Source organism: Mastomys coucha, unplaced genomic scaffold (genome assembly GCF_008632895.1).
Source record: "Mastomys coucha isolate ucsf_1 unplaced genomic scaffold, UCSF_Mcou_1 pScaffold20, whole genome shotgun sequence".
Taxonomy (NCBI): domain Eukaryota; kingdom Metazoa; phylum Chordata; class Mammalia; order Rodentia; family Muridae; genus Mastomys; species Mastomys coucha.
This window is the reverse complement of record NW_022196903.1, coordinates 64,721,439-64,785,599: the sequence shown is the minus strand read 5'-3', so window position 1 is coordinate 64,785,599 and position 64,161 is coordinate 64,721,439. Positions and strand designations below refer to the sequence as shown.

At 45.0% G+C, this 64,161-nt stretch overlaps 1 protein-coding gene across 1 annotated transcript; it reads left to right on the top strand.

Annotated features, from left to right (window-relative positions):
• The first annotated feature begins 25,389 nt into the window (after positions 1–25,389).
• On the top strand, positions 25,390–42,174 carry Thnsl2 (threonine synthase like 2). The gene is made up of 9 exons (XM_031382116.1): positions 25,390–25,507; positions 28,357–28,591; positions 29,842–30,036; positions 30,958–31,110; positions 35,461–35,691; positions 37,924–38,072; positions 38,173–38,298; positions 41,214–41,365; positions 41,721–42,174. Exons 2-9 carry the CDS (start codon positions 28,369–28,371, stop codon positions 41,944–41,946), a joined length of 1,455 nt encoding a protein of 484 aa, XP_031237976.1. The 5' UTR covers positions 25,390–25,507; positions 28,357–28,368; the 3' UTR covers positions 41,947–42,174.
• Positions 42,175–64,161: the final 21,987 nt, after the last annotated feature.

Below are 64,161 nucleotides of genomic sequence, written 5' to 3'. Positions count from 1 at the left end.
TTCTGCCCCTGAGATTCTCTCTTCTATCTCTTGTATTCTGTTGGTGATGCTTACATCTATGACTCCTGGTCTTTTTCCTAGGTTTTGTATCTCCAGGGTTGTCTCCCTTTGTGATTTCTTTATTGTTTTTATTTCCATTTTTAAATCCTGGATGGTTTTGTTCATTTCCTTCACCTGTTTGGTTGTGTTTTCCTGTAATTCTTTAAGGGATTTTTGTGTTTCCTCTTTAAGGGCCTGTTTACCAGTGTTCTCTTGTATTTATTTAAGGGAGTTATTTATGTCCTTCTTAAATTCCTCTATCATCATCATGAGATGTGATTTGAAATCAGAGTCTTGCTTTTCTAGTGTATTGGGATAATCAGGGTTCACTGTAGTGGGAGAATTGGGTTCTGATGATGCCAAGTAGTCTTGGTTTCTGTTGCTTATGTTCTTGTGCTTGCCTTTTTCCATCTGGTTATCTCTGGTGTTAACTGGTCTTGCTGTCTCTGACTTTGGCTTGTCTCTCCTACAAGCCTGTGTGTCAGTACTCCTCGGAGTCCAGTTCTCTCTCTCCAGGAGAGAATTTAAGTATGGAGAGCTGTGGTACAGAGTCATCTCTGGGGAGCAGACAGAGACCAGAAGAATCCTATCCCCAGCAGATCCTTTGTTCCTGTGTCCTGATGGCTCTGTGAGTGTCCCTCTTGGGCCAGGAATTTGAAGAGAAGTGGTGGTCTTACCTGTACCCACAGGTGTGTAGGCATTCCTGGGAGATCAGTTCCCTCCTGGAAGTATTTGTAGATGTAGCTCTGTGGCACAGGATCAGCTCTGGGAGCAGCCAGAGACCAGAAGGCTCCCATCCCAGGCTGCCCCTTGGTTCCTGTGAACTGGTTTCTCCAGTGCTTATCTGTGAACACTCATGCCGTCTACACTCCACCACCCTCCCTTCTATGGCCAGCACCAAATATCCTCTTAGGGATGTGATCCTCTGGTAAGGACATATCCTTTGAGAACACTTATCCTAAGAGGTTGTCACTATGAGTCTACAGAAGTGAAGGATCCAGAAATATCTGAACTGTGTGAATAACCTCAGATTAAACTTTCCTAAGGATTTTAGCATATGACAAACTCCAAATCTCAAATTCTGTAAGCCTTGACCTAAAGTCTCCCTTTGCTCTCTGATGGAAAAACTGAAGTGACAGGATTCATTCATGGTCACACAGCTAAGAATAAGTAGAGCTGGAGGAGAACTTGGGTCTGCCATACTTCTCTCTTCTTGTACCTGGAATCAAGAGAATTCCCTAATACAATCCACCCTGTTCTTGTATGCATCGTGTGTGTGTGTTCATGTGGATGAATCCAGACACATAAATGTCATGGCATATGTATAGAAGTCAGAGACGGCCACACAATGGTTTCATGTTCTACCCCGCTTATGACAGGATCACTCATTTATTGTTGTGTACACTGGGTAACTGGCCCATGAGCTTCTGGAGAGTCTCCTGTCTCTGTTCCCTTCCTGGGGAACTGAACTCAGGTACTCAGACTTGCCTTAAAAGTGATTTGCCATCTGAACTATGTCCCTAGACCTCACCCATCAAACTGATGAATGTCTTTTTCCAGTTTCATGTTATTTTTCATTTGTTTGTTTATTCCATAGGTCTAACTCAGAGCCTTGTTCATGCTAGACACGTACTCTTCTGAGGCAGAATTTCTTAGCACCCTGGGACTACACCTTTTTTTGTAAGGAGCCAAACTGAAGACATTTTGAATAAAACTTCCATTTTAAATAAGGGTCAAACAAAGGTTAAAGTTCCCAAGATCTCCCTGGATGAGCAACATCCTGGTTGGCAAGTTGAGACATGAATGCTGGACAAATCACTCTGCCTCAGTTGAGCAAACCAAACAATGAGAACAGAGTAAATGTACCACAAAGAAATGTTCCTAGGAAAGTGCCCTATCCCTGAATCCTGATTGGTGGAAAATGTAACTATAACTTGGCAGAGTTGCCTTTTGTGATTTTTGTGCTTAAAACTCTGGCTCAGGGTCTCAGTTCATGTCCCAAAACTGTTCTGTGTTCCTGATCTATCAGTAGTGGCTTGATTACAATAAACATTTCTTTTCTGAAGTGATTTTGTTTTTGAGTTGTCATGTATTCAAGTAGACCTCCTAGCAGTTTGGTTACATACAGTATTGATGCACTTGGCTGCCTAGTTCCTTCACCTTTATGTAGTATATACACACTCCTTTTCTGAACAATGTACCTAGCAACTTCAAAACCCCTTCACATCTCTACCTGAATCAGCCTACACCAATATAAGTTTCTCTACCACTATCAACAATCAAATTTAGACCAATTCTAATCAAGTATATTTTTATATATCCAGGTAGGAAGCATAGAAAGGCCAGTTCAGCCTGAACTGGTTTTGGATGCATGCACGTAAAGGAAAACTGTGTCCTCAAGTGAATTGTTGGAACTGCTACATCTCATGCTAATGTATAATTGGGCCTAAATATGATAAGAGGCACATCAGTAGTAACTACATGGTCTAATCTAGCAATCAACACCCCACCCTCAGCAATTCCCCTTAGTAGGCAGCTCCTCCTTCCTTTAGACACCATAAAAACAAACCCTGGCAGTAGTGTGTAGCCCTTGCTATCTTCACTCATATAGCCTGCTGTCAGTCTTCACAGTGTACATCCCGTAACCTGCACTATCCCTTCACTCTGAATAAAGTTGCCATGCTAATCCATGTGAGCCCTTCTCGGTTCTTTGGAAGAGAGGTCCCAAACCTGGAAACACCTACTCTAGACCTATATCCCTACCACAGAGCTACATCCCAACTGTTGTCAAGACAGTTTCTCACTGTGTAGCCCAGGCTGATCCTCCTGTCTCTGCCTCCCTGTCATACTCCTGCTAGAAGGGGCCTGGACTTGAACAGTTTATATCTCTGTCCCTGAAAGGTGGAGCCTTTCAGCACATCCTTACAACTTTAGATATTATTATCCATGTTAAGTGTTCACTAGCTCTTTAAGCTCTTCAGTATCTGGGGACGTCACCTCACACCTCTTCCTCCTCCTTACTCAAATTTTTAATAAAAGCCATACATTGTGTGTTTCCTATTAAATATCATTAACACACCTTTCCAATGACCAGAGTCTTTTTAATTGGCATGGGGGAGAATTTTATTACATAAGCCACAAATGTATCCTCCTATAGTGTTGTTGGTTTTTGGTTTTATAATTTTCTTATAAAAATTATGTTTACATTGTCTTTTTCATAAACAACTTTCAAGTTTAGAGGAAGTCAAATTAATGAATCTTTTCCTTCTGTTTTTTGCTGTGTACATAAGAAAATATTCTATAATTGAAGCTACTTGTCCTTTTCTTTTTATTTATTTCCTTAGTTGGTTGGTTTAATTGGAAGCAGGATTCTCATATAGACCAGCTTGGCCTTATGTAACTGAGGATGCCTTTGAACTCCTGAGCCTTCTGCTTCTACCTCTCTAGTGCTGGGATATAAACATACATCATCATGCCTGGCTGCCATATATATTCCTAATATTTCATGCTCATTTGCTTAGTTCTTTAGTGGTCTAGAACTTATTTCTATGAAGAGAATTGTCTTAGTTAATGTTCTATTGCTGTTCAGAGACACCATGACCAAGGCAAGTTATAAAAGAAAGCATTTAATTGAGGACTTACAGATTCAGAGGTTAGTTCATGACCATCATGGAGGTGAGCATAGCAGGTGGTAGGCAGGAAGCTACAGCGCTAGAACAGTAGATGAGAGCTTATATCCAGAACTACAAGTTAGAAGCAGGGAGAAAGGGAGAAAGAGAAAGAGAGACAGGCACAGAGAGATATAGAAAGACAGACAGGCAGACTAACAGAGAGGAAGAGAGACTGGATCTGGTGTGGGCTTTTAAAAACTCAAAGTCCACACCCAATGACATACATCTTCCAACAAAGCCACACCATGTAATTCTCTAAGGAGTTCCACAACTAGGAACCAAGTATTCAAATATATGAGCCTTTAAGATTGTAGTGGTTTGAGAAAATGGTCTCCAAAGACTAATAGGGAATGGCACTATAAGGAAATGTGGCCTTGTTGGAGTAGGTGTGGCATTTCTGGAGGGAATGTATCCCTGGTGGCAGGCTTTGGGGTCTCAAATGCTTAAGTCTGGCCAATGTGGTACACTCTCTTCCTGATGTCTGCAGAACCAGATGTAGAACTCTCCCAGTACTACATCTGCCTGCATTCTACCATGCTTCCTGCCATAACAACAATGGGCTAAACCTGTGAACTATAAGCCAGTCTCAGTGAAAGGTTTTCCTTGATAAGAGTGGCAGTGGTCACAGTAACAGAAACCCTAAGACAGGGCTCATGCTTATTCAAGCCACCACAGGTATATTGGTGTATACTTTGGTTTTTGTTCTATGTCAATTCTAGTTCTGATCTCTTTCTTACTTGTTTAAAGATTTATTTTTATTAGTTGTGTGTGTGTGTATGTGTGTGTATGCTCACGCTTTATGAGCCCACTGACATGGGTCTTGGGAATTGAACTCTGGTCTTCTGGAAGAACAGTATGTGTTCTTAACAGCTGAACCATCACTCAAATTCCCTGAGTTTTACAAACATACAGAAACTTGTTCCTTAGACATCTCCCAAAGGATCACTGTTCTTCAAATTCCACACCATTTGGAGAATGAGAGGAAACCGATGAAGAAACTCATTTGCAAAAAAAAAAAAAAGAAACTCATTTGCAAAGCAGGAAGAAAATCATCTCCAAGCACTGGTACAGGTGATATTTGAGACAGAGGGAGAGGACACGTGGGGCTATCAAATTAGGAGGAGGCAGTTCTCAAACTCTGAGGGGAGCCAGAAGCTTAGCATATTGGCTAGAATGTATAGCACAGCTAACTAAAGCTGGAGAGGCTGCCATTGCAGGGACTAGAATCCCGAAGGTCCCTGAGTTAAATCAGCCTGTCCCTTGTTTCTGCATAGTTGATCAGCTGAGAATGGTTCTTGCCACTGACTGGGTTCGATGCAGAGTCCTCTTGTTCTGTGGGATGAGAGTTCTGGTCAGGTGGGCAAAAAATTTGGTGAGTGACAAACAGAGTTGATACAAGGAAGTGCTGAGTCTGAGTGCATCTCTCAAAAATGTCATCAGGCTTTTATAGTCATTACAAAAGAGAAATGAGAAATCTGGCAGCTCAGTAATCGAGGTACATTTGAAGCCACCTGAAGCACACTGGGTCTAAAGCAGCCACCTCTTCTGAACAGGCTCTGCAACGCCCCCCACCCCAGGCCTGAGTGCTCTGGGCCTGGGAGGCTGGGGTGCATGAGGCTCAAAGCTCGAGTGCTCTGTCTCGAATCTGAATGTATAAGTAAGTCTGTGCACAAAGTGAAAACCAGGATTATATAGTATACAGAAAACAGGACAAATGACAAAAGTTGCGTAGGCAGGTGACAGTCACATCAAGGTCAGTAAGATCAGGCATCCAGGTGCAAAGTGGAAGAGCATTGGTGCCCTTCCCGCCTGGGCTACCTTGGCAGTCCCAAGCTAATCCTCTGGGTCTGGTGGAGGCAAGCACCAGGAAGTCCCAATCTAGCAGTTCCTGAGAATACCCTTAAGTGAGGGAAGCCCTTCAATTACTCTCAGGTATGTAAAGCAGCTCTGTCTTCTGTGGGACTGCTCTGAGAATTCTATGTTTACAGTATCAATAGTGCCTGACCTTTGTTGCAAACTCTGAGGACACCCTGTCTGATAAGGCAGCGTCCTTGTGAGAAATTCCAAGACAGCTTGGTAGTAAATTAGGATATATTGGAACGTTGTGCTGGCCAGGGAACAATGTTTAATCTTAAGTTTTAGCTACTTACGAATCATTTCTTGGGGCACCTTTATGTCTGACTAAGAAGGCATGTTGAGTATTGGAAAGACTAATCTGGAACACGTCTGAGTTAGGAGATGCCAGCAACTGACTGAATACCCAGGAGGCAAACTCCCTTTGAAGTCATACGCCTCTGGTCCATGATCAGGCCTTCAAGCCTGACACTGCAGACTTTACTGGAGTAGACGAGTGGGCATGGCAGGTTCTGTCACATTTAAAATGTTTAGCAGACTCAGAAAGTGATACCAGAAGGATCAGAGATTCAAGGCCATCTTTCGAAACATAGATCAAGCCCAGCCTAAGCTACATAATAGTGAGAATATTTACTCCACAGTTCTTTACAGGAAGTTTGCTGATGACTGATGGAGAGTAGATGACAGTGTTGGTTAGACATGTCTTTACATGAGAGACGAGAAGCTAGCATCATGACTGTTCTTCCACAGAAGCCACATTTGGTTCCCAGCATCAACACTGGGCAGTTCACAGCCACCTGTAACTAACTCCAGGTCCAAGGGGTCTGATATCCTCTTCTGGCCTCCTCTGAAACCTATCCAGGGTATAAACACACACACACACTCACATACACAGAGAGAGACAAACAGACAGACAGACACACAGACATAGACATACATAAAAGTTATTTTTTTTAGTTATTAGAAAGTGAAATATTGTTTGTTTGGTCATCAATTTCCTGACTTTTAGAGCTTGTCCACTGATGGGTGGGTCAATAGTTGCTATACTCATGGCAGTGACTCTCCCTGGTCCCCGTCCTGAGACACTCTCAGACCCCACTGTATAGCCTCTTGGAGAGGACATGCCAGATACTCTATAGATCGAGCTACACTTGGCATTCCTGTCTAGGACACCTGAGCCAGAGGTCTGTATGCAGGGCTAAAGTGACCTTCCACACAGCTGGTAGTTATAGAGATTGTAATTATGATGTCAGAGGATCAGTGTTCACTGAAATCAACAACAACAATGACAACAAACACACACACACACAATCAAAAACAGCCTCAAGAAGAAGTGTTTCCAACACAAAGTTCATTAATGAATTGTGCATAGTAAGGCTATGAAATGGAATACTATCTAAATTCTCTTGTTGCTTCTCTTGAAAACATGGTCAGAAAGTGAGAAAAGAAATCATGAAATATTTTCCTAATGTTATATATAAAACAAAGTCATTTCCCCAAATGGTTCTAGATGTGTTAGCACACAAAACACCCCAACATTTCTGCAGAAGCAGAGGCACGGTTATAATTTGCTCTAAAACGCCATGCTGGGTCTTTGTCATGTAAGTTGCTCATGCAGTCCCAGCAACCATTGCATACTTTTCTACATCAATGACCACTGTTCCAAGACCATCCAAATCAGCATCTCAGCTTGTGGAAGACAGCAGTCCCTGCAGCTGACTGGTTAGTGCAGAGGCAGAAGGAAGCCCTGCGGCAACTGATTACAGTAACACCACAATCGAGAAACAGCAATGAGACAGGCTGTCCATACTAAGCCCCACTTGAGTGTGGGTGCTTCCTTGATGGGAACCGTTGCTCCAGGAGTCACTGAGGCCCCAGGAGGGAAAATGAAGATGTAATAAAGTCTGTGGACACATCTGTGGGTGGAGTGACTTCTGCCTGTAGTCTAACTGAAATGCCAGTGGCTGTATTCCAACACAGACAGGAAAGGGCAGTTTTTACATCTTGTCATCAATTGTCAGTGTTGTTTTGTATTCTGAAAATTCTCCCTCAGTGATTCTGAGCAGTTCCACCTTCCAGACAAGCCTCTCTGCTGAAGTGCTAACAGGACATCTACTGTCAGCGTGTGTAAGCTCTTTAATGCACCAGTGTGGAAACTGAGGTGCACTTTATTGGACAGAAACAAGGTAGTGGAAGAAAGAAGACAAGTGTTGGCTTGTCCCAGGCCTTCCCCAAAGGCAGGAACAGGCAACCAGAATGATATAAGGAAATGTGGCCTGACTGGGGCTGGGCTTGGAGGGGTAGAGGGCCATCAGGATATTTCCAGAGATTTGGGAATATTCTTGTTGGTCATGAAAAGCAGAGTTTGGGTGTCCAGTGGGCCCTCATTCTCCCTAACTTCTTTCCCATGAGACAATTGCCAGCAAGTGTCCTCTGTCTCCTAGTTTCCTCTGACTGGACTTTTATATCAGCCTCTTTGTAGCCTCTGCTTTTCTCTCAGCCATCCCCATCTACACTGGGGTGACAGACGGTCATAGTTCAGAGCCTGAGGTGCTTTGCTCCTTGAAAACCCTCGGATGGTTCCTATTGTGCTGGTGACTGTGGGCATCTGGACAGGTGGAAGCATAGTGCTGTCCTGAAAGTGGTGACTGCTCTCAACAGAATTTGTATTCAGCTATCGTAAGCTCTCATATTGGGCTTGGGAAATGATTCCTTTTTTCTATATGAGCAGTAGGGTTGTCAGGCTTGCAAAACTGATCTCTGCTTTGCCTTTTTCTCCCCTGCCTCCTTTCTCTGGAGGTCATAGAAACTGTCAGGAGCATCGATGCCTCTGCGTTCACACTTTATCCTCTTTGTCCCAGCTCCTCTTGTCTGTCTCCCTGGGAATCCTCTGGGCTGAGGAAAATCCGCCATTCTGCCTCCTCCTGTCAGTTGGGATGGGCTCTCCATGTTCTTCCTCAGGATATGGAGCTTAATGTTTGGTATTTGGCCCTGGTGAGTTTACATGTTGCAGTGGTATAAATGTTTTATGATCTTTCCATTTTGAAATAGGAATGTTTATTCTGTGCCATTTGATATCAGTAATAGTATATTACTTGTGTTTTCTTTTCATTGTTACTATTTTGCAAGAGACCACAGATAAGAGACTTTAGACTTGTAGAATACTTGAATTCTTAAAGAATATAGGACTTTAAAAGTTGGATTTTTACCTACTTTGTCACTAAAAATGGTTCAGTACACACATTCTATATTGGCATATGACTTTGTGATATGATGGCAGTGCCTGGGTTTCTCTCTGTAAATGAATCCCTTTGCCAAACACAGTTCAGACTCGCTCACTACTGACAGGAGTGGAACAGGTAATGGGTGAAGTTGAGAGCTTCTCCCAGCTTGAGAGCATGTCTTGCAGTTTAGTGGGCTAGTGCAGCAGTGTGGGAAGCAGGAGGTGTAGGTCAGTGTCTCCTGACCAGACTGTATGCCACTCCTGGGCAATAATGTTGGCATGATCTGAGCCAGCCAGTAGGAGGTTGGACAATTAGAAGCTTGAAATTCTTAGTTAAACTGAAGACTTTACTTGGGCACCAGAAACCTTAACAAGTAATCTCACACCTTGAGCCACAAACTCCCTTAACGTATGCTTTACCCCAACCCACACACATACACATATTCTGTTTGGGATTATGATTTAAGAAGTGAATAGAGACATGATGAGGTTTGTTTAATGGCTACCATACTGGACTGCTGAAGACTTGCAGCAGATGTAAATTCCAAGTCTTATTATAATTTTTTAAGATTGTGAAATGATCAAAATGCATATGAATCGTTTGAATATACTGTGTGGATGGATGAGGCTGTCCATTGCACCATTTCTTTCTTTGGGTTCTCAGGCATGTAAAAACTCTGTAACATTAAACATTGAATAAACAGTAAACCAATGTATGGTGGAATGTGATGCTTTCTGTTGAAACCCCTTAGCCTAAACTCTGGAGAATGGAGAATGATGTCTGCTCCACTTGTGGAGATGACCCTGCTCTCCAAGAGAGCACTTAGAAATGTTTGCCACATTCTGTAGATATTAAAAGGTATGATGAAAATGGAAAAAAAGTTGGATTGTATTTTCTATTATAAGATAAGAGTGAAACTCAGAACAAGGAGTAGCAGGTTATAGTTTTATTTGCTTGTGTGTCAAGTTGACAAAGAGTGAAGTTTTTGTGACAGGGCAGATCTCCATTTTGTCTCAGCTGGAGCCATCTTCAGTTTAACCTGAAACTGACCCCATTTCTACCACGCTGTGTAAAGTTTCATGGTAATGTACTCAACCCTATTCTAGAAATGTTGGGTTGCGGCAGTGGTGGTGCACGCCTTTAATTCCCAGCACTTGGGAAGCAGAGGCAGGTGGATTTCTCAGTTTGAGGCCAACGTGGTCTAAAGAGTGAGTTGCAGGACAGCCAGGGCTATATAGAGAAACCCTGTCTCAAAACAAACAAAACAAAATGTGGGGTTGAAATGTCTCAGCTAACTGCATGTGTTTGGCTTCTGTTAAACTGCTTGCTTGCTTTACCTTCTCCTCCAGCTGCCAACCAAGATGTAGTTAGTGTTCTTTGTTTTTAAAAGCTCCCTGTAAAACACATTCAGGGCTGCTCTGTGCGAAGTGTTTCTCTCTAGGCAGTTGCTAGCAGCTGAATACAAGCTCTCAATTCAAATTTTGATCTCAAAGTGATCTTTAGGTTTCTACCCTGAACATTTTGATTATTTTAATTGTCAACACAATCTAGTATCACCTGGTGGTAAGGGTCAGCACAGCCTGTGGGCATGTCTTGGGGGATGATTTTTAATTATGTTAATTAAGGTGGGAAATCTCAACCTAAAAGTGAGCAATACCATTCCCTAGGTATTGGATCCTGAATTGCATGGGAGTGGAGAAATGGAGTTGAGTACTAGGTATACATGCATTAATTTTTCTCTACTCTTGGCTGTGGATCTGAGCTGCATCCAGTTCCTGCCCTGCTGTGAAGGACTTTAATTTGGACTTGTGACCTGAAATAAATCCCATCCTCTCCACATTGTTTTTAGCTGTGGTGTTTTATCATAACCACAGAAGTGAAACTAAAACTACCAATAAAGAAAAACAATAAAAAATAATGAAGCCATGACTTTTCTGGTTAATGAGCACTAAGCAACATGGATGGTTAAATCAGCACAACACCCTGTATTTAGTGAACCACCAGGGTCAGGCAGCAAGAAGACTGTCAGGCAAGTGTGTGTGTGTGTGTGTGTGTGTGTGTGTGTATCCGATGAGGCTGCAGCTGGGCTGAGGGGCCAGTGGGAAAGGATATTAAAAGGACTGCAGCACATGACTCACTCCAGGCCTGAGGGTCACCTCCTCTCTTCCTGTCCTTGGTGTCTTTTCTCTGCAGCCTTGCTCTGCCATTCCAGTCTCTGCTAAGCCCTTGGTGCAAGGTTCCAGATGGGGCCTTCTCTATTCCAAGACAATTCCCTTCCACGTGCAGCACGTCATGAAAATCATTAAATGATGGACAATTCTATAAGTTTGCCCAGCTGCAGCCTCCTCCTTTACACTTGGAAACCTGCTGGGCTTGTTCAAATCTAAGATCATCAACTAGAATAATGTTTCTTAACCTGTGGGTTGCAACCCCTTTGGAAGGCAAATGATCTTCACTATGAGGTCAAGAATGACCTTGAACTTCTCTTTCTCCTAACTCCACCTGTTGTGATGACCGGCATGTACCACCATACCCATTTTAAGGCCTAGGTCTCAGGAATCCTGTGCTCTATGCATGATAGGCAAGCACTCAGCTGTCTGAGCCACGCCCTCCACCCCCACAGTTATGTCTTGCAAAGGCTATTGGTACCATTAGAGAAGGGCTGAGCACAGAAAGCATGCTAAGGGCCATCTGTGCTGGGGTCAGGCTCCCTGTGACAACACACTCAGTAACTTCTGCTGGTATGGCTCCACAGGTAATGACCTCTCCCATAGCAAGTGCAGTTAAAGAGTCCTGGCAGTGAGTGCATGTGTTTCTTCTATAAACTCCAGAGACTGCCGTCTCTGTAGTATTGCAGTATAGTGTAGTATAGTGTGGTGTTGGGCTTTTAAAACACATCCTGCTGTTGGCTGCTATAGCTGTTCATATCGCTCCAGGGAAAGTGACTTAAACAAACATACTGTAGGTTATAAATCTGAAGGCCCAGGAATCTAACACAGTCTTTCTTGTCACAATCAACAAAGCTGAGAGGATGGAGCTCACACCTGCCTCTCTTCTCTACCATAGCACCTTCTCACAAAATTCAACGAGAATGTTCTACCCACCACATACTAGCTATTGTTCCTAGGCCATAGTGTGCCCCAGCTGGGAAACCTTTATCTCTGCCATTCTTGAAGAACGTAATGATGCAGACGATAAGTCTGCACAGAGTACTTAGGTAGCTGCAGCTGCTCCAGAGAACTGACAGCAGGTCCTGCCAGGCCCTCACGACCAATAAAGCCTGGATCTGGATCTGAAAAGCTTGCTTGAATCTCTGTTTTGCCTATAAAATTTTACCCTTTCTGCCTGCTCAAATATACACTCCATGTTCCATCTACTAATGTCAGATACTGCAAATAGGTGCCATTGTAAATTAGAGAATCTCTCTCTCTTTCTCTCCCTCCTACCCTCCCTTCCTCCTCTCATTATTAATCAGATTGATGTATTTTCTGAAGGATAGATAGATGGATGAGGTTCCCTGATCATCTTGGAAGACACTAGGCAGCTGTTTTAGTTTGGGTTTTATTGTTGTGAAGAGACATCATGACTACAGCATTATTTTTCCTTTCCATTAATTAATTAATTAATTTACTTTACATCCTGATCGCAGACCCCCTCCTCACAGTCCCTCCTTCACACAACATCTCCCCCCATCTCCCCTTTCCCTTCACCTCTAAGAACGGGGAGGTCGCCCCTGGATATCAACCCACTCTGGCACCTCAAGTCACTACGGGACTAGGCACATCCTCTCCCACTGAGGCTAGACAAGGTAGACCAGTTGGGGCAACAGGATCTGCAGGCAGGCAACCGAGTCAAGGGAAGCCCCCACTCCATTTGTTTGGGACCCACATGAATACCAAGCTGCACATCTGCTACATATGTGTGGGAGGCTTAGGTCCAGCCTTTGCATGCTCTTTGATTGGGACCATAGCAGTTCTTATATAGGAAAATATTTCATTGCGGTTGGCTTACAGTTCAGAGGTTTAGTCCATTATTGTCACAGTTGGAAACATAGCAACCTATAGGCAGACATGGTACTGAAAAAGGAGCTGAGAGTTCTATATCTTGATCCGCAGACAGCAGGAAGAGGCTGTGTCTCACCCTAGACACAGCTTAAGCATATGAGACCTCCAAAACTGATGCTTCCACAGTGGCACACTGTGATTCTCCAACAAGAGCGTACCTACTTCAAGAAGGCCACACCTCCTAATAGCGCCATTCCCTATGGGCCAAGCATTCAAACACAGGAGTCTAGGGGGGCCATACCTACTCAAACCACCGCAGCCGCAGAGTGCCCCCGAAGTTTCCAGTGAACTGCTTTTGGTCCAGACTAAGTCCAGGAAGCCCCAGGGGAGGAGCAAACTCCTTTATTCCCGGGGCCCTAGATCCAACCCAGTCACCTTGGCGGCTTCTCAGACACTGCATCTGACCAGGCTTATGCTGTAGGATGTTGTAAGGACCAGGCCCCTGCTGGGCCCCCAGAACTGAGACTGTAAGGCAGCAAACAAGTGCTTCTTGACATCAGCTCTACCTTCACACAGAAGGGACACCCACCTCCCTGATGCTGGCAATACACACCCCTCTTCCCTCTGACCCCCATGAATACTCACCAGGACCAACTGAGAGGCAGCACACAGTCATAGAAGGAGACTCGAATCTCCCTTAGAAGGGAAAATGAAATCAAACAGGAACATTAGCGAGTTTCTATGCTTCTTCAGAAAGCATGACCCAAGCCATTCCAGGGATCACCCAAAGAGGTTGGAGGTAGCTCCTGAGAAGGGTCATGAGCACCTGGGATCTCTACAAGGCTCTTCCTTCCCCATCCTCCAGTCCCTCTGGAAAGTGCCCACTTGCCCAGCAAATTGGCTACTCTCTTCTCCATCGAACTCACTGTCAGCGGTCAGTGCCCTGACTTAGGAGACTGCCCTGCCATTCAAGTGAGCCTATGGAGACTGACCTTTCATTTCTTATTCCATTCCCAGACTCAAGCTGCCACATTTGGAATACTGCTGCATGGTGTCTTCAGTGACTCTTAAGAGGGTCACTTAGTTGAGTTTTCTGATGCTACATTGAAACAATAGTACCCAGGGAAGAGAGAGTTTATCTTGTTTACACTTCCGTAGCCCTCATCATTGAAGGAAGTCAGGACAGAGACTCAAGCAAGGTAGGAATCTGGAGGCAGGAACTAAAGCAGAGGCCATGGAGGAGGGCTGCTTACTGGCTTGCTCCTCATGGTTTGCTCAGCCTGCAGGCCAGGGGTGCCACCAACCACAGTAAGACAGGCCCTCCCACATCAATCATCATTTAAGAAAATGCACATAGGCTTGGCATTTCCTCAATTAAGCTTCCCTGTTGGGGGATGTTTTTTGTGTACTGTGTATTTGAATGCTGATTTCAGGAACCAGAGATCCAGTTCAGCTTTTGATATTGTCATTATTATAAAGCATTTCCTGACTCGGTATATTGTAAAATATCATTCTCCATCATCTTCTGATTGGTCAGTAAAGAGCTGATCAGCCTATAGCTAGGCAGGGGAGGGCAGGCAGAACTTCCGTGCCCAGAGAAAGCCAAAGAGAGGGTCTCAGATGGGTGGAGGGAGTAGCCTTCAAGGACCTGGGCACTTACCATGAGACATGAAGGAAGAAGGAGGCCAAGGCAAGACAAGATGGCAGGTAACCCTCACATGGCTGGAAAGTAGTCTGGGAAGTTGGCCAGGCTGGCTTAGCCGGGTTAGAATAGATCAGAATCTGCCAGCTTAGTGCCTAAAGCTTTTAATAAATAAACCAGGCCTCTGTGTCATTGTTTCAAAGATAGAGCGAGCCCAGAACAGCCCAGGACTTTTACAGTTCCCTCTCCCAAAATGACTGTAGCTTGTGTGAAGTGGACATAACACTAGCCAGCACACCCTCCGTTCTCTACCCTCAACTGCACTCACACTGTTCTTAACACACACAAGCAAGAGGCACCTCGAATGACTGAAGAGACCACGACTACATCTACACATCATGGATTCCCGCGCGCGCGCAAGCGCTTGCGCGCGTGCGCGCGCGCACACACACACACACACACACACACACACACACACACACACACACATACACACACACACAGAGAGAGAGAGAGAGAGAGAGAGAGAGAGTCCTGGGCTGCACTGGTCTGTCTCCCTCCCCATAATCCTCCCATTTACATAAGAACCAACTTGTTTTTCTGCCCATACTACAAATATGTATTAAGCATTTAATGTTTTCTAGCCAGTGCTTTGCTCACCCCTTTTAATATCCAGGGTTTTAGCAGGTTGTAATCCCAGGGAAATTTACAGAGCTTCAATACTGGGTCAATCCTGTGTGTCCTCTACAGTTCCTGAAGGGGTTCACACAGAGCAGTCACACGGATCCTCAAAGCTAAAGCACATCTTTTGCCCCCAGGGTTGTTGTGCTTCTAGAAGGAGAAGACCAAGTAACAGGAGGCTGCAGAGTGCTTGGCCTAAATGCTGAAGTGTAGGGTTAACACAACATAGAGATCAAGTGACCTAGGCTTACTTCCATCTCAAATAGAATAAACGACCTCCCCGTAATACCTGAAAATTGGAAGCCGGCAGAGAAAAACATTGGGTAAAAATCTTCACTTTTAGGCATGAGCAATAATGTTCTGAGCATTCCTCCTGTGGGGAGACTAGCTGATGAGACTGCATGAAATTAAAAGGCTTCAGCACTGCAAAGAAAGCCATTGCCCTAAAGAAGAGACAGCCTAGGGAATGGAGGTATGCTTGTGTGCTTCTGCGCGCGCTTACGTGCGTGCGTGCATGCGTGTCTGTGAAAAGTGTTTTTATTTTCTCTTAATTTGTATCTATTCTTCTCTCATACAATACAATACATCCTTACCACAGCTTCCCCTCCCTCCTTCCTCACCCTTCCCGGATGCCCCATCCTCCCAGAAAAAGAGCAGGCCTTCCGGAGACTTCAACTGAGCACACACAATCAGATACACTAAGACCAGGCACAAATCCTCACTTCTAGGCTGGGTGAGGTAACCCAGTAGGAGGGAGTAGAGTGTCCCAAGAGCAGGCAAAAGAGTCAGAGACACGCCCACTCCCATTGTCAGGGGTCCTCCCGAAACAACAAGCTACACAATGATAACACATGCAGAGGACCTAGCACATGATTGCTGGCTCAGTCTCTGAATCGCCATGAGCTCTGCTTAGTTAATTCCAGGGGCTGAGGTCTCCCAGTGGGACTCTGCAGGCTCCCACAACTCCACCCCCTCTTACATGGGGTTCCCTGAATTCCAAGGGAGGAGCTTGATAGAGAACTCCAGTCTGGGCTCTCTGCGCAATCTTTGGCTTTGGGTCTCTGCATCCACTCCCATCGGTTGCCAGAAATAACTTCTGACTGGGCAAGGCACTGATCTGACCCTGCTCCCAGCTCATCTGCACCCTAAGACTATCTGTAAGCAGCCAGAGAGGGGACACAGGACCAAATTCAAATATCAACACTTTGACTTCCTTTCCAATTTGTATCTATCTCCTTGATCTCGTATAGTTGTCCAATTGCTCTAGCTAGGACTTCAAATACTATCTTGAAGAGATATGTAGAGATTGGACAACCTTGTCTTGTCCCTGATTTTAGTGGAATTTCTTTGAGTTTCTCTCCATTTAGTTTGATGTTGGCTATAGGCTTGGTGGAAATTGCCTTTATTATATTTAGGTATATGCCTTGTATCCCTAATCTCTCCAAGACTTTTTATTATTAAAAAAAGGTGTTGGTTGTTTTAAAAGACCCCTTCTATAGCTAATAAGATGATCATGTTTTTTTTTTCTTTCAGTTATTTTATATGGTGGACTACATTTTCTTGTTTTCATACATTGAACAATTCCTGCATCTCTGAAATAGAGCCTACTTGATCATTGTGGATGATCTTTTTGATGTGTTCTTGTATTTGGTTTGCAAGTGTTTTATTGAGTACCTTTATATATGTATATAATGCATCTTAATTACAACCCCCCTCCTCACACTCGTGCGCAGACACGCGCGCACACTCACACACTCACACACACACACTCCTTTTATTTGTTTTGCAGACCTCTATAGGCATCTTATGCTCTCCATCTGCTGCTCATTCCAGATAATTCCACTGGAATTTCTATAATATAGGGTTTCCCTGAGGATGAAGTGAAGGGAAATGGTCTAATTAACAAAAAATGAGCATATTAGTCTCATCAAAAGGAGATAAAAAGAATAGATTGCCCTGGAGTGGAGACCCTGAGCTCTGTTTGTTACGTCAGTCAAATTCGGAAGATCAACCGACGTGGTGAGAACAAGAATGTTATCACAGTTCAGAGTGTCGATTCTTCACAATCGCTGCTAAGCAAACAGTGGAGGAGTGGGGAAAAGTGCTGCAAGATAGAGAGCAAGAAAAACATGAAGTGTGTATTGTTACTGACGAATGCAAGCCTGGGACCTGGCTAGGCGAGAGGAGACTAGACAGGAAAGAGGGCTCTCATGGGAAAAGTCCACCGCTGCTAATTCTCCTGCTTCTTGGAAAATATTAGAATTTCTCTAATTTTTAAGTCCCTTTGGAAGATTAATTAAAATTCTTTTTAATGTATAAAATCCTGTCACCACCTTCTAAAAGATTCCATTCCATCCCCCCCTGCCCAGCCCCCACACCCCACCCCAACCCCAAACTGGAGCTGGCCAAAGAACACCCGTCCTGCACACCTTTGACCTTGTACTGCCATCTAGTGGCGACTACTGTAACCACCCCTATTCATGTCAGCATAGAACAAGGTGTATTACTGCCGGTCAGTACCACATGCAAGAGAAGAGTGAAACTCTATAAACAGTCCCAGTCAGGGATCAGTGTGATTATTTGTCCCACTTGTAATTTTCTTTCCCTGTACTATCCTGTTCCTCAGATTCCAATGAACTGGAATGTAGTAGTTAGGGGCTGGAGGGACGGCTCAGTGGGTAAAGCCTGATGACCTGTGTTTGATCTCTGGAACCAACTTGGTGGAAGGAGAGACTTTCACCAACACTTCTAAGTGTTGTGCTCTGTGTTGTACATGTATGCATACTTTTACACAAACACACAAATAAATAAATGTAGTTAAAAACTAAAACGAAACAAAACAATAGTAACAAAACAATTGTTCATGTCTCTGTTGTCACATGACATAGGGTGACAAAGTAAGGATTTGGAGGGTGTGCTAAGACAGAGGAACATCTATTGTCTCCTAGGAAAGACAGGTGGCAGTCTGGGTACATTACTTCAGCAAACAGAGTAATTGCCTAGTGTGCATGAGGCCCTGGGTTCAACCTACAGCACTGTATAACCCGGGTGTAACGGTAAACACTTTTAATCCTAGAACTCAGGAAGTGAAAGTGGGAGAATCAGAGTCCAAGGTCTATGTGCTGGGTGAAGGCTAGCTTCATCGAGGGGCACCTTGTCTCAAATAGAAACAGTGTGACTTATTCTAAAGAGGAGGAAAGTCAAGGGTTTCTCCGTCATCACAGTAGGTGAAGACGAAGCGTTTCAAAGGGAGACTGGAGAAAGTGCTCAGGGATACTTGGGTCTGAAACGAACTCTAAAGGCAATGGATATGATTGTTAAGCCTTTGACCACTGAGTCCTGGGATCAGTCCTATCGAGGGGAATAAGGGAACTTGGGGTGGACAGGATGAAGAGGTAGTGAGGTGGATGTAGGTGGAGATGGAGTTGTGGAAAGTGGACCATGCATCTTGTGGACAAAACAGGGGCTGCTGAATGGACTGATGAGTTGAACATGGTGCTAAGGGTAAATTCAAGAATGCTTACCCAGGGGCTTGGGCAAATGTATGCAGGCAGCACCATTCCTGGGAGGATGTAGCAGGCCATTTTGCATTGGGCATCTCCGTTCACAGTCCACTCTTAGGATTGTTTGTCTCTCTCAGACTCCCCCCCTCCTTCCCTCTTGTCTCATTTTCTATCATCTTGTCTGTCCATTTCCGAAGAACAGAAATGTAGTGGTTAGAAGTCAGAAATACAGCTGTGAGGGTAAGCCCTTGCCTGATGTTAGAACTCTGTGTTCATATGACACAGAGAAGAAGAGAATGGACCTCTGAGTGTTGTCTTCTGACTCGTACAAGTGTGCTGTTCATGCACATGTGCGGGCACACAAACACACAAGTAAGTGAATGTAGTAAAGATTAAACAAAACAGAACAACAACAGCAACGAAAAAAGAATGCGGTAGTTAGGATTTTGTTTGACATTCAGGAAGAGAGAACAGGTTTAAACAGGCAAGAGCAGGACTTGTTCAAAAAAGCCACCAACACCCCAGGCATCTTCTACCTTCTCTTCCTCTGTCACTTTATGGCTTTCTCCCTCATAGCGGTCACTCTACCTTCAGGTATGGGTGCTGGGATCCGCAATAAGATGCCATGCTTGTGTGTGTGAGAGCACCTGCAATGGTATCCACGTGGATACCAAGAATGATGAGTTGGGTGTCAGTCTCTGCCTCTACCGTATTTGAAACAGGGTCCTGTCAATGATGCCTAACTACCCAGAGCTTCCAGAGATTCTCCTGTCTCCACATCTCACCTTGTCATAGGAGCTTTGGGATTCACACATTCATCTGGCTTTTTCTATAGGTACTAGGGATTGGAACTTGGGTCCTCTTTTAATACAGTACCTCATGTTGTGGTGACTTTCAATCATAAAGTTATTTTGTTGTCACTTCATAACTGTAATTTTGCTACTGTTATGAATCGTAGTGAAAATAATCAGTTTACAACTCCTGTGGGAGGTTGAGAACTGCTGCCCTATGTAATCTGTGAGTCAGAATTGAAGTTGAAGACAGAGTTTGAGGATGTTAATGTAACAGAGCCCCAGAACTTAGCACAACTGACTCCATGATGGAAGTACCATTCAGACTGTAAAACTCATCACAGAGACAGCACCACTTGCCAAAACTAAAACAAAGACCTAATCAATCAAAGTCCATATAGTTCTGGGAAAGTCTCAAAATCTTGCTATTTAGCTTCTGTAGTCCCGCTCTGGCTAACTGTTCTTGTTAACACAAATATGACAACCCAGGTTTTTTTGTGCTTAAAAGCTCACCCTGAGAAAGGCTCGGTGCTACACTGGGATCATGAATGGCAGTGTGGGTGGCCATTGCCCATAAAGACTTTCTATTGGTTTAAACCCATGTCTGAGCAGTGTTCTCTGGTGCATAGGCCACAACAATTAACATTAAATAATAATCCAGTTTAATTAACCCACCATCTTCTCAGACTGCCAGCTCTCTGAAGAAATGATACTTTTAAGACTCATCTGGAAGAAACAGGTAACAATAAATCCTGGGATTCTGGTCACAGTACCAACATCCTTCCTGAAACTCAGTCTATTACTTGGGTCCCTGGGCACTTTTCCTAGTTAAGAACTGCATGTGCATGCACACGCACACACACACACCATCACAATTTTAATTATAACTTATTTAGCATAAGCTTCATTTCCTCAGCACAGACAAACCCACGGACCTTTATAAACTTGAAAATGTGTGCAACCATTATCACTATTTATGTCCAGAAGGTTCTCCCAAGAGAAACAATGTTGGGAAAGGACAGGAAGATCAGAAATTCAGGGTCATCTTTCCCTAAAGACACAGTGAGCTGATGACCAGCCTGGATGAGACCTGAGGTTGCTGGAGTCTGCCCTGGGACTGCTTTGGAGTCTGTGATGCCCCCCAACCAGGTTTCAGCCTTGCTCTATCACAAGAAGGATGTGGGGCCTCATGAGAATCACAGAAACGTGGGTTCGGAACTTGATTGGTGGGTCCATCACTGATAAGCTTTTTCTCTCCCTTGGTGATGCAGATATAGGTCAGATTAGATCACATTAAAAGTAGATATGGGCAGGTTTATTAGAAGGCAGCTCTCAGGTGGGTTCACTGATCTCACAAGTGGAGGTCAGTGAAGTCATCTATCCAGGCTAAAGCCAGGGAGGGTCTTGGGCGAGGGTTGATGACCAGTTGTTAACTAGGAACTGGGATAGTGCTCATACAGAGTCAAAAATTGAGCCCCTGGGCAAGCACTCTTTGAACGGGTTGCTGGAAATGCAGAGGTGAGGGGTGATGACATATCAGCCTGGTGTTTTTTTTCTCTGTGGCAGGGTTAGGGGGAAGGAGGGCAGATTGGGTTTCCTAGCTTGTTCAGGAGATGAACAGGGATTTCAGGTGTTGCCTCATGATGTTCTGAAATTACAGATCCAACTGTATGAGCAGGAGACAATTGCTCATGCTTATGTTGAGAAGTTTAGGCTCTGGTTCTGCAGTGGCCACCAGCCACTTGTTGTGCAGGGCAGGGGTGGGGGTAGGGGAGGAGGAGAAGAAAGAGGGGAGAGGCTAGCCTTGACCTTTGAGACCAAGAAACTGTGCTGGGGGACAACACAATCAAGACCACCATGGCTGATTAGAAACTGAAACAAGAGTCCAAAAAAATGAGAGACAGAGAAGCAGTGAACCCTGGTCACCGCAGCTTCCTTTCCACTTTGGATTCACGTAGATGTCTAACCTCCTCAAACCACCACCTGAAAGAAGGTCGGTCTGGGTTCTCCACAGGTTTGCCATTCACATTGGGAATGCAAGCAAAATACACTGCTTAATTATGCTTAATTATTCTGAATCCTGTGGTTTCTTTTGCTATCTTGATGCAATTAAAGTTTTTGTTTTGTTTTCTTTTTTAATTATGTGTGTGGCCTCAGAACTGAAATCAGTTTTGACAGCCTGTGAGGTGCTATATCTAATTTTACCTGATCTGTTTGGGGCATGGTTGCCAATAAGAATACCTTGGTTAAGCTCCATATCCTATTTTTAACAAGGTTATTTGGTTCTCTGGAGTCTAACTTCTTGAGTTCTTTGTATATTTTGGATATTAGCCCTGTATTGGGTGTAGGATTGGTAAAGATATTTTCCCAATCTGTAGGTTGCCATTTTGTCCTATTGACAGTGTCCTCTTTGCCTTACAGAAGCTTTGCAGTTTTATGAGGTCCCATTTGTCTATAGTTGATCTTAGAGTCTGAGCCATTGGTGTTCTGTTCAGGAAATTCTGGTGGTTCAGGAAATTCTGGTGGTTCCTCACAAAACTGAACATAGTACTACCTGAGGACCCAGCTATACCACTCCTAGGCATATAACCAAAAGATGCTCCAACATGTAATAAGGACACATGCTCCACTATGTTCATAGCAGCCTTATTTATAATAGCCAGAAGCTGGAAAGAACCCAGATGTCCTTCAACAGAGGAATGGATACACAAAAATGTGGTACATTTACACAATGGCAAACTACTCAGCCATTAAAAACAATGATTTTATGAAATTCTCAGGGAAATGGATGGAACTAGGAAATATCCTGAGTAAGGTAACCCAGACACAAAAGAACACACACGGTGTGTACTCACTGATAAGTGGATTTTAGGAAAAATACTTGGAATACCCATGATATAACTCACAGACCATATGAAGCTCAAGAAGAAGGAAGATGAAAATGTGAATGCTTCAGTCCTACTTAGAAGGGGGAGGAAAAACATACTCAAAGGAGGTAGAGGAAGGCAAGGACTTAGAGGGCAGAGAGGAGGGAGATGGAAAAACTGGGTCAGGATCAGGTGTGGGAGGAGATGGGGAGAAGTAAGGAAAGTCAGGAAATTGAACAGAGGTGTGTAGCAGTGGGGGATGGGAAACTGGGGTAGCTACCAGCAAGTCCCAGATGCCAGGAAAGCAAGAGGCTCCCAGGACCCAGTGGGGGATGACATTAGCTGAAATATCCATGTACACATGGAAGAGTACAAAGGGGAGAGAGAACCTGTAGAGATCATATCCAGAGGTTAGACATGGCCTGCAGTTGAGGGATGGGGCCCTCAACCTACCTCAAAAATATTAACCCAGAATTACTCCTGTCTAAAGGACATGCAGGGACAAAGAGTGGAGCAGAGACTGAAGGAAAGGCCATCCAGAGACTGCCTGGGGATTCATCTCATCTTCAGACACCAAACCCAGTCACTATTGCTGATGCCAAGAAGGACTTGCTGACAGGAGCCTGGTATGGCTGTCCCCTGAGAGGCTCTGCCAAAGCTTGACCAATACAGACACGGATGCTCGCAGCCAACCATCCGACTGAGGACAGGGACCCCAAAGGAGGAGTTAGGAGAAGGACTGAAGGAGCTGAAGGGGTTTGCAACCCTATAGGAAGAACAACAAAATCAACCAACCAACCCCCTCCCACCAGAGATCCCAGGAACTAAACCACCAACCAAAGAGTACTCATGGAAGGACCCATAGCTCCAGTCTCATATCTAGCAGAAAATGGCCTTATCTGGCATCATTGGGAAGGGAGACCCTTGGTCTTATAGAGGCTTGATGCTCCAGTGTAGGGGAATGCTAGGGTGCTGAGGCAGAAGTGAGTAGGTAGGTGGGAGAGCACCCTCATAGAAGCAGGGGAAGGAGGGATGGGATAGGGGATTTGTGGAGGGGAAACTGGGAAGAGGGATAACATGTGAAGTGTAAATAAATAAAATAACCAATAAAAAAAGAATACCTTGGTCTGTGTATTTTATTTTTATTTTTTATTATTTTACTTGTGTGAGTGTTTTGGCTGCTTGTATGCGTGTATACCACTTGCATGGCTGATACTGATGGGGGTTAAAAGATGGAGTCAGGTCCCCATCATTTAAAATTACAGATGGTTGTGAGCTGCCTCGTGGGTGCTGGGAACTGAACTCCAGAAGAGCAGCCAATGCTTTGAACTGCTCTCGTCTCCAGCTCTAGTCTGACTATTTGATATTATTACTGCATAGCTTTGTTTTTAAAGACTGTTAAGAAAAGTGGAAGAAAGTCATTTATGGCTCCAGTATAGAATATGAACACCACAGTTTACTGTGCAGCCTGCTCTCTAAGTTCAGCCTTCTTCCAAGAGTTCCTGTCTTGAACGCCCCAGGCCGTAACCCCTAATGATTCACTCAGTTGTCTCCAGCCATTAGCTCCTCACCTTGGTGAGGAGTCAAAGTACACTTCACAGAAGAACTTTGAGCTGTCCTCTGGGCCCCAGGATGGTGGTGTCCTGTAGGCCTGCCTGAGCCAGGCAGAGAGCTGGACGGAAGAGCCCTGTGGATGGTGAGGCTGTCCTTGGATGCTCCTGGAGATTTCATTGGGAACACTGTAACAAACCCTGATGATTTTTGTGGCATTTTGTGAGTGCCAGTTTCCCTGGCTTCTGAACGATTGAATGCACCACACAGAAAGCACGGAAAGACTTTGGAGGAGGTCCCTGACTGACCTATATCCCTCCATGGTTGGGGTTGGTGCCTCTGACCTCCGTCAGCTCCGTGGCAAGCCTCTGGCCCCTTTTTGTGCACAGAAGACCTATCCCACATCCTGAGCAGTGACCGTCTCTCAGTGTTTCCTATTCGGGAGACTCTGAGCTGGCGACTCAGTGGCAGCTTCACGGACTATTACCTAGTGGATGGTGTGGGGGTGGGGGGATTAGACAGTAGGCAATTTGAATAAGCAGAGGCCTCGGGAGGAGGAAGGAGACAGGCAAAGACCAGGCCAAGGCCGGAGCTAAGAATAAATCTTAGACTGTACCCGTCTGGTCCATCTTCAAACCCATGCTTATCAAGGAGCATGAATGTAAATCCAGGGACATTGGGGCATGTTTGGAGAAAAATTACCCCAAGTTCTTGCTTTTTTTCTCCCTGAAAAATAAATTAGGTCCTGGGAACGCAGCTCAACTGGTAAAGTGCTTGCGGAGCACACACAAAGTTCTGATTCGGTTCCCAGCATAAGCTGTTAGTGACACACTTCTGTGATCTCAGCACTGAGAAGGAGACAGAAGATCCAGACTTTAAGATCATCCCTCTGCTACATAATCAGGTTCCATGAAGAGAGGGTGGGGGACGTAGAGAAAAGGAAGGGGAGGGGGAAACTGAGTCAGACTTTACCCTAGACTAGACTGATGCTTCATAACTAGTCTTATTCTATTAAGAATTCTTTAGGTAAATGATGCACCCATCTGGTGGATTTTAGCACAGGCTCTCAGATTTATGTGGATCAGAATCCTGAAAGCCAAAGGATGGAAGGGTAGAAGACCAAGTCCTTCTCCCACATTGCCCTCTGATTTCTCCTCTAAAAACAAAACAAAGCTTTTAACCCCAGCACTTGGCTGAGGAGTTGGGGAAAGGATGTGCAAAGACAGGCAAATCTCTGTGAGTTCAAGGCCAGCTTGGTCTACATAGAATCTCCTGAATGGCCAGAGCTACACAGAGACTCTAAAAAGGCGAACAAACCAACCAAAACAGAACAAAATGTCACCAGCTTTTATTCTATTGAGTCTAAGCGAAGATGAGTCTAAAAGAGAATCCAGAGCCTGAAAGGCGCTCAGTGAGCACAAAGGCTAGTGTTCCCATGCTCCCCCACCCGTTCCTCGTGAGTGTCGTCATGCTCCCCCACCCCCGACTCCCCCACTTCCGTCTTCCAAGCTCTGTCTTCTACCCACTCCTCCAAGTCCCTCCTCCACACCCCCTTCTCCGCCCTCTGTAGGAGCTCCTCCCCAGCTTTGGCATTAAACTCAGAATCTCCGGCTCTGAGACGTCAGAGCTGTGCGCGTCGCCCACTGGACTCGGGTCGCCAGGCAGTTCCGCGCCCCTACGGTAACCTCAGTCCCCTGCTGCGTGCCACCCCCCACCCCCGCGCTCTCCGCCGTGACGTGTCTGATTCCTAGCTACTGTCCTGGTCCTAGTAGCTCAGCTTGGCTTCCGGGCCACCGTCTTAAAGCCAGCTGGGGCCTTAGGATGGCAGCAGCCCCAGCAGACCGCACGAGTGCAGGGTTTCTTATGTTTTCCTCCTGCAGCCAAGGTTCGGCAGTGCAGGAAGAACCCCAAAACTTAGGACAGTGCGCTGTGTTCAGAGGGTGGGGATGGGGCCTTAATTAAGCCTCAGCGAGCTCGCCATCGGGTGTACACCTCCCTCCCTCCCAGGCCTTGCCTTAAACTCCAACCGGATGGTAGCAACCTGCAACTAGGGGCGAGCCTCCATGCCTCTCCATCCCGCCCACCGCCACCCCGAATCCTGCCCCAATGGCGGATATTACTGTTATTATTATTCATTGTGGTTATTGCCCTGTCTCAGCTCTGGAATAGAATCCAGAAAAGTTCCAAGAAGTAATTATGACAGTAATGTACAGCGGAGATCTGAGTCCGGGCCCTCACACAGCAGTCTTTAAAACAAACAAACAGACAGACAGACAAACAGAACCATCAGCTGTGGTTCTTTTAGCTTTCTTCTGTTAGGTCGGAACGCTGTCCCTTGAAGTGATCTTTCAGAACCAAGATGGCCCTTAATCCTGTGAAAAGCTTGGGACTGTTTGATAACCAAGCTGTGTACTTATTCTCGCACCTGCTGAGTTCAAACCTGGCTCTTGCCTCTGTTCCTTGTTCACGTCTTTCTTGGGTTGCAGAATCCCCACTTCCCTGCCTGGGTATCATGTCCGTCCCACCATTCCACGGGGCTTTGGAAAAATGTTCCTTTGAGCTACTTCTTATAGCTCCGCCTGCTTCTGCCCTGTCCCCGGCACCCACAGCAGTGTGATTAGAACTCTTTGGCAGCATTTCCTTTAGTCGGGTCCTGAAACGTTATGCCTCAAGGATTTCTGGGTAGTTTGCTTAGGCGCTAACATGGTCCACAGCATTCCAGAATTCCCTGTGGTTACTGTAGGCACTGCTAAGCCCTTAGCCTCCTGACCCCGCTTCTGTTCCTTGTCATGGACTCCTGTGTGGGCTGACTGAATATCCCAGATTCCTAACTTCGTTTCTGTTTATACCCATTGACCCAGCATTACATTACCTACCTCAGTTCTATTTAATAATAGTCTTGGTTTCAGGCGTGTCTAATGCATGTGACTGAGGATAGCTCTGAAGGAGGAAGCCCAAAACAAAATTGTAAACTTACTTAAAACATTATGTGATTTCACTTATCACTTGCTCTTGTAACTTGATGGCACCATTCTGAGGCCTGAACTTTGTGGATAGCAAAGTCGTGTTGCAATGTCAAAAGGTGGATCCTGCCTGGTTGGTAATTTAGCACAACCTTGCCTCTAAGCTGAATGCATTTGTAGGCAGCAGAGTGGTGCATGGCAGCTCGTGTAGAACTCACTGTGGACCCACAAGTGTCAGTGACCTGGACGAGGAAACCATGACTTCAGGGCTGGAGGTGGGAGAGCAGTTGCCTAGTATAGGTCTGGGCTCCATCTCTAGGGTCAGGGTGGCCAAAGGGAAGAAAGGGGAAACTAGGATTCTTCTAGGTCAGATTTCCCCTTCTTAGGGGCAGGGATGCAGAAATGCCTAAGTGGTATTGGGAGTTATGTGTAGCCAAGTTGACAGGTTTAACCATGGAAACCATAAACTCTGCTGTAATCTCTGTCTCATTCAAACAATCAGAGGGCCTGAATCCACACCAGATAGCCAGAGTCAATTAGCCATGGCTAGAGAGTTTCAAAGGCAGTATGCAAGCTCCATTGCTAGCCTTCTAAATTAGGCTGCAAGATAGGGTAATGGTTATTGGTGAGAATGCCCAATCATCATATGCATAGGACTAGGGAGGTTCCTGGAACTTGAGTCTTGCAGTTTTAAAAAAATGCATACATGCATATAATATATTTTGATCCTTATTCCGTCCCCTCTGATTCCTCCCCAACATTTCCCCTTCCCTACTTTATGTGGTCTCTTGCTTTAAAACAAACAAACAAACAGACAACAACAACAACAACAACAAAAAAACCCACTGAGATCATTTAGTACATGGGTGTGGGGTCATCTTCTGGAGCATGTGTAACCTCCGAGAGCCTGAATCCCTGAAGAAAACTGACTCCCAGTTATCTATTACTGGGTATAGTGAGTAGAACAGTTATGGTCATGAGTGAGCAAGTATCTTTGTAATACGATATAGAATCCTTTGGGAATGTGGCCAGGAGTAGTATATTTTAGATCATATGATAGATCTATATCTAACTTTTTGAGGAATCTCCACATCAATTTTTATAGTGGCTAAACCACTTTACATTCCCACCAATGGTGAATAAATGCTCCCCCCGCCCCTATATCCACAAGCATTTGCCAATCAGGTGTTCTGGTCTTTTCTTTACCAAGAAGCCTGTCAAAATGGCAGCTACCTGCTATTGATATGACCTTTCTCCATTCCAAGGTTTTCTTTGTTATTGGTAAGAGCTGTAATTCTCTTGGCCCAGCATACTCCAATACCCACACCTCAAGGTAGGGCACTCAGTGAAATTGTCTGTTGGGACCAGGAGGGTCATGATTTACACAAGACTTGACAAAGCTGTGTTGAGACTCAGGTTAGGGCTGCCATCACCGTGTCTGAGATACATATCCCAGTGAGTGGATATGTCAGAGGATAGGCTCAGAGGATAGGCTCATCAGAGGACTCAGTATACTCAGCTTCTTCCTGGGGGGGTGCTGGGAGCTTGAAGACTCTCTCTTTGCAGGCCTCCAGGACCATGTGGTACACTAGCACCCGGGGAATGGCCCCACGGGTCAACTTTGAGGGAGCCCTCTTCTCTGGTTATGCACCAGATGGGGGCCTCTATATGCCAGAAGAGCTTCCAAGGCTGGACAAAGAGACCCTGCGTCACTGGAGCACGCTGTCCTATCGCAGTCTGGTGAAGGAGCTATGTGCTCTCTTCATTGGCCTGGAGCTTATCCCAAGACATGAGTTAAATGGTGAGGACCCCATTCCCCACCCCAACTCAGCACCACACACTCCCTCCCCAAGTTGTAAATTCATTACCCAACTCCTAGAAAATCCCTAGTTGCCTTTCTCAAATCTTGTAAGATATTTCCAGATTCTAGAATTTCAGAAGTAGAATCTTCAGTTCCTATGCCCTTCCTCCAGTGAGATGAAGACAAAATGACCTACTGAAATTTGATAATTATTTTTAAAAAGTGAAGACTAAGGATTTTTAGTCATTCCAAAAGCTTGAATGTTGATGAATGTCTCCCTCAGTCATCAAGACACTTAGATAATTGCCTTGTCTTATTGAGAGTCTTGGGACAGGTTGTCTCAAGCTATCATGCACAATGAGTTTCCCCAGAGGATCTCAAATTAAAAGCAGACTGGTTCAATCGGTTTGGGTGTGTCTTAGTTACTAGTCTATGCTGTGATAAGTCTCCAGGATCAAGGCAACTTATGGGGAAAAAAGAGTTTATTTGGGGCTTACAGTTTTAGAGGGTTAGAATCCATGACCATCACAGTGGGGAGCATGGCTGCAGGCTATGAAGCAGTAGCTGAGAGCTTACATCTTGATCTTCAAGCATAAGGGAGAGGGGTGGGGGGAGGGAGAGAGACAGAGAGGGAGATTTCACTAGTAATAGTACTGGCTTTTGAAACTTTCATTTTCAGGAAAGAAAATTAGGAGGTTAAAACTGGTTTATTTGTTCTATGACTTGATCTTCTATTGAAATACATGCTTGTAGGGACAGAAGAAGTAGCTCAGTGGTTAAGAGCACTGACTGCCCTTCCAGAGGACTTGGATTCAGTTCCCAGCATCCACCTGGTAGGCCATAATCATCTGCAACTAGCTTCGGGTGATCTGGCCCTTCATCTGGCCTCTTCAGGCACTGTGCACATATGGTGCACATATATATGAGCAGGCAAAACACCCATTCACATAGGGTAAATAAAATTAAAATAAAAAGACTCAGTAAAGAAATATACAAAATGAAAACTAGACATGTTCTAGGGCTAGTTCTGGTGTCTGCAGAATTCTAAAGAGGAATGTATGAGCAGTTTAATACATGCTCTCCCAGATTTTTCTAGACCTGTGCAATCCTGTTCCTAAGTGTATCATTTAAGATCAGATTTTCTGGGCTTTTGAGTTGACAATGGGAGATAAACATTAAATATTAAAGAGGCAGAAGTAAAACTTGAAGAGCTAATACCGTCACCTTCTGTCCAACCTCTACCCTCACAGATCTGATTGACCAAGCCTTCAGCAGATTCCGCCACAGAGATGTGGTCCATCTATGCAAGCTGAAGAATGGGCTGAACATATTGGAGTTGTGGCATGGGGTCACATATGCCTTTAAGGACCTGTCCCTGTCCTGCACAGCACAGTTCCTGCAGTACTTCCTGGAGAAGAAGGAGAAGCATGTCACCATTGTTGTGGGTGGGTGTTGGGAGGGAGCAGAGTTCTTAGTACTCCAGCTGGAGGGTGCCAATGCACAGTATACCCTTGACTGAATCTTGTAAGGCTTATGCTATCATTTTTTCTAGAGTAGCAGTTCTTATTCTGTGGGTTGCAACCCCTTTGGGGTGGAGTCAAACGACCCTTTCACAGGGTTGCCTAAGACTATCAGAAAACAGTAGAAAATTACTGTTATGAAGTTGCAATGAAAATAATTTTACAGTTGGAAGTCATCACAACATGAGGAATTATATTAAAAGGTCACAGCATTAGGAAGGTTGAGAACTACTTGTTAGAGAGTTTCTAGCCTGTTTTTCTGCCACAGAGTCTGTCTTAGTTACTTTTCTCATTGCTGTGACAAGAGCAACTTAAGGAAGGAAGGTTTGAGAGTACAGGTCACCAAGGCGCTGAAGGTCTGGTGTCAGGAGCTTGGGGCATCCAGTCACACTGTCTCTACAGTCAGGGTGCAGAGAACATCAATGCTGGTGCTCAGCTTGTGTTCTTGCTTTTCTTTTCTTTTGATGGGGACCACAGCTCATAGGGCTCATAGGGTGGTGCCAGGGCCTTCCCTTCTCAGTCAAACCTTTCTGGAAATGCCTTTACAGACATGTCCAGAGGTATGTGTCTGTGATGATCCTAACACCATCAAGCTGATGAGATTAACTATCACTGATCCCTTCCTCAGTCTGCTGGAGGCTGTGGATCCTTCTGGAATGATATTTTTAGGTGTACAGTATACTCGTTGATGTCCTGATTTTATCAGCATATCCAAAGACCCTGGCCTAAGTACACAGCACCGATCTTTCAAGTAGTTCAAAGCCAATGTTGCTGCAATAGGCACCAATATTTTAAGGTCATTTTATTCCTTATTCCCTGATCTAAAGGGAGGTTTCTCCTTTCTAGGAACTTCTGGGGACACGGGAAGTGCTGCCATTGAAAGTGTTCAAGGATCCAAGAATGTGGACATTATTGTTCTCTTGCCCAAGGGCCATTGCTCAAAGATTCAGGAGCTCCAGATGACAACAGTGCTAAAGGAGAATGTCCATGTGTTTGGAGGTAGGTGCAGGACTGTGAGGGCCAGCTCGAATGGCTGGTAGGATTAGTCATGTATTGAGGTGCCTTGGCTTAGCTCTGGGCAGGTTTCTGGCTTCACCGTCTTTCACATTAACTGGCATATGACTGCATTGAACTACAGTCAATTGACTGCATTGAACTGTTAGAGCTGGTTCAAATGTCTGTCAATGCTACTACCTCTATGAAGTTCCCACTTGCCCAATGTCACATATAGGCAGCCATGCAGAACTATTACTTAAGCCAAGCAATGCTCTCAGTTCAAGGGTTTCAGAAATGTTGAAGGCACAAACATGTTTCATAGTTGAGAGAATGTGTTGGTGCATGTTGGCTGTCCATGTCCTTTAGAGGGCAGACAGCTAGGTCATGCTTGCAGTTAACTGGGTCAGGTATTAAAATAGGAAGCTGCCTGGTACTACCTATTACCAGTTCCATTATAGCTGGCCATGTAGTGAAGACCTCAGCTTTGTCATAGGAACAATAGCATTCTGTGGTTGGAGAAAGGGGAAACCCATGCTTTTCATGATATACCAAATACCCAGTGATTAGGAGACTGATAGTGGAGGTAAGTATAAAATGTTTCCATCCTTAGGAGATTGATAGCAGAGGACAGGGGGCTGGAGGAGGGAGTATGGGTGGAGGAATGGTTCTATTTTCACTTTTTACTCTCTGCTTGTCCTCACTGACCTGCAAGGAGAGGTATAAGAATATGAGATTTAGGGGTCTTGGTTGAGGTTTTACATACATTGGTCATGCATCCTTGCATGTTTGTTTTTGTTTGTTTGTTTGTTTGTTTTTGGTCACTCACTTGAAATACAGGAAATGGTCTAGCAATAAATAAATATAAGGTGCTAGAGAGATGGCTCAGTGGTGTCCCTTTCTGGCTTGCATGGTCACTATATACACATGGCACACAGACATACATTCAGGCAAAACACCCATATGCATAACATAAAATAAACTTTAAAATAGATAAATACAAATAAAATAAAATTTCTTCTACAACTGACCTGGGTCCTAGTATAATCCTGTGGTGGTTTGAATGAGAATGGCCTTCATAAGCTCATATGCTTGCATGCTTGGTCTCCAGTTAGTGGAACTCTTTGGGATAGATTAGGAGATTCGGCTTTGTTGGACAGGGGTGTGTCACTGTGGGTGGGTTTTGAGATTTCAAAAGCTCAAGCCAGACCCAATCTCAGTCCTCCCCACCCCCGTGCTGCCCTCTGTCTGTGGATCAGATGTAAACTATCAGCTGCTGCTCCAGGACCATCCTGCCTGCTGCCATGCATCCTGCCATGATGATCAAGAACTAACCATCGGAAAGTGTAAAAAGCCCCTGACTAAATGCTCCTTTCTATAAGTTGCCATGACCATGGTGTCTCTTCACAACAATAGAACGGTAACTAAAACAAATCGCAGAAAGGATATTTTTATGTTAACATACCAACACGGACAAGGAGTTCAAACAGTGGGAAGAAGTCTTGTCATTAGAGCAGCAGGAACGCCCTTTGTCAGTTTTCTCAAAAGCAGAGAAGAAACCCCTCTGCTCTTCTTTGGCAAGCACATGTACATTCCAGTGTAAAGTCTGTGCTTTGGTCATTGCACACATCTGGGTGCATTTTCCTTTGGTCATTGTTAGACTTTAATGAACAGTGTTCAGGTTCCTGAGGCCCCAACTGTTTTCTGTGTGCCAACCTTACTAGTCATGGGGTCCCAGCATCAAAGTCGAGAACTGTTTTTTTGTACTCCAGTCCTCCTCTCTTGCCTTGTTCAAGATGCACTGGAGGACTTTCATCTAAGGGCATGAGTGGACTCTTCACCTGGGGTTGGAGAACACCATTCACCTACGGAACAGTGGCAGCTTTGTGTTTGTTGATGAGTCTAGCACGTCATCATCATTGCTAGAGCTGAGGTGTTTCTATTCTGTGTATGGTCTGTGGATCGGGCAAATAGTTCAATTTGTTTATAAGCTGTACTGCTCACATTCTTTTTCTTCTTAGAGGCTTCAGGTATGACTGTTAAGAGGATGTGTGTGTGTTCAGGGGCTAATAGAAAAGATGTGTTTTCCCTTTGTGAACTCAAGGAATAGGGGTGGACCACATGGATGCTAAGTTTAAGCTTTATTAATTCATTATTATTATTATTATTATTATTATTATTATTATTATTATTATTGTATGTGTGATGAGTAGATGGATGCCCATGACACAGTGACCACTTGGAGGTCAGAGGATAGATAGCACTTAGTCATTTCTTTCCTCCTACCTTGATATGGGCATCAGAGATCAAACTCAGGTTGCCAGGCTTATGTGGTATATGCCACGCTTATGCCATTGTATGTTGGAATATATACTGTTTTTTAGATTTACAGGGGGTTACAGTTAAGATATTGCTTTGAGTCTCAGAAGAGATATTGGACTTTGGATTTTTCAACCATCTTGAGACTAATAGACCATGGGGGCTTTTGAAGTTGGACTAAAAGCATTTTGCATTATGATATGGCCACATGCCCATGGGAGTCTGGGAGTAGATTGTAGTAGTTCAAATGAGAATGGCTCCTATAGTCTTAAATATATGTTTTTGGTTTTTTGTTGTTGTTGTTTTTCAAGACAGGGTTTCTCTGTGTAGCTCTAGCTGTCCTGGAACTCACTCTGTAGACCAGGCTGGCTTCGAACTCAGAGATCCACCTGCCTCTGCCTCCCAAGTGCTGGGATTAAAGGTGTGCACCACCACCACCTGGCAGTCTTAAATATCTGAGTGCTTGATCCCCAGTTGGTGGAACTGCTTAGGAAGGATTCGATGTGGCCTTGATTGAGTTGTGTCTCTGGAGTGGGCTTTGAGGTTTTAAAAGCCCATAGCCATTCCCAGTTGGCTCTCTGTGCCTTGTGCTTTTAGATAAGAATCTAAGTTCTCAGCTACTGCTCCAGAACCATAACGGCCTGTCTGCTCATGGCTCTAACCCTCTGAAACTCTAAGCCCCCAAATCTCTTTCTTCTACAAGTTGCTTCTGTCAAAGTGTTTTTAATAGCAATAGAAAAGTGTCTTACCCAGCCACTGGGTTTATAAAAGTAGTAGTAATTTCCATGTTCATTGTGTGATTCCTAAGCATTAAGTACTTAGTAGATTCTAGATGCTTATTGACTATAGTTTTTTAAAAGCTGGAATGAACAGAAAATACAACTGAGGCTCTCTGAAAGAACAGTTTCCAGGTTCTCTAACTGGAATGTCCAGGGGTGGAGTTGGCTGTCACCTGGTTGGTTCCCAATCTGCTGTCCCCAGTCCTAGGTCCCTTTCTCTTGAGGTCACAGTATGAAGACTTGAGGTAACCAAGTTTCCCTTTTCCTGTGGTTCTTCCTTAAAAGCAGTAGCCATTTCTCTAGCACCCCAGCCACCATCCTTCTGAGATTCAGTGGCCTGAACTTCTCACATGTCCAGCTTGGACAGAACTCTAACTCTATGGGCTTGTCAGGCACAGATTGGCTTGACTTTAGCAAAGGAATGGGGCCATTCCTACTGGATCAGATTGACTGGGGTTACAGCTGGTCCCCCATCTGTATTGCATCACTATAGTGATGAGAAGAGAAAGTTTTGCACCCCTAATGGCTGTTCTGGTACTTTTCCCCAGTAATCTTCACCCCCTCTGCTTGAGGTATGGATCCAATTGGAGAATTAGATACACTTATAAGGTAAGGGTCAATACTGGTATAATTACTGAGGCAGCTAGACTGGGGTGCTGATGTGTTAAACTGGTGGATAATATACCCAGTAATTCACCCCATAAATGAAACCAATGTACACACCTAACTTCAGGGAGAATTTCTGCTGAAGCAAGCTTACCTAGCACATAGGAGCAGGGACCAGGACACCTACAGTTCACCACAGGGGAGAAGTGACCATTTCTCCCCAGCCCCAGTAGTGTTCTGTTCTATAAACAGTCCCTCCTTCTTTCCAGGAGAGTGAAAGGCACACTCTTTGCAGAACAGTGAAGGCTTGGAATACTGCAGGAATTCTTTTCCCAGTATCCCAGAAGGTTGGCACTTTATATCTGAATATAGAATGCAAGACCATTAGAAATGGTTCTGACCACATTTTCTTTTCTCCCAACTGAGGACAAATACTTAGGGTCACAAGAACAAGAGACCTGGATTGGATGGATACCTAAGGAGCTTATACAGAGCCTGGAAAGCCAGGCTAATCCACGTGAAAGTGAAGGAAGCAGAGGCGAAACTAGATGGGAGAGGATGGGCGGAGCCTGGGAGGGCCCCCGAAAAAGCCGGGAGTGAGTGCCAGGGGCTTCTACTCCTGAGAGATGCCCGCTTCTCTCTCCCCTGGCAGTGGAAGGAAACAGTGATGAGCTCGACGAACCCATCAAGGCCGTGTTTGCTGATGTGGCCTTTGTCCAGAGGCACAACCTAATGAGCTTGAACTCCATCAACTGGTCTCGGGTCCTGGTGCAGATGGCACACCACTTCTTCGCTTATTTCCAGTGTACACCATCTTTGGATATGCACCCCTTGCCCACAGTGGAAGTGGTAGTGCCGACGGGAGCTGGGGGTAACCTGGCAGGTAAGGAGACCCTGGGGTGCAAACGGACTTTCCAGAAAGCACTCAGTCCTTCAAGCTGTCTCCCGCCTACAAACATGGAGAGAAAGAAAGTTGTGTTTTGTTCTAAAGAGGACAGAGAACCACACAGGATGCCTTCTAACTTGCTGAGGCTGAGGGTGGAATATTCCAGGGTCCTGAAGCAGAAAGAGATTGAGAGGTCAATCCTGGGAAGATTCAGTACCCTCGCCTGTGTTTGCACAACCGCTAGTAGACAGAGCTCAAGGTTCAGCCACCAAACATAGCTCAGTGTCCTTTTCTTAAATTTTTACTTGACTCCCAGCTCCACCCACTGCCTGCTGAGGGACGCCTGCCTTGTGCCATGGCACAGTGTTCTCACTACCCAGGGACCATGTGAGATAGAAAGGGCTCTGGCATCAGGAGTCCGGCCTTGGTTCTGCCCTTTAAAAGCTGAATGGTTAAGAGTTCCTCAGACTCAAGTCCTCAGCTGATCACATGCTCAGAGCTGCCTGTGAGGAACAAGTCTGACTGAGGGTGCACATGAGCTTTGTACAGGGAAAGTGCTGTCCTGGCACCAAATACTAATGAACATTTTCAAACGTTAACTATGCATCAAGTGATGTTGTTCTAAGAGCTCTTCTAGGGTTAACGATTTCATGGGACTAGAACAACACAGCTGTCTCCTATGCACATGGACAATTAGTTCTAAGACCCCTGCAGATACCAAAATCTGCAGAGATTCAAATCCCCTATGTAAAATGGCATGGTATCTGCATAGAGCCTATGTACATATACTCATATACTTTAAATCAACTCTACATGATATCGAATAACTAGTACAATAAGCAAGTGTTATCTAAATGGCTATTGTGTTTTAGGGAATAATGGCAAGAAAGAATCTCAACGTGTTTAATACAGATGCAATTTTTTTTTCTTGAGACGCTCTCACTATGTAACATAAGCTGCCCTAAGACCCTTAGGCTAGCCTTGAAAGTCTCCATCCTCCTGCCTCAGCTTCCCAAATACTGGAAACATAGAGTGTATCACCATACCCTGCTTCAGATAGTTTTGATTCATGGTCAGTTGACTCTGCAGATGTGGAAGTACTCTTCCACATCAGTTGACTCTGTAGATGTACCCACTGTCCACCTGTTCTATTCTTAACTGTTTTAGAGTGAGGAACCAGATACAAAGACAAGTTAGCTTGCCTCTGTTTACACAGCTGGTTGGTAGTGGAGCCACGTTGAAGCCCAGGCAGGCTGGAGTCTACATCTTTTCCGTCTCTCAAGGAGGCAATGGTGTTAGGGTCTCTGGTAGCTCTGTCTCTGTCATTGCTTCTCAAGGCACCAGGGACAGAGTGGGTGAGATGACAAACACATCTGAGTTAGGAGCCAGTGTGCTGGCAGCTAGGCAAGGAAGACTGCGGTCCTCACTACTCAGAGGGTGACACCCAGGGTGCTTCCCTCTCATGTCACCTTCCAGCTAGCGATGCCACCTGTAGCTATGCCCTTCATAGCACCTGGCACATGGCGCATGGGTGAGCCCTGTGGAGGACATTCCCACCTGGGATTTCTCCATAAGGACCTGTTTGACCTTAAGTCTTTGGGTCCTCCTGAACTTCCATTTTTCCTCAGCACTGAAGAACATTATAATGCTTCCGTGAGGATCAAGTGACATAAGAGTGTGACTGGACTTTCCAAAATTAAATGCGATATTGATAAAACACCCCCTCCCCAAAAAAGTAGGGGCCTAAAGAGAGAACTCAGTAGGTAAGGCTTTTGCCACACAAATCTGAGGACCTGAGTTTGGATCCTTAAAGTCCACATAAAACTAGATATGGCAGTGCGTATCTGTAATCTCAGTGTTCCAACAGCAAGATGACAGAGGCAGGAGAAGCGCCAGAAGCTTGTGGGTCACTAGCTTTGTGTATCAGCAGGGAACAGCAGACATCTTCCTAAAGCTGGAAGGCAAAGACCTAGACCCTGCGAGTTGGTAGGATTTGGGCAAGGTAATTCAGGGGTGCGAGGGGTTGACTCATAACTTTATGTAGATGTTAGTCTCGGGTAGGTGGCTGAAACATAGAGCAGGGCGCAGTGACCATCTGACTTCTCTTCACCTTCTCTCCTCCTACTCTCGTTTTCACACAGCAAAGTTCATTTCTTTTTATTAAACTCACATTAAAAAAAAAATCTTTGCTTTTATCCAAAAATCATTTTGCCTTCCTGTGTTCCCAAGCTGGGTGCATTGCTCAGAAGATGGGCCTCCCAATCCGTCTGGTTGTGGCCGTGAACCGCAATGACATCGTTCACAGGACTGTCCAGAAGGGAGACTTCTCTCTGTGTGAGGTTGTCAGAACAACCCTGGCATCTGCTATGGACATTCAGGTGGGCCTCCGGGGAAAAGAACAGATCTGGCCGACTGTTGGTGGGGCAGGACTGCATAAGGGTTGGAATGAGGGTGCCTAGGATTCTGTCTCTCCATCAGGTGCCCTACAACATGGAGAGGATCTTCTGGCTGCTCTCTGGTTCTGACAGCCAGACCACAAGGGCTCTCATGGAACAATTTGAAAAGACCCAAAGTCTGCACCTACCCAAGGACCTGCATAGCAAGGTTGGTAATTGGCCACACCCTATAGGGGTGGGGCATCCCTGCAATCTCCACGGCCATTGGAGTGACCTCTGAGAGAAGCAAGAAGCAAGTTTTGTTCAACAGGACTCAGTAAGCAGTATTGGTAAAAACTTCTAGAGTCTGATCTCTAGTGGTTTATTTTAGGCATATTTAAGCACAGCACAGTGTGGTGAACATTATTCTTGGGATGATTAACTCACTCCTCTGTGCACAACAAATATATATATAACAAGCTTGTATAAATCTCCTTGAGGAATAAAGTAAGCTACATACAGATCAGACCTAACTACATCAAAACTCATTATAAAAGTCCATCAAGATTGGTTCTTTAGGTTGACCGATAAGGGTCTGGCAGTGCCACGGCCAGAAAAGTCTCTACCACACAGAGCAAAGGTCACCAGACTAGTAACCAAGTCTACAAGTCTACATTGAGCCTTCGAGGTAGATGGCAGTTTTTGCATTCCTTTCCTTGAAGAAACAACACTGTGTGCTTAACATTCCAGGTTCTCCTAGTGCTTGCCTGTGAGCACAGAAGACCTTTCTGTGCCTCCTACAGCATCCAATGGAGGAAGAAAAGGGTACAGCCACAGGACAGACTTGGGGCTTCGAAACATGAGAGAGGGAAGGGGACACCTGGTTTTAGGGCATCGTCTGTGAGCCAGGAACTTCATGGTTAACACTGACTAAGGAGAGTCAGTTGTAAAATGCTAAGCTGGTTTTTATGAATGCAGTGCCTCCATTTCCTCCTCTGTAGACAGAGGATAATAAGACCCCCTGTCTCATAAGGTTGCTGTGAAATTTGAGTCAAAAGATAAATGTAGGCACTTTACATACTGCTGGAAATGTACAGCTCCATACAGTGACTATTTTTATGCTTATTTGTTATTGTTATTAATTTACAATAATAGCAACATCAGTACAAGGACAAAGCCATTCTGCCCTTCCAGTACAGACAGAAGCCATAGTCACTGCTGACCTTTATCTCCCTCCTTTGTCCTTGTCCCTGTCTCTTTCAGAGAAGGAAAATCTTTATTTAGTTAATAAATAAGTTTTATTTGTTTTAGGAAACTAGTTAGAAAGCATTGCCTGGTGGCTATTCACTGGGAACCCAGAGGTGGACCTGGCCAGAGTCCACCTTCTTGACCAATATTTAATCAAAGCTTGCTTCAAGGGGGAAGGGACTGGAGAAATGACTCCACGGTTAAGAGCATTAGCTGCTCTTCCACAGGTCCTGAGTTCCATTCCCAGCAACCACATAGCGGCTCATGACCCTCTATAATGAGATCTGATGCCTTCTGTAGCCTGTAGACATACATGCAGATAGAGAACTCAGCTGGATGGATGGATGGATGGATGGATAGATAGATAGATAGATAGATAGATAGATAGATAGATAGATAGATAGATAGATAGTGTGAAGCCTGATGATACACAAAGTTCTAGAATGTTCTCCTTCTTGCTTTCACAGTCTGACTTTATGTCAGTCTCTTCCACTTGGAGAGGATCGTTATTTACCACCTTGGCCTACCCAATTCCTTTAACTTAGTCCCTTATATGACATAATTGGCCATGGTTAGTGTCCCTCCTGACAGGTTCTTCTCAAAACCAGACACAGTTATCTGAAGACCAGAATGGGACTTCTCTCTTTTAGAATCTATACTGCTTTAAAAAGAAAACGCTTTTCATTATTTTTATTTAATGTGTATGAGTGTTTGCCTGCTTAGGTATGTGTACCACATGCATGCAGTACTCTTGGAGTCCAGGAGAGGGCATCATATCTCCCTGGAAATGGGAGTTACACATGGTTACCACCTTGTGGGTGCTAGGAACCAAAGCTGAGTCCTCTACAAGAGCAGCTAGTGCTCCGAATAGCTGAGCCATCTCTTCAGCCTTCTGCTGCCTTTGACAAAGCCAAACATTAGTTTGTTTGGCCCATAGTTTGTGCAGACAGGAATATTCCTTCTCCTTATGTAAATGAGATCCTCCATTAAAACTGGGCACCAAAAAAAACCCCAAAAACTAGATACCATATCTCCTGTGTTTCTTCATTTTTTCCCCTCACTCTACTCTAAGGACACTGTATGTGCTAGAAGAGCATTCGTTAATTTATCCATCAGTCCATTAATTTATTCATTCATCTATCCCTCCACTCATATTATCTATCTGCTGTGGTTCAAGAACTATGTTAGGTGCTGGAAATACAAAGAGAAAATACAGCTATCACACTGAGTGGTGCAGCAAGGTGGTCGAGCACATGCTTAGTATACCTTTGGCCTTGTATTCAGTCCTCAGAACTGGAAAACAGAGGAATAAGAGGCAGGGAGGAAGAAGAGGAGGAGGAAGATGAGGAAGAAGAGGAGGAAAAAAGTGTTGGTTGCTATCTTTGACCCTAACCAGGAAGTATCTGTATAAACAATCTATTATCCATGTGGCCTCTGATGCCATTAAGTATGTGCAGGGTGTTTGCTATGTTGTAAACATGCAGAACATCTTCAGAGAATGGTCTCACATACCAACCACACTTAGGGAGCCCTGAGAAGGGAGTCCTCTTCTGTCTGTGAGTACTGGGTTTCCCAGGGGTGGTGCTCCTAAGCAGAGTAGGAACTGACAAGGTAGTTCACGCCATAAATGTTGGATACCCATGACTTGTATCAGACCATAGAACAAGTCTGTGTACTAATCCATCTGCTAAATACATCGAGATGTACCCAAAACTTCTACAAATCCTTCTGCTATGTGGGCTCAAAACTGTAATTGTCTCAAAACTCATAAATCGATTTTACTGTGAGTTACTGGTATGGGTGTGGCTGTGGCTGTGTTTGTAGCGGGGGGGAGGGGGTCTAGTCCTTCTGTGATTCACCAATCCCAACATCCACCTCTGCCCCGTGACCTTTCAGCTTGCAGAGGCAGTGACTTCTGAGTCTGTATCTGATGAGGCCATCACCCAGACCATGGCCCGCTGCTGGGAAGAGAACCAGTACCTACTGTGCCCCCACTCGGCCACAGCAGTGAACTACCATTACCAGCAGACTGACAGTGGGCAGTCCAGGTACCAGCAGTGCAATCTGGGGCACTGGGGGCAAGCCTCTTCTCCAAACAGGGCATGCAAGACTAAGGATAGTGACATCAGTAGGCATGGTGGGTTCTGTACCCAAGAACTAAGCTGTGCTTAGAAGAGGTGTAAACTATATCCCAGGTCATGACGGGGGATGATGGATGAACTGGATCTTTATTGGGATACTTTGCAGGCTTTTTATATAAACTAGTTCAAGGTATTAATCATGTCTTTCTCTCTCCGCTCTCTGCCCTACCCTGCCCCTAACCTTTCCTCTGGTCCTCCTTCCTCTGTCTTCTCCTTTCCCATCCTCATGCCTATTCTCTCCGGTCCTGCCCCACCCCAATAGCATCCCCCGGTGCTGCCTGGCCCCTGCCTCAGCAGTCAAATTCCCAGAAGCAGTCCAGGCGGCTGGGCTGACTCCCAAGACTCCCGCAGAAATCCTGGTTCTGGAGCACAGGGAGACACGCTGTATCCCAATGCGGAGAGGAGACGACTGGACACAGATGCTGCAGGACACAATTGAGGGCCTGTCCCAGCGGTGGAAAGGTTGTGTGGTGAACTCCTCAGAATAGCCAGGCTGGAATGGGTTCAAAGACTCTTGCCCCAGAGATGGCTGGGACAAGATGGCTCAGTAGTTAAGAACTCCTGCTGCTCTTCCAGGGGACCCAAGATAAGTTCCCAGTGCCCATGTCAGGTGGCTTACAACCATCTATAACTTCAGCTGTAGGGTTTTGACACCTCTGTGGGTAATGCACTCATACACAGATACACACACCAATATGTAATTAAAAATAATAAAGATAAGTCTTTTTTTTTAAAAAAAAAGTTTCTTGTTATAGCTATATAGAAAGTTCCATGGTAAATTTGTATCTTTAAAAATATGTGTATTCTTGTCCCAAGATGATGTGTCCCTGCTCCTGGAAAAAGCTACTATAGTCCTTTTGTGGGAATCTGCCTCCATGCCTTTATTCTATAAGAGGCAGAGTGAACTGGGGTAAAGGATGTTGAAAGATTCAGAGTATCATTGCTTAATATGTGAGTTTCAGGGGCTTCATGTGTCAAGCCTTTTGGACATGGGGTCAACTTCAGCTCAAAGGGGTCAGGATCCCAGACTTGTGATGCAAGACTGCTCACCTATATACTGGCCTGGGTCTTAGGATCTCTGTATCTCTGTTTATTCAACTACCAAACCAAAGCCTTGGTCCTTCTTGACAGTTGCCTTGAACCTGCTGAAGCACTGGGAAAGGTACCTCTGCTAGTTGGATGGGGGCTCTGAACGGCTCTTGGGCAGATCTGAGCTGTAGGCTGAATGCAGACCCATGGGCCTCTGAGAGGTGATGCTGAGGCACGGACCACATCCATCTGCTGTACCAGGTTGGCTCAGCAGAGTAAGCAGGGAAGCAAGGAAGCCTGTACTGGTGGTTTGGATAGAAGTTGATCACTAAATTGAAGGTTGTATGGGACAGAAAGTCATGGTGGCATCATTGTACCAATCAGACCGGCTAGCTTTTCAGTTATTTACATTACTGGGTTCAGGTCTTATGAGCAGCAGGCGAGATTTCAGGCAAATGCAGGCCCACAAGTTGCAGTAGCAATCCCCATGCCTTGGATAGTGAACCTCTCTCTAGAAAGTCAGAGATAGAATTTTTTTTTTTTTTTTTTTTTTTTTTTTTTTGGCACTAGAGGATGCTACTGCTCCACCCTATGGCTGCTCCGACCTCATCTACTGGGCCCCAGGTGGTCAGAGAAGGGTCTGGGAAGCGTCAGAGAGCAGAGTCCTTTGTCCTGGCTCAGGCTCTGAGTGGAGCTGGTCTCATGGTGGGGGTGACTGGAGTGGGTACATGCTCAGTGAAATGAGTGCTGCTATTACAAGGGGTGGCAGTGGTTCTGTGAGGTTCTTCAGCTGCAGGCAGGCAGGTCTCCACCAGCAAGAGGTGAGTGAGGCCTTGGGCGCCTTCGATGAATTTTCCCAGCTAAAATAAATATGGAATGAGCAACCCAGGGAGGGTGGCGCAACTTACCTCCCAGAAAGAGGACAGAGCCAACCCCTTGCCTGGAGATAGTTGCTGCTACCCAAGAAGCATCTTCCTTCTTTCCAGATCTGTCTTTTTATGCTCCACCCATCAGTCCTCCATTCTATAATCTGTGTTCTCACAGGTCCCCAGGGCTCAGTCAATCCTTAGAGACAGCAGCATGACTTCCTACTACACACTAGGCAGAACTGGGTACCTATGGAGAAGCAAGAAAAGATTTGGCTGGAGGGATGTGTGTGTGTGTGTGTGTGTGTGTGTGTGTGTTCACAGGCTCTCATGTAGCTCAGGATGGCCTTGAACTTGATATATGGCCAAGGATGATCTTAAACTTGTAAATCTTTTGCCACCATCTCTCAAGGTTTGCAGCCTGGTTTATGCAGTGCTGGAGATCAAATGGGCTTTATTCAAGCTGGGTAAGCATTCTACCAACTCTACCAACAGAACTACATCCCATCCAACAACTTAACATAGCTGCATAAAAGCTATATAAATCAAGGTCCCGGAGCTGCCCAAGGCTATCAGTAATGGTTCTCCAGTGAAGACGCCCTAGCAGCCTGTTGGGATAATCTCTTTGTGCACTTTGTAAAGACTGTCTTTGTATTAGTCAAATGTTGATTTCTGTACCAGTAGAGTGGTTAGTACTGTCTGGACTTCAGTATCATTATTTTTATGAAGCATCACCTGTCTCAGTGTTTTATAAGCATTCTTCATTGCCTTCTGATTAGTTTAATAAAGAGCTGATGAGCCACTTATCTGGGCAGAAGAGACTAGGGAAAGACTTCCCATCCCAGTGAGGGGGATCCTGGGGAAACCAGAGACAGGGAGAAGAGGTAGAGAGACCATGTGGATTGACCAGGAGGATTCACCATGAAGTCTCCATGAGAAAACAGCCATGAGGACACACATGGACCAGAGCAAGCCATGGCAAGACTCAGACAAAGATGAAGGACCATGGATCTGGGAAAGCGGCATCCTAGAGGGTTAGGATAGCTCAGAACCTGCCCAGCTTAGGCTTGCTGCTTGCTAATACAAACACCAGGTCTCTGTATCTTTTATTTGGATGCTAAAATCGGCTAGAGCTGCTGTAGAAATACCCTGCAGTTATTTGGGAGCTAGTGGGGTGTGAGAACACCCTCTCCCCCAATTACTTTTACAGCAGCCTCCCTTTGGTGTCCCTACTCTATCACTGCCAGCTGTTGCAGTGATTGGTTCTGGAGCATGCGCTCTGCTCTGATGCTTCTTCAAAGGCCACTATAGAATATACCATAAGGCCAGGAGCTGGCCCCAGATGTGGTCTTCTCTGAGAATGTGTGACTGGAGCCAACCTGGTAGGAGGAGCTGCAGAACCAAAACTTGTACAGGAGAGACTAGCAGCGTGAGGAGAAGGCTGAGCATTCTGGTCTTACAGAATGCTGTACCAAGGAGATTCTTCTGCGTTCTAGCCTACTTTTTCCCCCCTCAATGACTTGGACATTGTAGTGATTTGTTATAAATCAAAACTCCAGCCAGATCAGTAATGGCACACGCCTTTAATACTAGCACTCAGAAGACAGGCTGGCAGATCTGTGATTTAGAGGCCAGCCTTGTCTACAGAGCCAGTTCCAGGACAGCGATGACTCCACAGAGAAATCCTGTACCAAAAACACAAACAAAGAAAACAGAACCGATTCCAGTTCTGGCACCAAACTGGGGCTACTCTAACAGACAGAAAGAAGCCTGTTTGCAGTTAAGGAATTGGCCGCCTGCCTTCTAAATGGACACTGGTCGGTAATTAAGCAAGGCCAAGATCCTGTAACAGGTGCAGTGTCAAGAGTTACAGCAGATCAAGGTAACACTGCAAGGAGTCCCTCCTTAGGTTGGCTGCCAGGGACACCTATTGAGGGTCACCTCTCCCTCATCTCTTATATCCCTATTGTCTCCATCCAAGGCTCACTCCCCATCAGGGATCGTGTTGCTCGTAAAACAGATTCAGTTTAAGTATCACTGGTGTAAGCAACCCTGCAAGCAAAGATGAGCTCTCTCTGGCTCCCTCGGGGAAAATAAGCCCTCCAAATTCTCTGGAAAGCCCTGGCAATAATTCTCACAGCCAGCAGAGGGCAGCAGAACACACCCAAAGTCCTTGCTCTAAAGTAGGTGGGCTTGGCCCAATCCAAACCACACTCCTGACATCACTCCCGGGCAAACCACCTGTCTGACTTTGTTTTCTAAAGTCTGGGGACCCTGAAGGTTGGAGGATTGAACCTGGGACTTTGCATATGCTAGGCAGGTGCTCTACTACTGAGTCACACCTCAGGCTTGGCCCAGAGGAGACCTCAGGTGCTGTTCAGCAGGTCCTGCCCTTTATTTTATTTTATTTTATTTTTTTCAGACAGGCTCTTTCATGGTCCTGGAACTCTCTAAGCATCAAAGCTGGTTAGTCAGTCAGTCCTGGATTCCGTCAAAAATAACTTTAAATTTTTTTTAAAGTGTATTGCATCTTAACTTACTATTGGTGCCTCTCTCCTTTTAACGGTTCACATATGCCTCCCGTGTGTGTCTGTGATTTCTGAGAGCAATAGTAGCTGAAGGCAGGGAGGCCCAGGATGCAAGCCCTTGTCTGTGCAAAGGCCAGGGGAGGAGTCAGGTGTCCGGTTCTGTGACACACCAACTTATTCCCTTGAGGCAGCGTCTCTCATTGAACCTGGAGCTAGGCTAGCAGGCAGCAAGCCACAACCATCAGAGCCTTCTCCATCACCATAGAGCTGTGCTTACAGGTCTTCGCACACAGCCACCATAGAGCTGTGCTTACAGGTCTTTGCACACAGCCACATGGGGCTTCACATGGGGATGCCAGCTCAGGTCTTTGTGTTTGGGCAGTAAGAGCTCTTACCCACTGAGCCATCTCCTCATCCCCTCAATATTGTCTTAAATAGTTTTTAGTTTTGTGATAAAACTGCCTTAAACATACATAAATGTACAACTTTTTACTGATACAGTTCTATACCGCTTCAACTAGGAAAAGCAGACGTAAACGCAGAATCAAGAAAGTCAAAATAACCTTGTTACTGTGTAACACGAATGTGCTGGTACCAAGACTGGGGCGCAAGGAGACTCCAGCAGTGAAACTCCCGGCTCATGATCATTGCGGATGTCTATTGACATGCTTTTCTCCGTGTCACCCCAGTCACAGCCGCTGGCAGGTCACCCTTCTCTTAGAGCCCACTTACCCCAGCCACCTCAGCCTCCTGTGTGACAGTGCTTATGACTGGTAACTGCAGATTCCGATACAAACGCAGACACTGGCATTATGCAGCGACTTGATTTTCAAGTCATTTACATTGATCTAGAAATTTATTTGAAAAAATAGTGTACAGATTCACACATATGAAATATATTGCTGATGGGGAATTGTTTGTGTGTATATGTACACACGTGTGTGCGCGAGAGTGTGTGTGTGTGTGTGTGTGTGTGTTTAGGCCAGAGAACAACCTCCTGTGTTGTTCCTCAGGTGCCGTCCTTTTTGTTGTTGTTGTTTTTGACACAGTATTTCATTGGCCTGCAGCTAGTTGGTCAGCAAGTCCTGGGTTCCTAGATTTCCTTTTGAGAAATCTCTCTCTCAGTCCTTGCTTCTTATAGGTGAGAAAATTGAGGCTCAGACAGGACCTCTACCTTAGCCTTGGTACACAGATCATCAGGGTGAAGCAAATGAGATCCACTTTGCACAGCCATTTCTCCCGGTAAGACTCTCAGTCAGTCACAACAGACTTGGTTCTGGGGAAAGAGCCTGGGTGTGGCTTGGGGCTTCCCCAGAGGTATCTAGTCACCAAATTTCCAAATCTTGGGAAATGAGAGAATACTGGTGTGCATAGCCCGTTGGGAAAGCCGAAGAACCTACCACTCTAGATTCAGGTAAGTGCAGGTTGTCTGAACTCCATGGCCCTCCTTCCTATGGTCATCACCTGGTTCTGGCCCTTTCTCTACCAGAGAAAGCTTATCTGGACTGGCTTTGCCTCATACTATAGGTGCAAGATGGAGAAACATGGAGCAGATGCAAATACCTTGTCCCCATGAGGATGGTGGAGCAGAGAGGGCATGCCACCCTTTATTCCCTGAGCTGAGCAGTACTGGGGGCGGAGGGAGGGTTGGTACATCTCTAGAAATCTTGTCAAAGGAGATAACAAGACTCACTATATTTAAAGCCAGTTTAGTTACATTTGAAGGGGGAGGTAAGGTGGGGGGTCTTGATGACCTAAGTGGGTAAAGATACCCCCTCATACATATGAGAGAAAGAGAGAGAGAGAGAGAGAGAGAGAGAGAGAGAGAGAGAGAGAGAGAGAGAGAGCTCTAAAAGATGAGGGCTCATATCAGAAAAGACACTTGGTCATCCTAAAAAGCTTAACCTAGTGCCATGAGGGTCTGAAACACACTGGTCAGCCTTGAGCATATATTTGAGACCTCAAAGCCCTGCCTCCACAGTGACACATTTAGCTATACCTCCTCCAATAAAGGCACACCTCTTAATGATGCCACTTCCCATGGTCCAAGCATAGCCAAACCACCATAGAACTGAAGTGGGTGGAGCAGGGATTAAATGATGGGATGAAGAGACCAAAAAGTTGTGCTTTAAACGCTAGAAAGACCACTTTCAAGGCAGTTTGGAGGATGGGAGAACAGACAGCAAAGACCGGGAATGACGTGAGGAAGTCACCTGGGAAGAAGCAACCACAGCTGGGGGATCACCCCTATCAGGGCAGCCTATGGGCTTATCTGTGGGGCATGTTCTTGATTAATGATTGATGTGAAGTGGGCCACCCATTGGCAGCTGATCCTGGTTCATATAAAAAAAAATCAAGCTGGACAAGCTATGGAGAGCAAGCTAGTAATCAGTGTTCCTCTGTGGCCTTTGCTTTCGCTCCTGCCTTGGCTTCCCTTGGTGATTAACTGTGTAAGGTGAAAGAAACCCTTTCCTCCCCAGGTTGCTTTTGGTCATAGCATAGAAAACAAACCAGGACACGTGGTAAGCGAACAAACTGGGGTAGGGCCTTATATGGGCCTCAGCTTGATGAATAAAGGGAATGGAATGAGTGGGTAAGTATGCCTTGCAGACTTACTATAAACCTCAATGTCCAAAGGCTCTACAAGCAGACCCAATATCACAGGCTACACAGGAGATTAGGCCAGTGCCTCCGGTGTTCAGGTTGGTCCTTGTCACCTCTAAAAAAGGACTGCCGTCTTTTTGGCATTAGGAATCTGCTCTCCTGGTCTGTTTTCCAAATTGGCAATCCTGTGGTTTAAATGGTTGCTCTTGGTAGATTTCAAGTTCTGCGAGCATGGTTCTTAGTCATGGTCCCCATACTGCACTATAGATCTCTTGAACGTCTTTCTTTAAAAATCTTATTTAAGGAGGTTGACAAGATGGCTTAGCAGGTAAAGGTGCACACTGCCAAGCCTGATGACCTGAGTTCAAGTCCCAAGAACCCCAAGGTGGAAAAGAAACGGAAAAAATCGACTCTCCAAAGTTGTCCTCTGACTTCCTCATGTGTGCTACAGCTCCTGCATGATACATTCCTAACTGCATACTTATATGCCCATACCCCTGCCTGGCACAAATGAATAAATGTAATAATAAAAGTTTCAAAACAAAATCTTTTTTTTCCTAAGATAATGAAAGCTTGCTGGGCTGAGGACATGGCTCAGCAGTTCAGAGCACTTGCTGCTGTCGCAGGGAACCCAGATTCGGTTCCCAGCACCTACATTAGGTGCTCACAACCTCTTGTAACTCCAGTTCCAGAGGACCCAATGCCCTCTTCTGACTTCCTCAAGTACCTGGGCACCCATGGTGTACACACACACACACACACACACACACACACACATATCATATATACATATACATACACTCAGGCATGCTTACATATGCATAAAATAAACAGATCTTTTTAAAAAGAAATCAAGAACAAAAGCTTGCTTGCTGTTCTATGGCTCTTGGATCTATGCTGTCATCAGTCTGGACATTGGCTGAAATCTCTAGAGACAGAGGCCTATTCTGAGGCTAGAGGTGGGATCTATGGTAGACATGTTCTGATAGTCAGGAACCCTCATTCCCACTTCTGATTCTATCTCCATCTCTCTAGGCATTCTCCCACATGACTTATGACTTCTCAAAATTGTAGTGCACTTGTCTATGAAATGGTGGGACTAAGCCTCTGAAGCTATAAGCAAGCACCCAATTAAACAGTTTCCTTTAGAAGGGTTGTTGTGACTATGTTCCTCACAGCAGTAGAGCAGTGACTAAGATGTACTCTATCAACTAAGCCGTATCCCCAGCCCCACATTTTATATTATGTATATTTTACCACAGGGAGGAGTGGACAGGCAGAGTGGGCAGGTGTGTATTTCCAGCTCTTCTGTTTTCTCTGGCTGGCCCAGAGTTTCAGATCAAAGACCTCTGATGACACAGCTCCCTCCAAGCCGTGTACTCGGTTGTCCTATGTTGCTGGGGGAGCTACAGGCCTCCAGCTTCTGTCCAGGCCTCTGCCCCCCCCCACTCCCCTCCCCCACCCTGGGATGGGGCATATAGATCTGCAAAGGCAGGACTCCTGCAGGCTTCCTGTAGCCAGGGCCAGCACTGCCTGGGCACGCCCTGCAGAGGGGAATCACCTTGCCCTGAAAAAAAACTAGGCAGAGAGAGGGAGAAAGCAGTACAATTAAAATCTTAGTGTATGAATAATTATGTTTTAAAAATCCCCACTTTTTTTGAAACATCAAAAGGAATTCTGCAATAAGAGGTTTAATTTGCAGATTTAGCGGCATTTGGCAGGTTAAAAGTAGGGGCTGAGAAGTGAGTAAGCGTGGGATTTGGGGCTGGAAGAAAAGAATGGGAGGATCTGTTTGGCCAGAAATCCGGCTTTGAGCTCCCCCTGAGCTCCCCAGCCTCACTTCCTCTGCCTACAGCAACCCTGGGACCTGGCTGCTTGTGGGGGTGTGGTGGGGGTGCACTCATGATTGAAGGGGTGGGAAGAACAGGATAGGAGCAGAGTTGAGGTCTCTGGTCCTGGGGCCTCACTTCCTTCTTAAAAATGACTTTATCTCCCCTACTTATTTATTTGCATTTTGAATATTTACATTTGAAAGTTCTGAAAATACACATAGAATAAATAAATAAGCATACATTTTTTAAAAAGGAAAAAAAACAATATATACATGGGCCAGTGAGATGGCTTAGTGGGCAAGGTGCTTGCCAACAAACCTGATGACTTGAATTCTATCCTTGGAACCCACATAGTGGTAGGAGATAGCAAATGCCTATGAATTAATTACCCCTGGACTTCTGTGTGTGAGCTATCGCTTGTATGTACTTACACACACACACAATTTTATTATTCTCATCCCTCTAGGCTTTTTCTTCTCTCTTCTGAGAGCCTCTTCTGAGGTCTGAGTAGAGGTCCAGTGTTGCTGAAGGGGAGATGCTCAGAGAAAGAGGCCTGAGTGTGTGAAGTGAGCATGGGAAAAGGTGACTGATTGTACCCAGAGTGGGGTGCACATGGAAAGAAGTGGGAAGAAGATGAGCATGCCTAGGGTGCTTGGTGGCCCCAGGAAAGAGACTCTCACAAGCTGACTTTGCTCAATGAGGCAATTTTCAAAAAGGGATGAGGGACAAGTGATTGTAGCAGAATTCCCAACATCAGAAGGACTGTGGCCTCTGTCCTGAGGGTGTGGTGTAGTGCTAAGAATTGAACCTACGGCCCTCAGCAAGGTAAATACTGTGTCTTAGTCAGTGTTTTATAACTGTGAAGAAACAACATGACCATGTCAGCTCTTATAAAGGAAAACATTTCATTGGGACTGGCTTACAGTTCAGAGGTTCAGTCATTATCATGGTGGGAAGCATGGTAGCATACAGGCAGGCATAGATGATGCTAGAGAAGGAGCCAGGAGTTCTACATCTGGACCTGCAGGCAGCAGGAAGAGACAGTGAACCACTGGGCCTGGCTTGAGCTTCTGAAACCTCAAAACCCCACCCCCAGTGACATACTTCCCCAGCAAGGCCATACCTCCTAATAGTACAACACACTCTTCCACGAACCTAAACCCCAGCTCTTTTTACTCTTTGACTTGAGTTCCTCGGGCTGCCTTTGAACTCACATCTCCCATACTGCCTTGATCCTACTATCTCCTACCTTAGTCTGTCAAGAAAATGGCATAACAGGCTGTAAGGAGAAACTGTATCGATTACCTGTCTTGTTGCTGTGGTCCAAAGCCTGAAATAACAAGAAGAAAGATGGATCTGACTTTACTCTTTATTTTGTCTTGCAGTTTTTAGAAGTAGCAATCCATAAGGGTGGGGGTATGCACAAGAGTAGTTTATAGCGTTGACCAAGAACATAGAAAACTGAGATTGAAAGGTCCCACCCAAGGAATGACATAGCAAGGACCAGCCACAGTGGTCTACTTCCCAAACTAGGCTCTGCAACCTAAATTTCCCAGAACCTTTAAAACAAGGCCACCCCGTGGGGATCTAGGCTCTAATCGGGGGTGAAAGCCACTCCATGTTCAAATCATAACAAAAGCCATTTTTAAAAGACAGGGTCTTGCTGTGTAACCCACACTGGCCTCAAACTCAACTGCTTTAGTCTCCTTAGTGTTGGGACTATAGACATGTGTCCATCTTGAAGCAGTGTTGGAAAAAAGTTTTAATTTAGTCCTCTGACCTCTACATGTGTACCCTGCAAAAATAATTCATTTTATTTAATTTATTTTTATATTTTTGTTTTTTGTGTGTATACATAGGTGTCCATTCCTATCTGTGGAGGTCAACACTGGGTCTCTTGTTCAATTGTTCTCCACAATTTTTATGTTATGTGTATGAATGTTTTGCTGGCATGTATGTCTGTGTACCGAATATGTGCCTGGTACCAGAAGAAGCCAGAATGTCCCTAGAACTGGAGTTAGCAGATGGTTGTGAGCTGCCATCTATGTGCTGGAAACCAAACCTTGTTCCTCTGTAAGAGCAGTCAATACTCTTCACCACCAAGCCCCTCTCCATGTTATGTTTTCAAGTTATGAGCTTTTTAATCATTTAAGTGTAGATTGCTGTCTATATAAAGGTGAGGGCAGGCACAAGATAAGGCTAGAGCCTGTGATTGGGCAGTGGATAGAGAAGGCAGGCTGAGAGTTTTAGAGACAGGAGAGATAGGGAGACATAGGGAGAAGGAAGGAAGATGGAGGAAGAGAAAGATGATCCAGAATCCGAGTGGCTTTAAATAGCCACAGGTAGCTATGAATATCATATGAGGGATGGATAATTGCAGGGCAATTTGTCTTATCTAGGTGGACAGTTTATATCAATATCAATTGGCTTTGAGTTCATTGTGTGGGTGTTTTGTGGGTTGAGAATTTACTGATATAAATCTGACTGATAAACTCTAGAGTTTTGATTTTACCAAGTCACAGGGATTTGTGATAGATAACCACAGGGGGTGGATGGCTGGGCCACAAGAGAACAGCGAGTTGGGTGGCTGCCCCTTGGGGACCATGGAGACCCTGACAGCTGGATGGGGAGGAGAGAGATGATACTAGAAATTAGCTGGTGCTAACATGGGTGTCTTGTTTTTTAATACATTTTATGCAACATTTGAGAATCCCTCACACACCTATAAAGTATGTTAATAATAATTTTTGCTTTTTAAAAAAAGATTTATTTATTTATTTAATGTATATGAGTATACCTGTCTTCAAACACACCAGAAGAGGGCATCAGATCCCATTACAGATGGTTGTGAGCTACCATGTGGTTGCTGGGAATTGAACTCAGGACCTCTGGAAGAGCAGTCAGTGCTCTAAATCACTGAGCCATCTCTCCAGCCCTAATTTTTACTTTTTGAAACTGTAGTCACTCTCCTTTTCCTCTTCTTTCCCTATCATGGACTCCCTTTGCTTTCTTTCAAATTCATGGCTTCTTTTTCTTTAGTTGCTGTTACATATATACGTTAAAGGGACAGTAGCCCACTGGAGCATGGCTCTGGCAGGCCTTACCCTCCACACCCAGCCCCCCTTATATCTACTCAATCTTGCTGCAGAAAAGCTGACCCAAGAGAAGAATAAATACAGGCTTAGGTGTTGTGTTGGATGGCTTTGCTGGTTTCTTGGTGGCAAGGGAAGAACAAAATTAGGTCACAGTCAAGTTTGGAAAAGGGGCTTGAAGATGGGACTCACGTGAGCTGGGTCTAGAGAGAGCATGTCTGTATTGACCTCACTGATGTCCATAAAGGAACGCTGACTACAGAAGATGGGGATCAGCAGCTGGGTTAGTTACTTTCCTCAATACTGTGACAAAATGCCTCATGAAATCAGATAAAACAAGGAAGGAAGCGCATAGCTCACAGTTGAAGAGATATCATGGTGACTAAGGCAGGAAGGCAGGTGACTCCTTGGTAGCAAGAATGTGTGGCTGGGATTCCTCACCTCCTCACATCTTAGTGGAACAGGAAAGCAGAGGATGACTAGGAAGAGGGCTCAGGGTATAGAACATGTCTCACACTGACCCATGTCTTCTTCCAGGTAGACTCCATCTCCTAGGAGACAACCTCCCCGAACTGTAGGGGGAGGTGCTATTTCCCTAATTGGTGCTTGATTTGTTCAATAAAGAAGGTGGAAGCCAACTGCTGGGTGAAGGGTAAAGATGGGACTTCCAGGTAGGTCTTAGGAAGAGAAGAGACTCCAGAAAGGAGGGAGGTTCTTTTGGCCAGGTTTTGGAACCAGAGGTATGCAACAACCATGTAAGATCTTGGGTGTCTGGAAACAGCAGCCCCCACCACTGGTGGATGGCTGAAAAGGGTTAGGGCAGGAGATTCTGCACCCAGCAGTGGTGTTATCTGGTAAGTTCTAAGATAATAAGGCTGTCTAGTCTTTTCCATCCACAGGGCAAAGAAAAAGAGAGAAACTGGGGCAGTAGCTGGAGGCATGACGGAGCTAAGCCAGGAGGACAGGCTGCTGTCCCAGGCAAAAGAGCCAGCATGATTTTAAAATTCCTTGCAACACCCAACAGCACCACCAACTAGAGACCAAGTACTCAAATATGTGATCGTGGGGTGGGGTGTGGAAGGTTGCACTCCACATTCAAACTGTAACACCTAGGCAATTTAGAAGCCATATACCAGTGTGCTGTTTATCAGTCTTCCTGTGTTGTGTAATGGCCCCAGGAATAGAATACCCCTTGTATCAGAGATGGAAGTCATGCATGGTCCCCACGGCTTGCACCTCACTCTACTGCACCATATTTTCCTTAAATAATGGTGTGATCTAAGTCTGATCTGAGCTTCTAGAAGCAAATACTAACTAACAGAGACTACAAAAAAAAAAAAAAAAACAGGAGAAAAGAACATTATCCTAGAAGAAGCCATTGGTGCACACTCCTGTAATCCTTATTACTGAGAGGATCAAGAGTTCAAGGTGGTTGAAGCCAGTTACTGTCATGTGTTACATGACACTGTTTCAAAAAATAACACACACACACTCTCTAGAGGAATGCAATCAGCAAAGTCCAAACAAAGGAAAACTCCACACTAGGAACATGGTTTTTTAAATATAAATTTACTTTTTTTTTTTTTTACACTTACTTGCATGGTCAGAAGACAACTTGTTGGACCTGATTATGTGGGCCCCAAGGATCGAACTCAGGTGTTCAGGCCTGGCAGCAGCTGCCTTTGCATGAGGTGGCCTCTCACGAGACCTGCCATAACACTCTGTGTACTTTTTATATTTTATCAAGTCACTGCCTAAGAAAGAAAACGCATGTGTGGCCCTTCCATCTGTCCCACTTTGCTTTCAGGCTCACAGTGTGACCCTCTGGGATTCCTTTCTCTAATGTGTTCCCGCCATTACTACCTCCCACCCTCAATGAAATCCAAAACAATGGAACACTGAGTTTGGATCTAAATACCTAAACTATGAAATAAATAAACCTTTTCTCCTCATAGGCTTTTATAGGTTGTATTTATCATATTTCCTTGTGTGTCACATAAGAAAAAAGAGTTCACTCATCAACACCTCCTCCCAACTCCCAGAACATCATAAGAGTAAAACTTATATAATAGAAGTGGAAGAAAAATAGAAACACTAAAATTACTATGCAAAACTGAAGTGGCATCAAACCTTAAACTTGATTTGTACCAGCCAGTGTATAAAGGTGGAGAATGTCTCACTCCAGATGGAGCAGCTCTGAGCTCTTTAGATAGGGCTCTGTGGCTTCCTGGAGCCCTCAAAGTTAGGGAGGGCAGGAAGGCTCCCAGGTCTCATTCCTGCTTTCTCTAAAATCGATTTCTTGATTCAAGTCAAATCAAGACGTCCCCAGCCCGACCCTAACACCTACATGCTGAGGCTTACGTGGGCCCGCCTCCTACACACAGGGCTTTGCGTGCTATCAGCCATGAAAGTATGGGTTTCTGATTGTGGGGAGCACAAGCAAGCTGAGTGTGCTGGGGAGGGGGTCTAGGATAAAAGTGAGTCCACTGTAGCTTTTGTATCATTTCTTCTAACATTCTGGCTTTACTTTCTGCCGCCTAGCCCACCATGGTTGCGGACTGTAGAGGACTGATGATGGAACCCAGAAGTGACCAGCAAGTTCCTCTTTCCAATAAGCTTCTTGGATTCTACAGGATCGAGCCAGTGAATATGGGGAAGTTTTTTTCTGCCATATGTTCTCTTGAATCATAACATATCTTAATAACTGTTTTATTGCTATAAGGAGACACCATGACCAAGGCAACTTAGAAAAGGACGTATTTAAGTGGTAGCTTGCTATAGTTTCAGAGGGTTAAGTCCGTGATTTTCATGGTGAGAAGCATGGCATCGTCAGGCAGGCAGGCATGGCACTGAAGCAATAGCTAAGAGCTTACTTACATTCTCATGCTAAGGCAGAAAGCAGAAGAAAGGGGGAGGGTAGGGGGAGCATCATCCATAGAATCAATCCAATTATAATTAAAATATTGATTAGCAGCTGTAATGGCTATTCCTGGTTGTCAACTTGACTCTATATGGAATGAACTACAATCCAGAAATGGAGGGCACACACCTGTGGTCTAGATCTTGAGGCTGGAAGACACAAACTTTTGATCTGGATCTTGACATGGGTTGTCATATGCTTTTGATCCAGATCTTGAGGTTTAGTGGCCACGAAAAGTTTAGGCCCAGGCAAGGAGGTCCATATCTTTAACCCCAAGAGACAGAGGTTAGCAGATCTCTGAGTTCAAGACAAGCCTGGGACAGGGCAAATTCCAAGTAAAGAAAAGCATAGGTCCAGATGTGGTGGTTCACATCTTCATTCTGGGCCACAGCTTCTACTGGAGGCCTACATAAGGACAATGGAAAAAGGGAGATTTCATTCTTCCTTGCCTGATTGTACTTACTTGCCAGCACATCTGTTGAAACCTACTTCTTCAGGATTCCAGAACAGACAGAAGACCAGCCGAGATACCTAGTCCTCATGGGACTGAGAAACTATTAGATTCTTGGGCTTCCCATTCACAGCTGCCCACTATTGGGTTATTTGGACTGCAGATGGTAAGTCATTCCAGTAAATTCCCTTAATATAGAGAGACATTTCATAAGTTCTGTGAGTCTAGAGAACCCCGATCTGGATGCAGCTCAAGATCTGGATGCAGCTGCTAACAGGAAGACGGCCTTACAGCCTAATCTCAGGCAAGTTGTGAAGGAGGAGTGTGGGGATGGTTTTTTAAAAAACGAAAGCACAAGAGGACCTTCAATATCTAACCAAGCAAACAAAAACTGGTCTGTTCTGCCCAGTTAAGTGGTTAAGGCAACTCAAAACAACCTTTGGGTGTCTACATAAGCAAGTTACAAAAACAAAAAAGTAGTTAGTCATACCATAACAAGTAGATAGTCACGGCTGTACATGCCACTGAGCCAGGGATTCTGGGAACTTATTTAACAGGGACTGGAGTCAGAGGCAAACAGCTGGTGAATATCAGCCTGGATGCCTAGCATAAAAAGGAGTTTCTTTAGCCATCACAAAGCACATCCTCCTAATTCTTCCTAAACAGTCCTCCAACTGGGAATCAGAACATTCAAATGTATGCGCGTATTAAAGCCATTCTCACCTAAACTACCACATAACCTTAACTGAGCATGCTCAAAAGAATGTTAACTTAAATTGAGCATGTGCAGGAACAAACTCATCCTAAACTGCCGCCCACATATAAATATGTAACAGTTTTCCTAATAAATTCCGCACCGTTTCTTTGTTTAGAGAGAGCACTGTGCCCTCCTATCTGCAACTGATAAAACCTTTCATTGGGTTTCTCTGCCTCCTGTGATTCTTCACATTGTGCCTGAGTTACACGACTTTTCAGATTTAGGACTGGAAACTATTCCGGGCAACTACTTGTTCACGGTGTACTCTCCTTCCCCTCCAGGCAGTTACTGACAGTGTACTCTCTCGCTCTCCACACTTAGCTTGTGTGCTGAGCCTGTGTGCAGCATGCCTGACCCAGGGTTGACAGAGCATTTCAGGTGAAGAGGGAGTTTTGCTGTTTAAATTTAAATCTATCTAATCCTGCCTCTGACAGCTCACCGTGCATTTCTCCAGCCTTGGTTTAAATGCCTCCTTCATGGGTGATTTACTCTTCACTGAGCAACCCTGGCATGCCTTCAGATTATTATTGGAAAGTCTCAGATGAGGCCAAACATGTCACCTTCAAGCTTCCATTGCTTCTTCCTCTGCCTCCAGGGGTTCTGTGAGTAATCTGAATCCCTTTCCCACTTGTAGCAGCTTCAGCAGGTGTGAAGCAGTTCTTGCAGTGAGCCTGTCCCCACTACTTTTCTCCTATCTCTACCTCTCAAGGAGTCTTCCAGCTACTGACAACACTAGCAGCCACAACTAACTGCTTTCACTGGGTGCCAGGGGCCAGAAATTAGCTTGTCTGATTTGGCATTCCTATAATAGCTAAAATCTGAGTTACAATTTTTAACCTTTTATCTTAGAGGAAACTACCACAGAGCTGATGAGATTGAGAGCCCAAACCTACTCCATCTTGGGACCGCACTCCATCTTAAAAGAAAAAAAGACTGAGAATTTATTTGATCTGCAGCTGAACCCAAGCTGCACCCAAGTACCAGGAAAGACCCCATGGCTTGTCCTTGACCCATACCCCAGAGTTATTCCCTAGCTATTTCCTAGCAACAGATAATCAAAGATTAGTCTGATTATTTCAGATGTGCTTTCAGACTGTGATTGTTCATGGTTTTGCTTCAGAGCATGCACCTGCCCCCTTACAATAGTCATACAATTAGATGCTTGCCAGGCTGGAAGTCTGTCGTTTGCTCGCCATTTCCTATAAAACCTTGTCGAGTTGATGGCTCGGGGCTGCTTCACCAACCTGTCCTGCTAGGGTCAGCAGTGAATAAGCCTGAGCTTGAGCTTGTGATAAAGAGATCCTACTGCATCACAATCAGCTCCTTGGTGGTCTTTGGGGGTTCACAAAATGAGCACAACAAGATCATCAGGAAAAATCAGTAAAGGGGAAAAATACTTTCTCCAATACCCTCTAGCAATACCCAGAGCTAGAAGTCTGAATCAAGATATGCACTTGACAATCAAAAGCTCTGCTTCCACTCTAAGGAGGCATCTCTCAGGATGCGGCAAAGCTATGGGTCCTGTGACGGGTCAACACAGGGCCTAGCTCTCTATAAGCAGTAAGGAAAAAGGACCCGGGATAAAAACTACAAACTGCTCACGTGTGTTGTAGTTAAAATAGGCTGGGGTTACAAAGGGGATTAAGGTTAACACAACAAGGTCTAGAACCCTGAGGAGGATGAGTAAGACAGCTTGTAGTTGTATATGAAATGACCAGAATATTAATAATATTAAACAGAGTAATAGACGGAGAAGAAGCAGCACAGGTCTCTTGGCCAGTGGTAGTTGGACTGATGTCTGTGCACACACCCCTGAAGCTCCTGCAGGATGTATGTAAGGCACTACTACCCTTTCTTTATATTCTTACTTTTAACACAGCTAATTGTAACATTAAATTGAAAGTAAGGATGGCTTCAAACAGGAAGCTTCTGCCTGGGAGACCATCTCAGACAACCCCACAGACAAGGAACTAAATACAAGGTAACCAAGAAAGTCAGCAGCTACATCTTGATGACCGTGATAGTTAACTCATTGTTACGCTAAAGCTACAAGCTGATTATGAAAATGTGAGAAAGAAGAGAGCTCAGTGTAATTTAGTGCACTTGAGACACCCAAGAGGCCAGTGGTTGCGGTTTGGTCTACTGCTACAAGTGACTTCTTATGCTTACAAGCTTTTGTTGTGCAAACCTTGTTCCTTGATTTAAAACTATTGGTTTAATAAAATCGGCTACAGCCAATTACTGGAGGGATTGGAGGTAGGTGGGTTTGAAGTGACCTGGTTAGAGGAAGAGAGACCAGGGGGAGAAAGAAGAAGAAGAAAGGGGAGAGAGAGAGAGGAAGCAGCCATGAGGGGAGATGGACGAACAGCACATGGCCAGGAGAAATGGCAAACACCTGGGGTACACCACTGGGGAAGTAGCCAGGCCAGCAGTTAGAAGAGTAGATTAAGGTTTACCCCCCCAGTAATTGTCAAAGACAAATAAGATAACCACAGTATGAGTCTCATTTATTTGTAAGCTAGTCCGGGATAAGCTTAAATTGGTTGTACTTCAGTCAGCAGGCAGTGGCACTCACCCAGTGATTGACAGCAGCAGACTTTCAAGGTTAATAACTAACAATGCCAGAATGAGAGACAGACCATGCCTAGCTGGGTGGTCAGCACCTGAACACGGTAGACTATCTCCCTGGTTGGATTAGGGTTATATTCATAGATTAAGGGTGAGGAACTCTGTGGGCTTGGCCCATGCTAGCCCATCACAATAGATTTTCTCAGCTTTTGTCCAGCTTTTGCCATGGTGCTACAAACAAATAAAAGACTCAGACCAAAGAGTTGCACAGCCTTTTCCTCTCTTGGAAATTCTTTCCCCTGTGGGGAGTTTCTCTCACTTTTTCTTAACTTCTCACTTTTCTGTAATTCTTTTTTACTAAAGCTTTTTTACTTAATTCTGCTTTACATACTTCTAGGAAGGTGTGCACCTATAGCTTTCATCTGGGTGAGACAATGAGCTTGAAGCCACTGTCTCTGACTGACCTTCAGGGACAATTGAGTACCTGGCACCTTAGAACCCTAGGTCATGCATAGTTGGGCTGAAAAAGGTTCTGTCATACTCAAGCCCTATACCTGAAGGAGTCCTTGGACCTACAGGGTGTGGGCTTGGGTTTTATTAACCTCAATTTTAACCCTTCCCTGCTTGGATATCCTTTACCCCTTGGAAATTCATGGCTGAGGTATGGAGTGGTGTGATTGGTGACTCATTACAGTCCATCGAGGGCCATTGAGATGGCTCAGTTGGAGAAGGCACCTGTTGCCCAGCCTAATAACCTGAGTCTGATCACTGGAATCCCCCAAGTAAAAAGGGAGAACTGACTCCGGCAAATTGTTCTATGACTTCCACACATGAGCTGTGGCATGCATGTGCATGCATGTGGTATAAATACACAGATGTAATTTTTAAAATTTAAGTCCAGAGAGTGGGCTGGGGGTGTGGCTCAATTGGTATGGTGATTGCCTAGCACAAAGATCTAAGTTTGATCCTCTGTGCCCCATAAAACTAGATGGGGTAGTATAAGAAACGAGACCCCTCACTCTGTAATAAGTGTATTCTGTACTTACATGATTGGGGTCAGATTGCGGTGTGGGGGAGAATTGATGGGTCTTACCTTCCCTTTGAGATTTAGAAGGCACAGCTGAAACCTCAGACGCATCCTGTCACCGAGCTTTCACAAGGCAGCCAAGGTGGTGTCCTAAGGGTATAAAATTATGCTACCTCTATAGTTCAGAATCATGGAGAAATCTCTATTAATATCAGCGAGAGGGATTAGTATCTGCTCAGGTGGAAGGAGTGTTTGTCCAGAAGGATGAAGGGGTGCTTCTAGTTAGAGAGGAGGCAGACATGGTCCATAGGCAAATGGCAATTTATAAAGGATAAAGAGGGAAACCCCGTGTTAGGATGAAGTGTTTAATCTTAATTGGGCATGTTAGTCAAGTGAGCCAAAGGGGGCTTTTGGTTGCTGCACTTCAATACTTTGATAGCTTGGATATGGTCTCAGAAGAAAAAGTGGCCAAATAAGGGAATAGATCTTGTAGCCAACTTTAGGAATGTAATATAACAGTTTTTAGCAAGAGATCATGGGAGAGAAAGGCCATGTTTGCCATGCTCGGCTGGGCTGACCAGAGTCCTTTTGATGAGAACATTCCACCTCCAATCATCCCATTGGTTCACTCACTTAGTGTGTTGGTGCCTAGTGCATGTCAGGGGAAGAGCCAGGCACTCAGGACATAAAGAAACAAGCCATGACTTCTTCAAGCTGAATATGGGTGTTGAGATATTTTGAAGGTGGGGAGGAAGGGTAGGGAAAGTAGGAGAGTTGGTTGGCCTTAAGAAGGCCACACCAACAACTGATTTAGCCTCTGATGTCTGTGTCTTGACTGGATCAGGCTGAAAGTCCAAGACATCTGGAGTTCAAGTGGAGACTAACCAAGGCTGTATATTCTGTAATATACAAAGTTCAAAACAAAATTTTAGTATCATCAAGATAACCTTAATTACAAAATGGTAATAGTTGTGCTCAATTTATATTTGAGAGAAAGGTCTTGTTTTTTATTAGAATGGAAAGGGGGAAGTGTTATGGATGGACCTGGTGCTGTTTGTATGCTGATGCTAATTCCGCTCTCCTGGTAATGTTTGGGGACAAGGAGTAAGTCACATACCTAGGTGACTTCTTGTGAATCAATCCCTTAATGAATAAAGGAGCCAATCACTGGGTGAGTAGGCAGGACTTCCAGGTTGGACAGAGGGAGAGAAGCAGGAGGAATTAGGGGCTTTTGGAACAGGGATAGCAGAAGGGTAAGATGTAGCTGCTAAAGTTTCCCAGTATCATGGTGGATCTGTCAGGATTCATCACTGGAGGAATCAGATTTAAAAAGGCTTACAAGGTTGGGTTTTACTTGTTGTGCCCAGAGATTGAGTTACCATTATTTCGGGGGAGGGGAGGAAAAAAAGAAAAAAAGAAACAAGCCATGGACCTTACCTCTGAGGGATTCTGGGTAACGGTGGCCATGACCACAATTACATCTAGCATCAACAGGTGTAGCTGGGTATTCACAGATCCTCTTGTTGAAGTGCCCCCCAATGCCCTGCAACCCCACCCTTCCCACTCCCTTACATGTATCTTATGCTTTCTTTAAACACAAATTAGAGTCCTGGACCAAGAGAACTCAGATAATTCTTGTGAATACCACATGCTGGCATCTCCTAAGAAGCTGAGGTATAAGAGGAGAAAGGCCTGTGGTGATTTTAGGGTTTTGTCTCCTGTGGTGGCCGGCTAAAACTGGTGAATGCGATGATCTGTCTAGTTTGTCTTTAAAACATATTTGATGACACCGTGCTGGTCAGGGTTTTTAATTAATCTCTTTATTCTAGTGATCTTACAGAATCTGAGATCATCCGGGAAGTAGAGAACCTCTACTGAGAAAATGTTTCCATCAGATTGGAATAATAAATAATAAATTCCATAATAATTAATATGAGAGGGACTTGCCTGCTATGGGAAGTGCTGCCTCTGGGCAGGTGGACCTGGGTGGTGTAAGAAAGCAAGCTGAGCAAGTCAGCAAGCGGTGCTTCTTCAAGGCCTCTTCAGCGCATGCCCCAAGGTCCCTGACTTGAGTTCTTGCCCCAACTTTTCTTGAGGATGAACTGTAAGATGAAATAAACCCTTTCCTCCACAAGATGCTTTTGATCCGTGTTTCATCACAGAGCAGAGAAGCAAACCAGGGCAGATGCCTTTTGGCAAGATAGGAACACACATTTTAATGCTTTCTGGACTGTACAGGATGGATTCATCTCCTAAAATCACCTTCACCAAGTCCTGCCCCTACTAAGGAATCAGTGATTGTCTGGGCCTCCGCTCCTTCAGGGAGCCGGGCCTCTGCAGGAAGTGGGTCCTGGAGTGCCCCCCGCCGCCCCGCCCTGAACAGCCGGGGGCTCTCAGGAAGAGCTATGCTGCTTGGAGGATGCTGTACCTCCACCAGCGTTTCACGGGAAATCTAGGCGCAGAAGATAACATAGTTTCCTGCCTGATGGAACTTGCTGTGGCTCAGATTGGCCGGCGAGCTTTGGTTTCTAGCCAAGTCCATGGTGGGCTTCCCTGCTTTGATGTGGTTTTGCAGGAAAAACATCCGCAAATGAGCAACAACCAACAGGACTTCTTTTCTCTCTTAGCCCACCTTGAGATTTTTGAAAGCGGTGCTAATTAGTCTCAGGGTTGGTTGGGTCTTCCAGTGCCAGGGGAATGTGTGAGGGACTCAGCTCTGAATGTGTAAGTACGTTCAACTTAATTTATGATTTCTAAGCAACAACCCAAGCCTGTGCAGTGGTGCAAAAGGGGAAGGAAGGGAGTTTGGAACCAGAAAATCATTCATACTCTACCAAGCTATACACATGTCAAGCTGAGCACTGCCTCAGTACTAATGGTCTCTCGTGAAATGATGCCTGTATAACCAATCAATCACTGTCCGTGCCAATGACTAGTCAGTGGGAAAGATCACTTCCAAAATAAGATGAAGAAACTGGTAGTTGATATTAGAGGCAAAGCCTATTGCTTGAAGGATTTTTATCCCGTTT

What these genes read in the sequence shown, in the direction of transcription:
- Thnsl2 (XM_031382116.1), top strand. Translation starts at nt 28,369, where the DNA reads ATGTGGTACACTAGCACCCGGGGAATGGCCCCACGGGTCAACTTTGAG. An exon ending in GCATGTCACCATTGTTGTGG is followed by an intron (nt 30,037 to 30,957) that starts GTGGGTGTTGGG and finishes TCTCCTTTCTAG; the next exon opens with GAACTTCTGGGGACACGGGA. An exon ending in AGCTGGGGGTAACCTGGCAG is followed by an intron (nt 35,692 to 37,923) that starts GTAAGGAGACCC and finishes TGTGTTCCCAAG; the next exon opens with CTGGGTGCATTGCTCAGAAG.